The sequence below is a fragment of the Equus caballus genome, chromosome 23 (genome assembly GCF_041296265.1).
Source record: "Equus caballus isolate H_3958 breed thoroughbred chromosome 23, TB-T2T, whole genome shotgun sequence".
In the NCBI taxonomy this organism is placed as follows: Eukaryota; Metazoa; Chordata; class Mammalia; order Perissodactyla; family Equidae; genus Equus; species Equus caballus.
Window position 1 is genome coordinate 63,990,645 of NC_091706.1, and position 68,281 is coordinate 64,058,925.

A 68,281-nucleotide genomic window follows, 5' to 3' on the forward strand; every position below is an offset into this window, starting at 1 on the left:
TTAAAAGCAACTGAACTAGTTATTATGTTCATAGAAATACCTCAACGTAAAATACATGCCTGCAAACACGGGCGGTTTTCAGTCCTGGGGCATGAGAACAGGTGAGTCTCAGGCAGGGCTGCCGTCTCTGGCTGTTTCTTTTTTGAAGATGGGAAAGGCAAAGGACAGAAGACCATCAACTTGGATAAATACTTCATGAATCCTCATGCTTGAAATTAGAAAACCTTCAGCTTCACTCTGGAAATTATTACTTCATTGCAAGTTATTACTTTAGATATTAATCAGCAAATACACTATTGCAACCAACTGTAAAAGATAAAGACAAAATTGTATTCGTGACTTTTTTAAGGGCAGCTGATAGAATACGTCCAATTACAAGCTTGGTGAGTGGAGAGAATATTCAGTTATTCGGTTCCTTACAGATTTTTAAAAAATTAAGTATCTTAAAGCTTTTGATAGAAATCATATTGCCTTTAACAGCCACAGACATCAAAGCATCTCTGCCCTATTATATATTTTTTATACAATTATGGCTCTCCTAAACTAATTTGCACTGTTTTAGAAATGTTTTTATGTGTAATCCAAAGATGATCGGCCTATTTTTCTGCCTATTCAGTTATAGAAATTGTCACCAAGTAATGGTTTGTTAATGAAAATTATCTTAAAGTCAAAGGAAGGTGCGCGCAGAGTCACAGAGTAATCAATCCACACACATGCGCAGTACTATTTATTTGTTCACAAAATGATTAGGGGACAGACATTATGGTGTGTTTGTTCTATATTCGTGTTATGTGGAGGTTTATATACTGAAGTTCAGTTATGCCACATTCACAGGGAAACGGATCGACACTCCATTCATACTCACTACATAAAAGTCTCTTTAAAGTTTCACAGGGAAATGACCATAACACCACTGTGACCAGATGTCTCTGGCTGAGTTTCAGAGATTTATTTCTTTTTCTTCCATATTACATCAAATATCACGTGGTCCTCGAGTGGTCCTCCCGGTCCCCTGTGACCGGTTGGGGGTCACAGCGCCTTCGGCGGCAGCCCTTTCCCCTTGGAACGCGGAAGGAATAACGCCGCTTGCTGTCGAGGCATGGGAACACTTGCTTGCTTCTGATGATCATCTGATTCGGGAAATACAAGTTCATCTCCATCTATATGTATTTTAAAACAAACAAAAAGATGGTGTTCTTTAAACTGTCAAAATGCCTCCCATCCGTTAATCTCACATTTTCTCACATTAATCTCACAACCGTTAATGAACTGCACAAATACCATACTGCTCCGACTTTGAAAAGTTAAAAGTGGATGAATACGGCAAATTTATCAAGAATCTAAACAGAGCACTGATGAACAGAATGTAATGTTCAATTTAAGCAATAGTTAAAAATAAATCTATCGTGATGTGTATCTATAAAACAACATCATTGCACCGGAGGGAGAGACCAATTGCCTTGGTGTCTGTCCTCTTTGAGTTGCCCTCTCGTTCCTATGCTACCGGTTTTCTCCTACCAGATTTTTGTGGCTTAAGGGCATTAGAGTCTTCTGTTATGCTGCAGGGTGAAGCATGAAGGGTGAGTCTATCTGTAAACGGTTAGGACTACTGTACGCAGGTGGAGGAGCGTAGGGGCGGGGTGAGGTGGGCCCAACTCCCCTCCACCGGGTAAGAGTCTCTCCTCACTGCCTCTTCTGATCTTGGGGGAGGAGGCAACTCTTCTTTGGACTCCTCAGAGCCCAGGGCCCGCTCTGTTTTAGTTCTTAATATCTAGAAGTAAGTAGAACTGTCATCCAGAGACCCTCAAAACTGTCTTAGACTTCAAAAAGAAAATGAGACAGCTTGTTATGGGTTAAATTGTGTCTCCCCCCCCCCCAAAAGGGTCTGAAGTCCTAACCCCCAGACCCTGTGAATGTGACCTTATTTGGAAATAGGATCTTTACAGGTGACTAAGTTGAGGTCATTGGAATGGGCTCTAATCCAATATGATTGTGTCCTTATAAAAAGGGGAAATTTGGACACACACACATACACAGGGAGAATGCCATGTGAAGATGAAGGTAGAGATCAGGGGTGATTTATCCACAAGCCAAAGAACTCGCAGATTGCTGGCAAATCACCTGAAGCTAGGAGCGAGGCCCGGGACAGGTTCTGGCTCACAGCGCTCCAAAGGAGCAAACCCTGCTGACACCTTGATCTCGGACACCTGGCCTCCAGGTGTGGTCCTGTGTTATGGCAGCCCTAGCAAACTAATACTGAGCTACACTAGGTATTCCATCCCGTAAACAAAATACGAAAAAAGAGGGAGATGAGTCCATGTGGCTTTTCTCACGCTGCCAATCTGCTAGAGTCTGAAAATGTAGGTGGGAGAAGTTGAAGTAAGGCTGCGAGGTGGGCTAACGTTCTGCTTTCAGCGGGCCCACTGCAGCCTGGTGCACTTCCAGGCCCAGAGCCTGCTGGGAAGGGAATGAGTTTTCACAGTGAGCATTAGAAATGGTGATCAGCGCTTCCAGCTGCTTGTGTCCGACCACGCCTAGATGAGTCCTGCTGAAAAATGACTGGAGTGTGCCAGAAGGACAGGTTGTTATCTGTGCAGCTACGCTAGGATGAGTGAGAACTACTTTTTGCCATGAGTGCATCGAGCCACTGTGAGTGGAGAACGCAGACATCAAGGGCCGCTCCTCTCTACTGGCTAGCTCTGTGACCTTGGGCAGTCAGCTAGAGACATGGTTTCATAGAAACAGTTCTACTAAGAAGAAGAAGTCTTTTCTTACTTGTCATCTTATTTTTGAAATATATTAATCTAATTGTCTCCAAATGTAAAATATTTAGGGATCCTTCACTATTCAAGGGTCGAACCTAAAATAATAAAAAAGAAGATTACCATTTCAACAAATACTTAAAAAAATTGTTATAAGGCTACTTGCTTATATATAAAGCATTAATTATTCAGATATTCTATTTAAACTCACCCTTCAAGATAAAATAGTCTCAAAAAAAAAAAAAAAAACAGCTAGAAAAACATCAATCAAAGGGAATGGATGGTGTTACAAACTCATATTGATAAAATTTCATAAACATGAACATCATAGGTTAATAAAATCGGAAATTACTAACAAGTAGAAATATATTTAATTTTTAAATTAACTTTAAAAAAACCATTAGTAACTAAAAGGTTATCCTGAGAAGACTCTTCTGTTTGTGAATTCATTTTATCTGACAGTAAATGTGACTGGTTCGCATTTTGAAAGCTGGGAAAGTGTATCTTATTGTTTTCTGTAGTGGAGTTGTCTTCACAAAAGCTTTTCCCACTCTGATATTGTTTAAAGTAGGGCAAGATCTCGCAGACAATTGTAACTACTTCCTTCATCCTTTTCCTACATAAACTCCTTTTCGATGGTTCATGCTATTCCCCAAATTTAATTATTCTTAAATCTTCAGTGGTCTTCTCTCAACAAAATGGCAGTTTTTTACTTTTCGATTTTTACCTATGTTTTAAATTATTTGTAGCAGAGATACAAAATTTTTATTTTACTGTGAATCTGTGAAATCCTCGTTGAGAATCTTAAAGACAACTTTGGTCATACACTTTTTCATCTTTTTTTGCCTGTAAAATTTTCCTTCACTGGATGCAAAATTATACTGTTAAGTGAAAATTAGTAATAAATAAAAGTAACTAAACTGAATGTGGGAAGTAACATCTATATTGCATGATATAAGTAAATATATCATTTATATGAATAAATAGTACATTTATTTATATCATGACAATCCTACTTTATAGAATGCAACTAAATATCACAAAATAGCTCCTGTTGTAGTAACAAAATTAACCAGTTCAACTTTTGGTGGTTTTTTTTTTTTACTCTTAGTTAAGCCTCCAAATTAGCAGGTACAGTAAATGCACACTGAACCTTCCTGTTTCCATTTTCAGCCAGTAATTCATTAGTCACATGATCTCAATGTACAATCACCTTCTTGAGGGGGACGGTCTGGATCCATTCCGTGGAGTTCACGTCAAAGATGTCCACTGCATTTTCACTGTACACTGAGAGATATGGGGCATTGTAACCTGGAAGGAGGGCAGGAGGTGACAGCAAGCGTGGGCTTCATGATTCATTTTTTAATTGGAATTTTTGTTAAGATAATTATAGATTCACACGCAGTTGTAAGAAATAATACAGAAACATCTCTTGTACACTCTGTCCACTTTCCCCCAACATAACATTTTGCAAAACTAGGATACTGACATTGATAGAGTTGACCTACCCATCTTAGGCAGATTCTCCAGTTTTACTAGCCCTCGTGTGTGTGTGTGTAAAGTCTGTACAGTTTTATCAGCTGTGTGGGTTCATGTATCCACCACCACAGTCAAGATACAGAATAGTTCCAACACTACAGGATCCCCCAGGGTACCCTTTTAGAATCCCAACCCCTCCTTCCTGCCTCTCCCTCCTTCCCTAGCCTCTGTCCTCCATTTCTAAAATTGTCATTGCAAAAATGTTATATAAATGGAGTATTCATGGTTAATTATACGTGCTAGGCCCAAATGCATTTTGAAAAACACATCAGATTGGAAACCTAGAAGAATCCCATTGTAATATTCTTATTATCACATAGTAGCTGACTCAAAGTATTTTTTTAAATAGACAGGGTTTAAATAAACAAAAACAATCTAAGTAAATGATGCACATGGGTCAAATCATAGAGCGCAACACATGTAGTAAAATTCTGGCAAAAAGCTTTCTAACACTCTCATCTAACAGCAGCTTTATTAAGTAACGTCATAACATTTCAAAATCTGTGGCTCCTAAACTAGTTCAGCTCACGACAAGAGTATGGTATAAGGTTAGAAAAGTATATGTGGAGAGTGAAATTAATGAAGAAAGCATTGAAAACTTCCGGCTAGTAAGATTTTTGGAACTTTCTACTTTGTTAATAGTAAACTCTTATGGATCCTAAATAGTCAGCTCTCAACAGGAATGCGTCTCCCCAATTGAACAGCCTCAATATAAACAACAACTCTTCCCATGCTGCTGTTGTGCCATCTCTTTGCTTTTTCTTATAGCCAAACCCTTGCAAGTGTTATCTGCCGTCCGTGTCCTCCACTATCAGCCCTACTCACACCTCAGTCCATGCCAATCTCCCTTGTGCCGTAAACCCTCTACTAAAACTGCTCTCACTACAAGTCATCAACCATCAGTTGTTGCTAAAACCAACCAGCACGTTTCAATCTTTGTCTCATTTGACCATTCAGGGAACTTAACCTCCTGGAATTCTCCTTCTCAGTTTCCTCTGTGACCGTCCCTCTAATAATTGCGTTTCTTGGTTCTCTGATCTATGCCCGCTTCTCTTCTCATTCTCTTTACTCTCCCACTGGCAGTATAAACTCAGCATGTCCAAGAAATCAAGCTGACAACACCAGAAACTAGTCATCGATTTTAGCACAAGTGGGATGACCAGACGTCATGGGCCCTGATCTGCTTCAGTATGACATACAGAGCACTATTTATGAAGGATTCTTACTAAAAGCCTTTAGAGCGCCTTTTCAGCCATAGGAAATTCAGGGTGTAGAGGAAGAAGTTAGAAAGCATGAGGAAACAGATCCAGATTGTGGAACATCCTACAGGATAACAAATCAATGGCGTGGAAGACCACTCAAGATTAGAAGATATTTAAGAGAGAATAACAACATGCAATGTGTTATTTGCATGTTGTTCTTTGGACCTTCTTTGGATTCTGATCCCAAGAAATACTACTATGAAAAGAGACATCTTTGTGATAATCAGAGATATTTGAATATGGACTGTATGTTGGATGATAAGAATCATTGAGGGGGCCAGCCCTGGGGCCTAGTGGTTAAGTTCAGCATTCTCCCCTATGGCAGCCCGGGTTTGATTCCCAGGTGTGGACCTACACCACTTGTCAGCAGCTGGCCATGCTGTGGCAGCAACCCACATACAACATAGAGGAAAATTGGCACAGATGTTAGCTCAAGGTGAATCTTCCTCAGCAAAAAAAAAAAAAAAAAAAAAAAAAAAAAAATCATTGGTGATTTGATGATAATAGCATCATGGGTGGTGATAGCAATGTGGTTTTGTGAAAAAAATGTCCATATTTTTCAAGGTGCAAGCTAAATTGTGTACAGGTGGAATGACAATAATGTCTGGGATTTGATTTAAAATACTTCAATGATGCAACAAAAAAGAAAAAAGTTATGGGGCCAGCCCAGTGGCGCAGTGGTTAAATTCACACATTCCGCTTCTCAGCAGCCTGGGGTTTGCCAGTTTGGATCCCGGGCGCGGACATGGCACCCCTTGGCAAGCCATGCTGTGGTAGGTGTTCCACGAATAAAGTAGAGGAAGATGGGCATGGATGTTAGCTCAGGGCCAGTCTTCCTCAGAATAAAAGAGGAGGATTGGCAGTAGTTAGCTCAGGGCTAATCTTCCTCAAAAAACCAAAAAGAGAAGAAAAAAGTTAGATTATCATAACCCTTCCTCCCCTGCCCATCTGAGTCTGCCCCATCTCGTGTTTTATTATCTCGGTAAATATCAGTGGCATCCACTCATTTGCTCAAGTAGGAAATTTGAGAGTCATTTCTGATTCTCTTGCCTCTCAGTTTCCACTTTCAATCAAGTGTGAAGTTTTGTCAATTATATCACCTCAGTATCCCTCGGATCCTCTCCTCTCCATCCAAACTGCCTCTATCATCATAATTTTAATCCACAGTTTCTACAACAACCTCATAATTGGTTTCTTTTTTTTTTTTAAAGATTTTATTTTTTTTCCTTTTTCTCCCCAAAGCCCCCCAGTACATAGTTGTATATTCTTCGTTGTGGGTCCTTCTAGTTGTGGCATGTGGGACGCTGCCTCAGCGTGGTTTGATGAGCAGTGCCATGTCCGCGCCCAGGATCCGAACCAACGAAACACTGGGCCGCCTGCAGCAGAGCGCGTGAACTTAACCACTCGGCCACGGGGCCAGCCCCTCATAATTGGTTTCTTGACCTCCAGTCTCACCTCACACTATCTTTAATCTCACCATTGGAGCCTAGAGATTTCTCTGAAATGCAAATCAAACTATGTCAATCTTTGCATAAAATCTGTGATCCAGCTCATGAGAACCCCTCCAGCCCCATCTCTTGAACTCTCATCTTGAACTCTATGCCTGAAACAGTCTCAAATTATTATAGCTCCTCCTAAAATCTGGTGTGGATGGCCTGTTCCAGTTATGACAGAGTAGCTGGTATTTGACTTACCCTCCCACCGTTAATAACTATAAAACTGGACAAAATATATGAAGTAACTGTTTTCAGGTATTGGATACAAATAGCACAGGACTGCCATCCATAAAAGAAGGGAGAGACAGGAGATGGGTTCCACGTTCCCCTAGCTTTTTGCCTAAGGGCAATTTCCAAATTGCTGTGCAGGAAAATGGAGCCCAAGTGGACAGTAGAAGTTTTGCCAGGCAGAGGAAACAGATTCTAATGTATCCGGAATTTCAAAGGCAGAGTACCAAGAATAAAGGGCCATAAAAAGATGCCCCAGAAATCTGCATGGCAGTTCTTCCAAGGTCCCTGGCCAAGTCCAAAGGTGAACACGGACAGAGCAAGACTCCACGAGACCTGCTCAGGGCACTGAAAGATGGACAGAAATTTCATAGGCAGGATGGTGCTGGAAAGATGTTAGATGTCTGGCTCAGACAGAGCCTGTTGAGACTCCAGAAAGGCCATTCTTTAGGAATAAGTGCTAAAACAAAAGCAAAAATAGGCACACCCTAGCAAAATCTGAATCCAAGCCTCAGCAAAACTCTGATAATCCATCACTAGATTAATTACCTCCCAGAACAAAGCACACAACACTCTGTAGAGTAAGATATGATATAATCCAGCATCTCTGTCATAGCATTCATAATGTCGAGCAGAGGATAAAAAATAATAAGACATGAAAAAGCAGGAAAATAAGATCCTTATTCCAGAAAAAAAATAGTCAACAGAAGCAGACCCACAGATGAGCCCAATGTTAGAATAATTTTAAATAATTATGATAAATTGTGAAAAATATAAACAAATCAGCAGATAGGGGAATTTCAGTGAATAAGTGGAAATTTCAAAAAAATAATTGAAATTATAGAACAGAAAAATATAATACCTGAAATGCTTAACAATTTCTGGATAAAGTAGGGAAAAAAGATCAGTGAAAATGAAAATGGAGTCAAAAATTATCCAAACTGGAGCACAGAAAGAAAAAAAGATTAAAAAATCAAAACAAAACAGAGCCTCCATGACCTGTGGAACAATACCAAGGAGCCTAGTATACATGTAATTGGATCCTGAGAGGAAACAAAATAGGTTAGAAAAATTTTTGAAAAGATAATGCCTAAAAATTTTTCTAAAATTTATGAAAGATATAAATCTACAGATCCAAAAACCCCAAGCAAAATATATACAAAGAAAAGCACATCTAAGCACGTCATAGTCAAATTGCTGAAAACCAAAGACAGAAAATCTTAAAAGCAGCCAAAATGAAAAGACCAGAGAACGGCAATAAAAATGGTTGATTTCTCATCAGAAGAAATGAAGTCAGAAGACAACAGAATGACATTTTTAAAGTGCTGAAAGAAAAAAACACTTTCATATTTTTAGCCGGCCTTCCCCCTCCCCCCCCAGGTTAGATTAAGTATCCATCCTGGGTTCTCCCGTAGAATCCTGCACTTCCCCATCACAGCACTTGCTTAATTATCACTCTCGTCTCATGACTGTAATCTTCATGTCCATCTTATCATGTTTAATATTGTGCCCTTAACCCTTAGCCTAGTAAGTTGCTTGTATTAAGTACTCAATTACTATTCTCTAAGCGAATAAAAAGGGCTATATTTAATTTATAAAATGATGGCCTGCATCAATAAAATATGAACTAGGCTAAAATAATTTAGGGACATTATGTGTATACTTTACATAAGCTAAACCTTAAAAGCAAAAAATAATGTACTTAGTAACTATTTCTTATGGTCTGTTAATGCTTATGTGTAATGTATTTCCAGTGACCCTGAAGGTACATATTTAGGAGCTTATAAAAAGCAACAACTGGGATTAAGAATATATTCATGGTAAATTGTCCTATGAATATAGTAAAAATTACAGGCTAAATTATTTCAAATGTATTACTTAGATATAACTTCATTAGGGCTATTCTACTTAAAAAGACAGACAAGAAAAATCTTCAGTGATATTGTTTTAAAAAATAAAAGCTGTCATTAACAATATTTCGACCTAGGATGTAGAGTTGTAATAAAAAGGCAGGAAAGATGCGGAAAGACAAGGGAACAAATTGTAAGATAGCCTTACGGCAGTACGTTGGAGTTGCTGGCCACATCAGTTCAGCTGGCCTGGATCTGAGGCCCCTGCTGTCAGTGTAAATTCCAATGCTCTTAAAACATAACAGATATTCAATACTGGAGATCTCAATTGCACAGAGAGCATCCACTGGTTGACGTGCAATAAACGACAGTGTAGGGTCGTGTGAGTGGAGCATCCTGTATGGGATTCCTTCTCTCTTCAAAGGATATCTCAGGAATCCTGACTGGAATCCTATACAAAGCTGTTCACCGAAGATGGCCATCCACTGGACATTGGTTGGCGTTTGGAGCTCTTTAAATTTTCTGTGAGAAATTTTCTTGCTTTGAAACAGCTCATAACAGAAGACATGGCTTTTCCGAGCTACACAGAGGCATGTATGGGCCCCTTGGCACACTGTTCCAGAAGTCATGGTCTGGCACCCTTTGGTTTCTACCAGCTTGTGAACATCAGTCTTTCGTCCATCCAAAGCTGACATAGGAAACAGTTGCACATGGTGACGTCTCCCTGAGATCACTGCAACCATCTGGCCATGAGGGATGAGCTCAATCTGATGAATATGCTTCATGTCACCAACTCGGATAATTTCTATACAAATAAACATAATTGTAAGTCATTTTCAAATTCAAACTAATTTCTATTTATTTCAACCATTCTCCCAATTTTACCCTAAAGCAATTAAGAAAGGTTCCAATAAAAATGACCTGATAAATTTTAATGTCATCAATTTGAGTAATTTTTCTACAAATATAATGGCATTACCTTCAAACTAGCAATGTTTTCTAATTTACTTTTATTTTTTATTGAGGCATAAGTGACATATAACATTACATTAGTTTCAGGTGTACAACATAATGATTCTATATTTGTATAAGTGATCACCACAATAAGTCTAATTAACAATCATCACCATACATAGTTACAAAATTCTTTTTCTTGTGATGAGAACTTTTAAGATGTACTCTCTTAGCAACTTTTAAGTATGTGATACAGTATTACTAACTATAGTCTCCGTGCTATACATTACATCTCCATGACTTACTTATTTTATAACTGGAAGATTGTACCTTTTGACCCCCTTCACCCATTTCACCCAACCCTCAACCCCCTCTCTGGCAACCACCAATCTGTTCTCTGTATCTATGAGCTCTTTTTCTGTTTTTTAAGATTCCACATATAAGTGAGAGTATATGGTATTTGCCTCCCTCTGACTTATTTCATTTAGCATAATACCCTCAAGGACCATCCATATTGTTGCAAATGGCAAGATTTCCTTCTTTTATATGGCTGAATAATATTCCAGTGTGTGTATGTGTATAGACAGATAGATAGATAGATATATCTCATATCTTCTTTATCCATTCATCCATCAGTGGACACTTAGGTTGTTTCCATATCTTGGCTATATAAGTAATGCTGCAAGGAACATGGGGGTGCATATATCTTTTCGAGCTAGTGTCTTCATTTCCTTCCAATAAATACCATGAAGTGGAATTGCTGGAATTTCTTCTTTTAATTTTTTGAGGAACCTCCATATGGTTTTCCATAGTGGCTGCACCAATTTACATTCCTACCAACAGTGCACAAGTGTTCTCTTTTCTCCACCAACACTTGTCATTTCTTTTCTTTGATAATAGCCATTCTAAGAACCACAATATCTCATTGTGGTTTTGGTTTGCATTTCCCTGATGATTAGCGTTGTTGAGCAGCTTTTCATGTACCTGTTGGCCATCTGTATGTCTTCTTTATAAAAATGTTTATTCAGATCCTTCTCCCATTTTTTAATCAGATTGGAGTTTTTTTTGCTACTGAGTTGTATGAGTTGTTTATATATTTTGGATATTAACCCCTTATCAGATATATGATTCGCAAATATGTTCTCCTATTCAGTAAGTTGCCTTTTCATTTCTTGATGTTTTCCTTTGCTGTGCAAAAGAATGTTTTCTTATTTTTAAACTCTCTCCAAATTATTACACCAATGAATTTGTCAGCTTCTAATAAAATCACAGACATAAGCACACAGGATAGGTTTGAGAAGGATAAAAAAGGATAAAAAGAGAAGGATAAGATATCAAAAATCATACAGGTAAAAAACGGTAATTATTCGAGAGATGATTTAATTACCTTAATAACAAAATTAGCATAATAAAACACTAAACTTAGCCTTGAGATTCTAGGCAGTGAGGCAAACACCTCTCAGTGTCTGACAAATGCAAACATACTACTACTTTAAGGGAAAAAATGTCCTGTTTTTTTCTGGCACTAAATTGATTCCCTTATAACACAAACATTTGTTGAGTGACTATTACGTGCCAGGCACTGTTCTAAGTGTGTGAGATACTGCACCAAACAAAAAGAGACCAACCAAGTCCCTGCCCTTGTAGTGGACACTTGGTGGCTCCTTCATGGGCCTCCTCACCAGGACTGAGTCACACACATAGCAGGGGAGGCCTTCGATGGAGAGCGTGGCTACTGTCCTTCAGATGCACGGGTCTCCTTTGTCTCATCTATCATTAGGGTTCAAGAGGACAGCTGTATTAGAATGGCTCCTCTTCATTTCATCTAGTCCCCATTTCTCCCTCAAAAACCATGAAAGCAAAGACAAAGAACTCTGCAGTCTTATCTGGGAAATATCCAATTTTATGTTGGTACTCATGGTGGTGCCAGTGTAATAGTGGGGGAGAAGGGAACCAAGCAGAACTGTGTTTTCTTTCATGCCCCAACGTGAAGATGATAAACTGAGTCCTTACAGTGGACTTACTAGATAAAATCACCTGTGAAGAGACTTAGACTCCAGGGGATTATGGATCTCTGGAAATTAGAAAAGTCATCATTTGACTTGAAAACACATCAGATCAGATGTGCAAGATTTCTTTTGCAGGAAAAAAAGAGAACAAATCTGATATTACCATCATTAGAATTTAAAGCTATTCCAGAACAGAAAAGACTCTCCTTACCATCTATGGTAACGTGCACAACGAACAACCCTTCTTCATTTCCCAGAGCGATTCTTTTGTGATCTACATTTGATACATAAATAAAAATGTCAAGGATTGTTTTTGGCAAACATTAAGTAAAGCTAATAGTATTAACTGGAAAAATTTATCAATATTGAAAAAGTTTAAAAGTCAAATTAAATACATATTTAGCATATATAAAAATGAAAAGAAACATAATAAGAGTAATTAATTTGCATTATTATTCTTTCAGATTATAGAAGTAAGAAAACAAAATATGACTTTTCTCAATAGAAAGATCATTATAAAAGAATCGTTATAAATACTTGAAGAAAATATAATATTCAAGTAATGATATACCTTAAAATTTACTATCAATGGTTGTTTCATGAATGAAGAAATTTTATAACTTAATTTGTCAGGGATCTTGGCTTTGTGATGTATAGTTTTAGCAAGAACTAAGACTCAAAGTGCAAAGATAGCACGTATTGAGTGAAAGCCTTGAGTACAAAGCACAAAACTTTACATAAATTGGTTCACTTAATCCTCTCCATAACTAAAAACAGGAATTATCTGCATTTAACTCATGAGCACAGGTGTGCTCAAAGAAGTTTAGTAAATAGCTCCGTGTTACACAGCAGTAAATAGCTAAGTGGCTCTTATTGTCACCACCACCTAATACAGAAGAAATGAACTGTGGGAAACAAATATTCTTGTTTAGTGACAAAAGTTGGAATATTGATCCTAGCCATTCATTCATTGATTCACTTATTTTTATTTATTTATTAAGTATTAGGCATTGGGACTGCATATTTAAAGGACAGACTCTACCGTCAGGGAGGTAGTCTACGCTGACTACAAGGGCCACATCCCTATGTGACACCCTTGGGGCCGAATGTATTTGGGAACTCCGAATTTTTCGGTCTTGATAAAGGTATTACTGCGTATTAAAGAAACACCCTAATATGCGGGGCCTGGGGAACCATCACGTAATCAAATCTACTATTTTTGCAGAGAATCCTGCGAGTAGTCATACCGGGGGTGGCGGGCGGGAAGGATCCCCCAATAGTCTCATTCAGTCAGGTTTTGCTGACAAATGAGTTGTGAATAAAGCGAAGGTATCAGGTTCTGATTCCGGGGCTGTGGGGAGGGGTACGGACCTAGTGGGGTGAATGCTGTAAGTCCGTACCTATGATTGTCGCTGTCTGGGTGGTTTTGATCAGGGGTAGACTGCTATCACAAGCCTCTTTCAGAATGTAGACAGAGCGGTCCCCGGAATGACGTTTCCTCAGTATCTTGTGCAATTCGCTCAGCACTCGCACCCACTCACTCCTCTCATTCTCGCTATCCGCTAATATTGGAATTGAATATCTGTTACTAGGTGCTGAGAGCTGGGAAGCTGTGACCTAGAACAAGTTAAGGAATATCTAGGTTACAAGAAAGCGGACACTATATGCCAGCCTGTTTAGCATTTTCCATTAAACTCACCATTGGCAAATGACACTTGTAATATTATTACCCTCTTCTTGGTTAGTAGGGTAAATGACATGAGCCTTAGAACCCATGCCAAAAGCAACACACCCGAATCACTTCTGTATTGATCCACTTCTGTACTGATACTGGCTTGCTCTGACTAAACAATATATTGTACTTCGTCAAATGAAAATGGTTACCATTTATTGAGTGCTGACTCTGTATCGGGAACTTCTCTAAGAAATTTACATGTGTTAATTGATTTACTCCTCACAGAAACCTAAGAAGGTAGATACTACCATTCTCTCCATTTGACAGGTGAGGAGATGGGGGGTACAGCAGGGCAGGACGCAGGCAGTCTGGCGCCAGAACTCCCACTCTGAGCCTCTCAATTTCTTCTTCTCAATTGAAGAAAGTGATTTAAAAAAAAAGATTTGCACCTTTTGATGTCTCTGAAACGGCAATGTGTCTTGCAATTACAATCATCGTAGTCAGTTGTGACTGATGCAATGTCAGAGGGTTTTTGTTGTTGTTAGAATAGAAATATTCAGAAATACTTATGCTTTCCTGACTGCTGCCTGCCAAAACTTATATCATTACTAGTAAATGGCAAATCAAATTTAAATTTAAAAATATATAATTAGGCTGGCAGAAATCTAAGTTTATATATTATCAGTTAAGCAGCATGACATAATAAATTCCCACTCTGAAATTCAGTTCTAAATGGCTAGGTCCTTGTAGGTTTCTTGGTGGTTCGGTAGAGTGTAAACAGATTTATATCCTTGGGCTAAGGAACTAAGAATACTTCTGTCTGGCCTTTGTTAAATACAAGATTCATAGGTTGATTGTAACCATATGGGTCACAAAGGGACAGCAGTCCTTTGCTTTCTCTGTCACTTTATTTAACCCATTCCAGAATTGCTTTAATTTTTTACATGAATTTTAAAGAGCAGAGTGTCTATTTTTTAAGAGATTGCAAAACTACACACTTTTCCAATTTTTCCATGTGGTACTCTTGGTTTGAATTTGAATTATAACTTCAAAATCTTGCTAATTTTCCAAAGTGCCTCTAGTTTTAGAAGCTGCACATTCACCCTACTGCAGGTCCATGATGACTCGTCAGACGTGTAGGTCTCACCTTGAAGTACGTCATCCCTCTTTCTCTGTCACCGTTTGTTCTCTCTTCTTTCCTCCCCCCCAATACCATTCTGCTTTGTAAGCTTCTCCTGTGTTCAGCCATGAATCTGACATCTGTCCTGTTGCCTCAGTGTAGAATGAATGGACACCCTCAGGAATAATTGCATTTTAAGTCTTAGATTTAACTGTAGGATGCAAAAAGCTATTTATAATATTTTTGAATAAGAATAGGGGGATAGCTGTATTGTGGCAAGTGGGAGGGAGGGGAAATGATCCTGATCGCTTCTGAAATCCCAACCTTCTGTGACCTTCAGCAGCCCAAGGAGCCTTGACCCATGAGGACACGCAAGACAGGGATGAAACACAACACAACCAAAGGATCCAAGGGCAGCATGCACACTCACTTTAAACATACGGAGCATTTCCTTTTTCTTTCCCGGAATAAAATCAGAGGACCAGACGGGACTGACAGAAAATGCTCTGTCCCTGTAGGAAAAGCAAGATACTGAATGTGAGTAGAATCGCCTAAAACTGAGTAAAACAACACAGAAACATAAGTCTCCATGTTAATTTCATTGATTTGTAACACTATTTTCTGTAATAACCGATAGTGAGCACAGTAATGCACCAGCAGAAACTGGCCAGCAGCATATTATCAGAAAACCCCAGTTAGCTCCGGGCTGTCCCTGCCTCAGAGAGTCCACATGGATCTGGAATCGGAACACCTGTCTGACTCCACAGCCTCGGCCCCTAGAATAAGGCCCAGGTGCCCTCAAATTGGCCTATCTGATATATTTTTTAAACGTCACTCAGGTATACTTGCCATGTAATAAATTGCACATATTTAATGCAGGCAGTCTGCTAAGTTTTGATTTATGTATACACTTGTGAAACCATAACCACAGTAGAGATAATGAGTGTGGCAGTCATCCCCCCAAATTCCCTGGGCCTGCTTTGTCACCCCTCCCTCCCCAACCTTCTCCTCCCCGCTCCCCAAGAGCAACCAATGATCTGCGTCCTGTCACTCTAGATTAGTTTTCATTTTCTAGCATTTATATAAATGGAAACATACAATATGTATTCTTTTCGTCTGGCTTCTTTTTCTCGGCATAATTATTTTGAGATTCACTCGTGTTGTCACATGGATGAATACTTCACTTCTTTTTATTGATGAGTAATATTCCATTGTATGGGTATGCCACAGTGTATCCATTCACCCATTAATGGATATTTGGGTTGTTTCAAGTTTGGGGCTATTTTAAATAAGGCTGCTATGAATATTCATGTATGTCTTTTATGGACATATGATTTCTCTTGGGGGAGTACCTAGGAGTAGAATGACTTAGATCATATAGTAGGTGTGTGTTTAAATTTTTAAGAAACTGCAAAATTTACAAACTCTTTTCCGAAGTGGATATGATTTACAAAGCAGTGTATGAGAGCTCTCCACATCCTCCCAACTCTTGAAGTGGTCAGTCTTTTTAGTTTTAGCCTTTCTTACAGATGTGTGGTGGTATCTCAGGGTGGTTTTATTTGAATTTCCCTAATAATTAATAATGTTGAGCATCTGTTCATGTGCTTATTTGTCATATGTGTATTTTCGTTGTTGAAGTATCTTTTCAAAACCTTTACCCTTTATTAAAAAATTGAGCTGTTCCTTTTCCTTTTTAAAGAGTTTACTTGTTTTCCTTTTCCTCTCCAAAACTCCCCCGTACATAGTTGTATGTTCTTAGTCGTGGTTCCTTCCAGTTGTGGCATGTGGGACGCTGCCTCAGTGTAGCTTGATGAGCAGTGCCATGTCCACGCCCAGGATTAGAATGGCGAAGCCCATGGCTGCGGCAGCAGCATGCAACAACTTAATCACTTGGCCATGGGGCCAGCCCCTGTTTATTATCTTATTATTGAGTTTTAAGAATTCTTTATACATTCTGGATATAAATCCTTTGTCAGATATTTTATTTGCCCTCACTCTGCAGCTTCAGTTATTTCTTTTTTTTTGAGAAAGATTGGCCCTGAGCTAATATCCGTGCCCATCTTCCTCTACTTTATATGTGAGAAGCCTGCCACAGCATGGCCCGCTGAGGGGTGTGTTGGTTCACACCCAGGATCTGAACTGGTGAACCCAGGGTGGAGCACGTGAGCTTAATGACTACACCATCAGACTGGCCTCTAATGACTTCTTTTAACAGTGTATTTCAAGGAGGAGAAGATTTAAATTTTTATAAAGTCCAATTTATCAAGTTTTTTCTTCTATGTGCTGTGCTTTGGTGTTGTATCTAAGAAATCTTTGCCTTATCCAAGAACAGAAAGGTTTTCTCTTCTGCTTACTTCTAGGTGCTTTATAGTTTTAGACTTTACCTTTAGTTCTATGATCGATTTTGAGTTAATTTTTGTATGTGGTAAAAAGCATAGACGGAAGTTGAGTTTCTGGCGTATGGATAGCTCCCTTTCAAAGCTTACCTCATGTCGATCGACTGACTCACTACAACGTTGGGTTTTGAGTCTTTTTCTTCATCCATGTCATACAGGAAGAGTTTGAAGTCACAAGCTATAGCCAGTGCTCTCTGCCATCCTTTTTCCACTCCTGTTTTTTTTGGGATCTTTAGTTTTGATTTTTTTTTTTAAAAGCAAATAAAAACAATCCAAGCTGAGATATCAAATACTACCCAATTATTACATATAAAGTTAAAATTGTTATAAATCTGTCATTTTTCTTGGTAAAGATATGAAATTGAACTATATAACATAATTGAAATTTTAAAAACAAGGCAATTCCTTTGAGGATGGAATGATTTTTGTGTTGTGAAAATAAGGTTGATATCATTTCAATGACCACTAGCAATTTATTTAAATAACAGTCACAACTTTGTCTCTAGGTAACATTAAATTCAAATTTGTAACACCATGCCTCAAATTCAACTCAGATTTTAAATATTTCTCGAGAAGATTATTTCACTTTTAGTCTCATAATTTATTATTGCTGCCTGGAAGTCAAAGTTACATCATTAGTAGGGATTTCAGTATTTGTTCATCACAAGATAAGGTTTAAGTAGAAAACTTTGGGGCCTTTAAAAATATCCTATTGGGGACAGCTAAATTTTGTTCCGAAACCATCTTCTTAGGATGGAACAAAAATTTTCAATTGCATCTAATTTATATTGTATAATATACTAAAATATTATATACATTTTTGACAAACATTGTGCTCACAGAATGAGAGGTGATGAATAAACTTCTTACAAGTTTATCTAAATCCAAAATATTGACACTTACCCAGACGTGGCCTTCATAGGCTGTTCCCATGCCTTTCTGTAAGTCTAGACAGAGGGCGCCTTTCTTCTGCTGAAAAGGCACTGGACAAGCTCTTGGAGCTTTTTCTACACAGGTTGTGTGACATGAGAACCCACAGGCTTTTTGAAGGAAATAAAGAGATGATGATTGTGGTGAACACAACGGTTTTACTTCCTTTCCCTCCATTACAATTCTGTCTACTGCCGTAGAGGTTGAAATGCTAAAAACTACATTTCTCAGACTCCCTTGCAACTAAGTTTTAGACCTGATTTAAGTTCCACAAATAAGATGACTTTCTGTGAGACTGAGCTGAGCCAACGTGAGAGAGATGCAGGATACAGAGCATCTGTTTTACTGGCGTGAATCCTGAGAGAAGGCGTGTGAGCTCGCAGCTGCAGTGGTGGCTTCTGAATTTTGTAGGAGCTTTCCTAATTCTGCACATGATGTCCTGGTTCTGCAGACTCTGCAGCAGGGTCTTTCCTGATCCCAGCAGAAGTAGCAGGTTCTGGGGGCTGCAGCAATGGTGGCAGCTTCTTGATTTGTCATCTTCTTATGACACTGATGACAGCTGTCCCAGACTCAGCAGTGGCCAAGTGATGCTGGGGGCAGGAGATGTTCCTGGGACCTCAGCCTCAGAGCCTGCCTCTGCAACCCTAGAAGGATTTTATAAGCACCTAATTCCCCATTTTAAATCTCATTTTGTTTAATGCACCAGGACGTATTTATGGGTAAGGTGGCTCTTCCTGTCACAGTGCTGAGGGCAGGAAAGTTGTCCTGCTCAGTAGTGTGTCCCCAAGTGAGCACTCGACAGGACTTGCTAAGGAAACCAAGTACAGAGTCTGTTCCCTAGGATGAGGAAGGAGATGTCTGTGTAGCACAGTGATCCTCGGTTTGATATTTCCAAAAATATATTGCTATCTTTACACAATATTTATCATAAATTAAGTGAGTAAAATAAAATGATTATAATTCAAGGATAGCATTCCATTTTCCTGTCATATAGCTAGAGAATTTGGTCTTCGTGCTACTAAGAACAAAATATATTTAAATACATTTTCTTAATAAATGTGGCCCTGCCTGCAGGCTGCAGAGCATGGCTCCTGGGGTTCAATGTTCACATGGGCAACGAGCACACAAGGTTGTTTGCAGTTGCACAGCACCAAGTGCCCCCCAAATTGTCCCCATGATCATTGGGTCCAACCTCTGATATAAAACAGATTCAGAGAGATTTTTAGTAAAGTGAATAGTTTACTGGCGTGCTTCTACAATTCAAAGAGAACAAAATTTCTGCTTAATAACTTAGTGCAATGGACTGAACGTGTGTCCTGCCCAGATTCATATGTTGGAACTCTAACCCCCTGTGTGATGGTGTCAGGAGGTGGGGCCTTTGGGAGGTGATTAGGTTGTAGTGGTGGAGCCCTCATGAATGGGATTAGTGCTTCAAGTATAAAGGCTACGGCTCTGTCTCCTCTTAACCCTTCTTTGGGGCTTACCGTCGCAGACGCAGCCTTGTCTTATCAAACCCACCATCAGAGATGTGCACTGGTGACACTTTGTGGGGGCAGTAAAGGACATGAGGAAAAACTGGTGAGTCTTATTCTACAAAACAAAGTGACCAAATCCGCATCAAAGATTAAATAACTTTGAAAAGGTAATTCCTTCCACCCACCCTGCCCAAAATATCGTTTTACATTCAAAGAAAAGTAGCTCCCTTCTTGATCACCAACATTTAACATTCTTGCACCTTAATTACTGCATAATTGGAAAATATTGAGAAAAAAATCCCTAAAATTACCAAGAAGAGGAAGAAGAGGAGGAGGAGGAGAAAGAAAGAATTATTTAAGTGGTAATCTAATGTTCATTAATACTATTTGGAACAAAATAAATAAAGCCTGGCTTTTCTTTATGCATGTATATCCTGAACCTTTGAAAAAATGCGTTCTAGACTGACATATTCTTCAAGTGATTTCTCAACAATGGATGGAGTAAGAATTGCCTATGTATACATATTTTTATTGGAGAGAGATAACAAAAAATAATATGGTTTTTATACCTTCTCTGAAAGAAAGAATAACAATTCAATTTCAAAATTTTATTTCTATAGCAAATTATGTGTTTTCTACTATCAATAAAAAGAATCTACTTCAGGAATTGATAAACTCCTACAAAGCAGGTCGTATTACACCTCCGAGGCAGATGGCTTCCTGAAATTTCTAACTGAAACTACGATAGCTATAATTGTAGATGTCTTCGCAGAATTATCAACAAGTTAGCAATCTACTATGGATTTTCTGTTTCTGGATCATGCCTCTCTGCCCAGAAGTGATTGTTGTCACAAATTGGCAACATTTAAATTATAACAAAATCTGGTTTCTGCAAACACTAGCTGGCAAATTTTGTCACCTTCTTTGTGTTTCTGTTCCCTCATCTGTAAAGTGGACAGACTTGCAATCCCTGCCAGGGCACTGTGTGTGTACAGGAGCTACCCACCCCTGTTTAGATTTTCAATTTGCTCCCCTGATTTCAGCACTGCGCATCACCCCTGCCTCCTAAGGGACCTGGCGTCTCTAATGACTGAGTCCTTCTAGGCTTCTGAGATATTGATTGTCTCATGGCTTTTTGGCATGCCCCTCCCTAAGCAGATTTCTCAGCTCGCTAAGCCCTCGCTCAGGCTTTCATCTTCCAGAATTATGTTGGCTTATTTGCTTATTCTTTCTTCTCTCTTTAGTGGGCTTAGTGGGTTTCAGTAGAAAGCAGAAATGTATGCGTTTTTGAATCTACTATGCTTCAGCAGAAGTCCCCAGGACAAAAGGAAGGAAGGAAGGAAGGAAGCAAAAAGGAAGGAAAGGGAAAATAAAGAAAGAAAGAAAGGAAGGCAGGCAAGAAGGAAGGAGGGAGGTAGGGCAGGGTTAGAGAGAAACCAATTTATTCTCACTTTTTTAGGAACCTGCCAAGTCTATAACTAAGTCAAGTACCTTAGTTGGAAATGGGATTCTACTATGATATTCCTTTCTCTTTATTGTTGGTGTGTGAACTGGGAGATGAGCAGAATCTATAACCTGAATCAAGGAGAAAGAAATAAATCAAGGTAAGTTACACATATCCCCCAAATTACAAGAATTTAAAAATTCCTCAAGCAAGGCAAAAGAAGTATACTTGTTAATAGACAAAAACACAGTAAAACGAAAATTCTCATGGAGTTGAAAATATCTTTCAAATTATTTGAATATATGCTTGCAGTTTCTACAAACAAAATTTAGGTATGTTTCATACAATTGATATCAATTTGGCTATTTTAAAATGTGTGTCATAGAACGTAGACTACATTAAAAGGAGAATATTAATCATAAATATATTTGAAAGAGACTTAATAAGTAGATATATGATCAGAATCTTCAAACGATTCTTTGAGCTACTGGTTTTATAAGTGTAGAAGAGATTTTATGATGGTAAATATGTAGAAATACATTAAAATCAATTACAGAGGGTTCAGCAAGATTTTGTGAAATTATTAGTAATAATCTAAAAATATACTTAGGCGAGGCTGGCCCCAGAGCCGAGTCCTTAAATTTGCGTAGTCTGCTTCAGCGGCCCAGGGTTTCACCAGTTTGGATCCTGGGCACAGACCTAGCATTGCTCATCAAGCCATGCTGAGGTGGCAGCCCACATAGCAGAACTATAAGGACCTACAGCTGGAATATACAACTATGTACTGGGGGGCTTTGGGGAGAAGAAGAAAAAAAAAAGATTGCCAACAGATGTAAGCTCAGGGCCAATCTTAAAAAAATGCTCAGGTAACTTAGATTACCTTTATGAAATTAGACTTCAACAATCATATAAAATTTAGCTGTCTATATCATATAAAACTTTTCTTTCCTGGGAACTAGCAGAAAATACTTTTTGAAATGGAAAGAAGTGAATGCTAATGGATGTTACTGGGGAATAAAGTTCGTAAGCGAAGATGCTACACAGTTGAGCAGAGCATCTACGTATACAGACTTGAAGAATATCTCTCCTTTCAGGATGGTACCACAGAGAAACATACCATAAGAAATCGGTAGTAAATGCAGGAGATTCAGGACATTTGCCAAATTTACAAAGACATTAAGCAAAAGTTGACGGCATTTCACTGCACTATTTACTATGCATTCCAATAAATAAACTTTTTTATATGACTTTATATATAAAGATTCCCTCTTAGGAAGCTTAGATTACATTTATTGACGACTTAGCCCCAATTTTAGTTTTGTTTTGTTTAAAAAGAGACTATCTTTAATCTAAAGAATAAAAACCAGGGAGATCTTGTCAAGATGGTGGTGTAGGCAGACTCCTAACTCACTTTCTCCCACGAAAACAATCAGGTGACAACTACTCTTAGAAAAATAACCCTGGGGGCTGGCCTGGTGCCTCAGTGGTTAAGTATGCACATTCCACTTTGGTGGCCCAGGGTTCACTGGTTCAGATCCCGGGTGGGGACATGGCACTGCTTGGCATGCCATGCTGTGGTAGGCATCCCACACAAAAAAGAGAGGAAGATGGGCACGGATGTTAGCTCAGGGCCAGTCTTCCTCAGCAAAAAGAGGAGGATTGGCAGCAGATGTTAGAACAGGGCTGATCTTCCTCAAAAAAAAAAAAATTACCCTGGAGAGAAAAATGAAAACTGGATAAAAAGAACCCCCACAACAAAGGACAGTACTGACTGAAGCAGAAATTTCTTCTGAAGAGAAAGAAAGCCACCTTTGTGAGTGGCAGAGCTTCACAGCCAACTGTGCAGGAGCCACCCTAAGGTACGCAGCCCTCCCTGGAGAAGTGGGGACTTTAGCCGGTACACATTAGCTCTATAAGCATCCTTCAGGCTCAGCGCAACAGAGATAAGTGTCCTACTTTCTGCCTTGCTGGCTACTAACCGCAATGGGGGAATACCCCCATAAAAGCTATGAGAGGAAAGCTGAAAAAGCCCAGCTCTTAAAGGGCCAATGTACAAATTCATCCATCTCACAAAGCAACATAAAATCACCAAAAAGAAAGCTGCACAGTCCTTTGGTGAAAAGAGACTCACCTGATAGGCTTTGGGTGCATCTCAGTGAGAGGTGAGACCTCTCCAGAGACTGTGACCTCGTATAGACATGCTGACACAGATCCCGGGAGATGCCATTGAAGTTCTTCCCCTGTCCTGTTAGCTCAGGGGTCTGCCACACCCACTAGAGCACAGATTTAATCCAGTTCAGCCAGGGCAGGAAGCCTACCCTAGGGACCAGCCCCACCCAAAAGCAAGCCCTCAGGCTACTTGTCAGCCTGCATAGACTGGGTGCCTTGATCCTCTACAGGCAGGGAAATGTGTCCGCCTCTGTGGGGGAGGGCCTGTGTGAAGACCAGGTGAACTGTGGGGGACATTGGTGGAGAGATGGGGACCTCTGCAGTAGGGCAAGTGAGTACACTCCAGGGGGTCAGGAAGTGTGCAGGGACCAGGCTTGTGTTGATGGTGTGTGTGGACCTGGGGGGGGTGGGGCTTATCAGTGGCAAAAGACCTGTGCTTCACAAACAGCCACAAAGGGGATTAGCTCTGCCTTCCAGAGCCTGAAACAATTGGGTACTCCTGTGCCTGGGGCCAGCCCCACTCAGCTGCAATCCTAAAAGAGCTGACAATAGCCTTGCAGGCCTGAGGCCTACAGCAATTGTAAGCCCCTGAGCCTAGCAACCAGCTACACTGGGTACCTATTCAATTAATAGAAAAACTGCAACATGAGTGTGATATTAGACCTTGTAGCCAACAGTGCTGAGGCTCCCCAAACTCGATTTACAAAGAGCTGGCCAGGAGGGAAAGAATAGACTCCCTGGGTACCTGCAGTAAGAGAAACCCTGCCACAGCAGAAGGACACAAGTAGCCCATACAGGGGTCACTCCTGGATTATTTGGACTGGTGACAAGAGGGAAGCACACTGCTGGGCCTCAAAAGGCATCTCTTACATAAGGCCATTTCTCCAAATCAGAAGACATAGCTGACTCACCTAATAGATAGATATAAGCACAGAGAAAGAGGCATAATGAGGAGGGAAAGGAATACATTCCAAGCAAGGGAACAGGACAAAACCCCAGAAAACAACTAAATGAAACAGAAATAAGGAATCTACCTGACAAGGAGTTCAAACAAAAACTCATAAGGATACTCACTGATCTTGGGAGAAGGCTGAATGAACACAGTAAGAACATCAACAGAGAATTGGAAAATATAAAAAAGGACCAATCAGAAATGAAGAATACAATACTAGAAATGAAAAATTCACTAAAGGGACTCAATAACAGAGTAGATGATACAGAAGAACGGATCAGCGAGCTGGAAGAAAGACTAGAGGAAATCACCCAAGTTGAACAGAGAAAGGAAAAAAGAATTAGAAAGAATGAGAACATTCTAAGGGAACTCTGGGACAATATCAAGTACACTAACATTCATATTATATGTGTCCCAGAAGGAGAAGACAGAGACAAAGGGGCAGAGAATCTATTTGAAGAAATAATAGCTGAAAACTTTCATAACCTAAGGAAGGAAACAGACATCCAAGTACAGGAAGTACAGAGAACACTAAACAAGATAAACCCAAAGAGTCCCACACCAAGACACATTATAATTAAAATGTCCCAAATTAAAGATAAACAGAAAATCCTAAAAGCAGCAAGAGAAAGGCAACAAGTGACATATAAAGGAAAGCCCATAACGCTATCAGCGGACTTCTCAGCTGAAACCCTACAGGCTAGAAGAGAGTGGCATGGCATATTTAAAGGGCTGAAAAGAAAAAACCTACAGCCAAGAATACTCTATCCAGCAAGGTTATCATTCAGAATGGAAGGAGAGAGCAACAGCTTCCCAGACAAGCAAAAATTAATAGGAATTTATCACCAAGAAACCAGTTCTACAAGAAATGCTGAAGGGACTTATTTAAGTGGGAAAGAGAAGACCACAAATACGGATAAGAAAATTATCAAAAAACACCCCAGGCAATGAAATCACTGGTGAAGGCAAAAATATAGTAAAGGTAGCAGATCAACCACCTATGAAGATAATGTGAAGGTTAAAAGACAAAAGTACTGGGGCTGGCCCCGTGGCCGAGTGGTTAAGTTCGCGCGCTCCGCTGCAGGCGGCCCAGTGTTTCGTTGGTTCGGATCCTGGGCGCGGACATGGCATTTCTCGTCAAACCACGCTGAGGCGGCGTCCCACATGCCACAACTAGAAGGACCGACAATGAAGAATATACAACTATGTACCGGGGGGCTTTGGGGAGAAAAAGGAAAAAAACAAAATCTTTAAAAAAAAAAAAGACAAAAGTACTAAAATTACCTATTTCAATGATAAGAGGGTAATGGATAGACACACACAAAACAAGAGATTAGATGTGATTTCAAAAACATAAAATGTGGGAGGAGGGGAGTAAAAGAGTAGAGCTTTTAGAAAGAGGTCAAGATAAAGAGAATATAGATTGTTATATATATAGAATATTATATAGGCACTGCATGGTAATCACAAACCAGAAACCTATAATAAATAAACAAATAAGTAAAAGGAAAGAAATCAAACATATTACTAAAGAAAGCCATCAAACTGTAATGGAAGAGAGCAAGAGAAGAAGAAAGGAATAGATAAGAACTCCTAAAACACCCAGGAAAAAAAGTAACAAAATGGCAATAAGTACATATTTATCAATAGCTACTTTAAATGTCAATGGACTAAGTGCTCCAATGAAAAGGCATAGGGTGGCCAATTGGATTAAAAAAACCAAGACCCATGCATATGCTGCATACAAAAGACACACTTCAGACCTAAAGACACTCACAAACTGAAAGTGAAAGAATGGAAAAAAGATACTCCATGCAAATTGCAAAGAAAAGAAAGTGGGGGTAGCAATACTTATATCAGACTCTAAAACAAAAACTGTAACAAGAGACAAAGAAGGGCACTACATGATGATTAAGGGAACAATCCAACAAGAGGATATAACACTAACAAATATCTATGCACACAACGTAGGAGCACCTAAATATATAAAACAATTATTAACAGACATAAAAAGAGAAATAGACAGTAACACAATAATAGTAGGGGAATTTAACACTCCACTTATATCAATGGATAGATCATCCAAACAGAAGATCAATAAGGAAAAATTGGCCTTAAATGACACATTAGACCAGATGGACTTAGTAGAAATATATAGAACATTCCTTCCCCAAAACCGCAGAATACACATTCTTTTAAAATGCTCATGGAACATTCTCCAGGATAGAGTACATATTAGGCCACAGAAACAAGTCTCAATAAATTTAAGAAGATCGAAATAATACCAAGCATCTTTTCTGATCACAAAGGTATGAAACTAGAAATCAACTACAGGAAGAAAATTTAAAAACCCACAAAAATGTGGAGATTAAAAAAAATGCTGCTGAACAACGATTGGGTCAATGAAGAAATCAAAGGAGAAAAATTAAACTATTGGTGGTGAGCATGATCCAGTATATACAGAAACTGATAAATAATAATGTGCACCTGAAATTACACAATGTTATAAACATTATGACCTCAATGAAATAATTGAAAAAAAAGTGAAAGAACATGAAGGGCCAATAAAGTGTTGTTCTATCTACCATTATGTAGAAGGTAGGAAATTGTATTCAATTTTAATAAGTGCACTTACAAACGTATTTTTATACCTTATTACTTATACATAATATCAGACTTGATGTTATGGTATGATTATATAAAATGTCCTGTTATATCATGACTCCATAATGTTAATTAAAACAATGTAAATAATGAGGGAACTGTCCCTGCCAGACCACACCCCCTCACAGTTTGCATCGCGGTTACCGACCATTTCATAATTCACAGAATTGTGCTTTCTACTCTTTTAAATCCTCGCTTCATAGTAGACACCATCATTAAGCCTGTTGTTCAAGTGCAGGTGGAAGTTTTGCCTTTTTAAAGTTGATTTTCATGAATAGTTTTTTCATTTGAGTTTCAAATCTTCCTGTGTTATCAGTTAAGCTTAATATTCTCTAATAGACTGTGTCTAACTAAGCAATGTGCTTGATCAGGAGAGAAATGTCCCTCTGTTTCTGAATGGGATTCATTCTCCCTTTGCCTTGTTATGAGTGGACACTTGGGGAGCAAAGCTACCCCAGGGAGGCACCTTAACTAGGTCAGCTTCGTCTCCACTGGGTGAGGACGGAGATGTGGACCTGGAACTGATGTAAAACTTGATCTTTAAATTCTGTTCAAACATGTTCTCAATCGCATCAGTCTAGAAAAACAAGATAGGGAAAAAAAATTCAAGAGATCACTGTATAGAATTCATGGCTCTTAATCTAAGTCATGAACATTACCATATTTCTCAATAACAAGACTATAATCTTAGTATTTTTGTTAGAAGTATTCCGATATACAAGGCTGTAGCCATATGCTACAATAGTGAGCCAAGCTACTCCGGCTTGCCCCACTGAGCTCTTCAGTATGTGCTCTGCTCATGGCCATCCTTTGATTCCACGTGAAAGAAATTGAGCAGGTGGATTCCATCCAGAGCAGCTAATAGAGAAATGAACTAGAAACTAGAGATAAGAATTCTGTCCCCAAGGGTACCTGATGAAGGGAGTCAGAATATGCCACCCCAAAATATGCCACTTTGACATATTGATTATTTTAGATTAAAGTTACTTAAGGAACAGCCAGTGCAAGAGGGACACTCTGACCCTCCTTTGTCTTCCTGAAAGCAGGAGATAAATCTCCCCTCTGCGGAATGTACCCTCCCTCTGCCAGGAGGAGGGAAGACATTCTTATCACCAGAGACAAGGAAGTTGGGGCCAAGAAGGCTGTATACACAAATCTTGTTAAACTAACCCATATCTTCCTAGTTACTCCTTTACCATTTATTACCCATAGCCCAAGCCTCTGTGTCTGTCAGCTCTTCACAAATGTATTGTTTCTTCTCTAAATGGTGTAAAATCTTTCTGCTCTTGTTGCTTCTTTGGGTCTTCATTCTCCCGTAAAGGCTCCCATGTATAGGTCAAAATTCAATTAAAATTTCTATGTTTTTCTCCTGTTAATATGTTTCAAGTCAGTCTAATTCTTAGGCCCAGCCAGAGACCCAAAGAGAGTAGGGGAGAATTTTTCCTCCTCTACCTTGGATTTGGCATTAAATGAAAGTGGCAGACACTAATCCACATTGCAACTTATGGAAACGCAAATGCCAACCCCTGCTTGTTTCACAGCACAGAAATACTGACACTTGGGGTCGCCAGCTTTTACGTTAAGAAATTTTTAAACTTAAGTTTAGAAGATCATATAGTGCAGAATTTCGTGATTTCCAAAGTTGTAGAGCTTCTTAAACGGACTGCAGAGGCAGCTCCAGGATTTCTATATGGGTGAGGACGGATTAGAGGCTGAGGGGGGGCTCTATGGCAGCCCTCTTGTGGTCGTGTGTGCACAGTGTTTTGTATGGTACCGGAGAATAAGAGAGTGTGTTTGGCTATTTTCTTTACACCTAATATTTAATACACATAAGATGATGGTGACGGTGGTTGTGGTAGTGGCAGCATTGTAACTGGGAAATTTAGGGATTTAGAGGGGAGCTTGTAGAGACTGTAGAAAGTCTAACGCGGCCCCGGGACCCCTTAGTTTGGAGCCACCATTGATAAAGAGTCCTGTGGGTTTGTATGAGCACGTTCTTGGGCTAACAGAACAAACTCTCTTTAAAGAGTTAGGCCACATAATAAGGAGCTGAAATAATTGATGACATGTAAAGCAAAGAGCTCTGCTTAGTAAGTTGTTGTTTTCAGTTCCAGGCAGCATCAAACGGGTGCTTTAAATCCCCAAAACCCCTGTTGTGTTTTCCGTCGAGTTGGAGGCAGCATCTTCCATTGCTAATTCAGGTGACCACAGTGGTGAAATAGGATACACTATTCATATAATGTTGGACTGATGCTTTCTTGGTGCGGAGAATTTAAAAGTTTGCTTTGGGATTAACTTCTGGTACTATTTTCTATGCGGTTAATATTTTAGAAATCAACAAGGCTCCCAACAAAATAATTAAGCCTAACACTGAAGGCTGGAACTTAAAACTCAGCAGTATCTACCTGTCACTTATTGCTAATAGGTGTCTTCCCTGGTAGGCCTGGGCACAGCCACACCGGCTCACACTCCCCTCCATTTCACCAGCCAATCTGTTTATACCATTTCTCTTTCTCTCTCTTTTTTTTCAGTAAACTTGTTTTTCAGTGTGAGATGTAGCAAATATAGGGGAAAGGGCATAAATCACATATATAATATTAATTAATTATTATAATTCAAACAACTAGAAAAGTACCTCCTACGTCAAAAAAATAGAATGCTGCCAGCCCCTAGAAGCTCCTCAGGCGTTCGGGTCACAACCTCCTTCCTCCCCAAAGGAAACTGCCTTTGGTACAGTGATCACCTCTTTGCATTTGCTTAGAATTTTGTCACATTAATTTTGTGTCCCTCAACACTATTGAAGTGTAAGTGACTCCGTTAAGCTTTTGATTATAATGTAAGTGCCTGACATTAGCTTTTGATTGCTGAGGCATCCATTTCAAAAGCCATCTATCCTGAATAAACATATTGCCTGTGTTCCTTCTCTCTCTCTTACCTGTGTCCTGCTGGGTGACCCTGGGGTGTGCCCTGTATCCTCCTGGAACTGTCAGTGATAAATCTTGTCCCTAAATGTTTGCTGACAGTTTTTGCTGAAGTGCATCCTGTGATCATAATAAGAACCACAAAGGCCAGTCCAGTCACAAAATTGGCTCCTGTAGGGGAAATCTCCATGGGGCTCCCTACCAGTAATAAGGCCCTGGCAAGAGCCTCAGACATTCTTAGCATCACTATTCACAGGCTAAGACTGACACAACTATTGCTTAATCTTGCTAATAGTATGTTCTCTGGCTTTTTTTCACTCAACATTATGTTACTGGGATTCATCCATGGAATTATGTGAAGCTGTAATTTATTCATTTTTATTGCTATATAGTATTTCATTATATGAATTTCTTTATTCATTCACAGTTTGATGAACATTTGTGTTCATTCCTATTTCATGAACATGCTTGTACATATTTCCTGGCATATAACGTGCAAGTATTCCTCTAGGATGTGTTTCTAGGGATGGAATGATAGCGTTGACGGGTTCCCATTGCTCCGCATGCTCACTATCGCTTGCCTCTGCAGTCTTTTTATTCTAACCATGTAGTAGCATCTCATGAGGTTTGGAACTATTACTACGTCTATTGTCTATTTAGATTTCCTCTTTCATGAATTGCCTGTTAAGTTTCTTGCCACTTTCCCACTGGGTTGTCTCTCTCTCTCTTATTGGTTTATAGGGTTCATTGTATGTAGGCACACCTCATTTTACTACACCTCACTTAATTGCGCCCCACAGAAACTGTGTTTTTCACAAGACTTTCCACCGGCAAAAAGATTAAAGACTCGCTGAAAGCTCAGATGATGGTTAGCATTTTTTAGCAATAAAGTATTTTTTAATTAAAGGATGTAGAATTTTATCAGATGTTTTTATTGAAATTGTATGACTTTTATTTTTAATCTGTTATTATGTTATGCTTATTCATTTTCTAGTGTCAAACTTTGCGTTACTGGGATGATACCAAATTGGTCATGCTGTATGATTCTTTTCATATAATTGGATTGAATTTAGCAACGTTTTTTTTTAAAGAATTCTTTATGTTCAGCCTTTTATTGGAATTCCCATTGTATAGCTAAGAGTGTTCAAAAGGTCAGATTTGGTATGTGTTTCATGAAGATGTTCCACATTGGGGCAATAACAATGAAATGTGGGGCTGGCCCCGAGGCTGAGTGGTTAAGTTCCCGAGCTCTGCTGCGGTGGTCCAGGGTTTCGCTGGTTTGAGTCCTGGGCGCAGACATGGCACCACTCATCAGGCCACGTTGAGGCCGCGCCCCACATGCCACAACTAGAAGGACCCACAACTGAAAATACACAACTATGTACCAGGGGGGTTTTGGGGGAGATAAAGCACAAAAAAGAAAAAGAGGAAAAAAAATGAAATATATTGAAAACAATGCATGTAATCTTTGAATTGTTCCAAGGAATGCCATTGCTATCAGCACAGCTAAAGCCATGCATGTTCTTATTAAAATTCAAACTGCATTTCAAAGAATGTTTTTGTATGTTCAGCCAAAATTCTGGATTGTATACCAGACAAACAACCATGTGAGCATCATTATCATACCTTACCCTCAACAATATTTTAAATCAGTGGCTAAAATTTAAAGCTGTATTTTCAGACAAGACAAAACCTGTATTTTTTGCAACAGGTGTAAAACCAATAAAATACTAATTAATTTCAAAAAGAAGAATTATTTACGTTCAGAAGTAAGATTAGACTGTCATCTTCCCTTCTGATATTGTCCTTATCAGGTTTTGGTGTCAAGTTACACGGCCCACATATAATGACTTGGGGAGTTCTTAGTCATGCAGGGCCGCCAAAACAAGATGTCGCCCGCTGGGTGGCTTAAACAGCAGGAATGTATCTCTCACAATTCTGGAGGCTGGACGTTTGAGGTCAGGGTGCCAGCATGGTTGGGTTCTGGCGAGAGCTCTCTTTCTGGTTCACAGAGGGCCACCTCCTCATTGCGTCCTCATGGGGTAGAGAGAGCTCTCTCTCCTACTCTTCTTATCAGGCCACCAATCCTATCAGATTAGGGTCCTGCCCTTATGATCTCATCAACCTTAATTATCTCCTAAAAACCCTATCTCCAAATACAGTCACATCGGGGATCAGAACTTCAACATAAGAATTTGAGGGGGACACAATTCATTTCAGTTTTCTGCCCCTGGCCCCACAAAATTTACGTCTTTCTCACATACAAAATACATTGCATTCCACCACAACAGTCTCAAAGTCTTAACCCATTCCAGTGTCATCTCTAAAGCCTGATGTCCAAAATCTCATCTCAGTATCACCTAAATCAGGCACGTGTGAGGCTCGAAGTATGATTCACCCTGAGACAAAACTCCTCTCCAGCTGTGAACCTGTGAATCCAGACATGTTGTGTGCTTCCAAAATACAGTGGTAGACAGCCATATTCCAACAGGGAGGAAGAGGAGAGAAGGAAGCGGGGATGGGTCTCAAGCAGGTCCAAACCCTAGCAAAGCAGATTCCATCAGATCTTAAAGGCTTGAGAATAATTCTCTTTGGCTTGATGTCCCACCTTCTAGGCCCAGTAAGGTGGCAGCATCACCTCCACGATCTGTGGGGTGACCCTCCCCCTGCAGCTGCTCTGCCCTCTGAAACCAACGAGGAAATAGTTTTGGCCCTGGGCCTGGGGTGGGAGTGGCAGCCCTTATGATCTCTGCAGGGCCTTGAGGGTCATTCTTCCCATCCTTTAAGAACAGTGTGGGGGCCTTGTGAGTCATTCTTCCTGTCCTTTAAGAACAGCGTGTGTTCACAGCTACAGAGCTCTATGGTCCAGTCCTGTGGAATCCAAGAAGTCTGACAGTATTCTCCATTCTCTCCTGATTTCCCTGTCCCCTTTACTTCAAACTGGCAGTATCTTTGCTGGTTTAATCCCATCTCTACTCCTGGCCTCTGCTGAGATGACTGATTAAGTCCATGAGTCACACCCATGATCTCTTTATCAAACGATTGTTCAGCCACACCCTTACTGTTTCCTTCAGAACAAGCTCTCTCATTTTTGCAACATGGATGGGCTGAGAATTTTCTAAATTTCTAATTTCTGGTTCCTTTTTGCTTAAAAATTCCTTAATCAATTCCTATCTCTGCTCTTCCGTTTTACTATGAGCAGTAAGGAGGACCCAAGGCATACCTTCAATACTTTGCTTTGAAATCTCCTCTGCTAAATATCCAATGTCACCACTCGCAAGTTCTACCTTCCACAAAACACTAAAACACAATTCAGCCAAGTTCTTTGCCGCTTTATAACGAGGACTTCCTTTCCTCCACTTCGCAACAGCCTCTTCCTCATTGCCATCTGAGATCTCACCAGAATGGCCCTTAACATCTATATTCCATCAACATTCTGCTTCTGAGTATTGATGTACTTTCTGAGAAGATGGAGGCTTTGTCTCCAGCTCTCATCTTTTCTTTCTGAGCGCTCCCCAGAATCACCTTTAACGTCCGTATTTCTACCAGCGGTCCCTTCACGACAATCTGGTCTTTTTCTAGCATGCATCTCAAAACTCTCCAAGCTTCTACCCATTGCCCAGGTCCAAAGTCACTTCCACGTTTTTAGATATTTGTCACAGCAGCACTCCTCTTCTCAGCACCAGAATCTGGCTCAGTCAGGGTTCTCCAGAGGAACAGAACCAAGAGGATGCTATACCTACACCTACACCTACATGTATGTCTATATCTGTATCTATCTACATCATCTCCTCTTGGTTCTGTTCCAGGATCATGTGAGCCAATTCCTTGTGATAAATAAATATATATATTTTATATATTTTTATCTTTTTATATGTCTTTATGTATTTTTTGACTTTTTTATTTTTTCAAGACTTTTTCTCCAAGTAATTTTATTGAGATCATAATGGTTTATAACATTGTGTAATTTTGGGTGTACATTATTATTTATCAGTTTCCGAATACACTTCATTGTGCTCACCTCCAGTACTCTAATTTTTATCCATCACCATACATATGTGCCCCTTTATCCCTTATGCCCATCCCACCACCCCCTTCCCCTCTGGTAACTGCTAATCTTTTCTCTTTATCCATGTATTTGTTATTGTCTACATATGAGTGAAATCAAGCAGTATTTGTCTTTCTCTGTCTGGCTTATTTCACTTAACATCATACTCTCAAGGTCCACGCATGTTGTTGCAAATGGGATGATTTTGTCTTTTTTTATGGCTATTATTCCAATGAATATATATACACACACACACACACACACACCCCACCTCTCCTTTATCCATTCTTCTGTAGAAGGGCTCTTGGGTTGCTTCCACATGTTGGCTATCATGAATAATGCTGCAATGAACATAGGGGTGCATAAATTTCTTTGGATCGTTGGTTTCGAGTTCTTTGGATAAATATCCAGTAGTGGGATGGCTGGATCATATGGTATTTCTATTTTTAATTTTTTGAGAAATCTCCATACTGTTTTCCGTAGTGGCTGCACCATTGTGCATTCCCACCAGCAGTGTATGAGGGTTCCTTTTTCTCCACATCCTCTCCAACATTTGTTTTTTGTCTTGATAATTACAGCCATTCTGACAGGTGTAAGGTGATAGCTCATTGTAGTTTTGATTTGCATTTCCCTAATAATTAGTGATGCTGAACATCATTTCATGTGCCTGTTGGCCATCTGTATATCTGCTTGGAAAAATGTCTGTTCATATCCTCTGCCCATTTTTTGATCGGGTTTTTTTGTTGTTGTTCTTGAGTTGTGTGAGTTCTTTATATATTTTGGAGATTAACCCCTTGTCAGATATATGATTTGCAAATATTTTCTCCCAGTTGGTGGGTTGTTTTTTTGTTTTGTTCATGGTTTCCTTTGCCTTGCAGAAGCTTTTTAGTCTGATGTAATCCTACTTGTTACCTTTTTCCTTTGTTTCCTTTGCCCAGGCAGACATGGTATTCGAAAAAATGTTGCTAAGTCCAGTATCAAAGAGTGTACTGCCTATATTTTCTTCTAGGAGTGTTATGATTTCAGGTCTTACATCAAATCTTTAATCTATTTTGAGTTAATTTTTGTGTATGGTGTAAGATAATGGTCTACTTTCATTCTTTTGCATGTGGCTTGTCCAGTTTTCCATTCATTGAAGAGACTTTCCTTTCTCCATTGTATGTTCTTGGCTCCTTTGTCAAAAATTAACTGTCCATAAATGCGTGGTTTTATTTCTGGGCTTTCAATTCTGTTCCATTGATCTGTGTGTCTGGTTTTGTACCAGTACCACGCTGTTTTGAGTACTATAGCTTTGTAGTATATTTTGAAATCAGGGATTGTGATGCCTCCAGCTTTGTTCTTTTTTCTCAAGATTGCTTTGGCTGTTCGAGGTCTTTTTTTGTTTCATATAAATTTTTGGATCCTTTGTTCTATTTTTGTGAAGAATGTCGTTGGGATTCTGACTGGGATTGCATTGAATCTGTAGATTGCTTTAGGTAATAAGGACATTTTAACTATATTTATTCTTCTGACCCATGAACATGGAATATCTTTCCATTTCTTTATGTCTTCTTCAATTTCTTTCAATGTCTTATAGTTTTCAGTGTACAGGTCTTTCACCTCTTTGGTTCAGTTCATTCCTAGATATTTTATTCTTTTTGTTGCAATTGTAAATGGGACTGTATTTTTGATTTCTCTTTCTGCTAGTTCATTGTTATTGTATAGAAATGCAACTGATTTTTTAAAATTGATTTTGTGCCCAGCAGCTTTGCTGTAGTTTTTGATTATTTCTAATAGTTTTCTGGTGGATTCTTTAGGGTTTTCTATATATAGAATCATGTCATCTGCAAATAGCAAACCATAATATGTAATATATAGAGACTTTTTCATCTATCTATATAAAGATTTATTATAGGGAATTGGCTCACAGGATTATGGAGGTTTATAAATCCTAAGATCTGCAGTCGACAAACTGGAAATGCAAGAGAACCAGTGTTGTAGTTCCAGTCAAATCTGAAGGCCTGAGAACCAGGAGGGCTGATGATATAAGTTCCAGTCCAAAAGCTGGCGGGCTTGTAACCCAAGAAGAGTCCGGTGTTTCAGTTTGAGTCCAGAGGCAGGAAAAGACTAATGTCCAGCTCAAACAGTCAATCAGGCAGAGTTCCCTCTTATTTATGAGAGGATCAGCCTTTGCATCCATTCAGGACTTCAACTGATTGGATAAGGCCCACCCACATTGGGGAGAGCAATCTACTTTACTCAGTCTATTGATTCAAATGCTAATCTTGTCCAAAAACAGCCTCACAGACACACTCAGAATGATGTTTGACTAAATATCTGGGCACTTTGTGGGCTAGTCAAGTTGACACATAAAATTAACCAATACAGGGAGTATTCCTTCTTTCCCCAATTTCTGGAAGTTTTTGTGTAAGATTGCAATTATTTCTTCTTGAACGTTTGATAAAGCTATCTGAGCCTGGGAGTTTATTGGTGGGAAAACATTTAACAACAGACTGAATTTATTTAGTGATTATAGGAAGATTCAGGTTTTCTACATTTTTTTCTTAGTTAATTTTGATAAGTGATATTTTCTAATAGTTTGTCTAAATTTTTTTCATATATTGATATGAATTTTTTTCATATTTTGAAATGGCCTAAAGTCACTATGTCCTTTATTATCTTTAATTATCTACCCCAGAAATAATGTTGGCTTTTATCATTTTTGATATTGGTTTTATGCGCTTTTTTCTTTTTTTTTCTTTTTTCCTTTTTTCTTTCTTAATGAGCCATGCCATACTTTCATCATTTTTATTAACTTTATCAAAGTGGAAACTATGGGCTTTACTGTTCCATTCTATTTTGTTACTTTCTTTATATCGTTAATCTTTGCTTTAAGTTTATTATTTTTTGCCTTCCGCCTTCTTTGGGTTTAAATTGCTTTTCTTCCTGTAACTTCTTTCAACGGATGCTTAGATCACCAGCTTTTCAGTCTTTCTTCTTTTCTATTTTATGTACATAAGGCTATAAATTTTTTCTAAATATTGCTTTAGCTGCATTCCACAAGTTTTGACGTATAGTATTTTTGTTATTATTCTATCCAAACCATTTTCCAATTTCCACTAGAATTTTTCCTTTAACTCATGGTTTACTTAAAAATGTATTTCTTAATTTACATATAAGAACTTAACATATATTTTAAAATATTTATGTCTAACTTAGCTTTCTCATGGTCAAAGAACGTGGTCTCCGCGAGTCCAGCCCACGGAGATTTGTTGAGATGTGGTTTGTGGTCCATCTCCTCTTTGTTGAAAAATGTTTTTTGTGATTTTAAGAAGAAAATGCTTTCAGCATTTATGTATACTGTTCTATATTTGTTCATTGGGTCAATTTTGTTAACCATTTTATTCAGATATTCTCTATCAATTACTGAGAATTGTGTGTTCAGATCTTCCTCCATCCTTACCGATTTGTCTGTTTCTTCTTGTAGTTCTGTCACTTTCCATATTACATATATTTAGGCCACATTATTTGGCCCATATATATTTAAAACTAGCATGATTTCCAGGTAAAATTAACCTTTTCTTACATAGTTAAGTGATTTTCTTTACCTCCAATAGTAATTTCTTTGCTTTAGATTTTATCTGATTTTTATATAGTGATCTCTGCTTTCTATATGCTTATGTTTTAGAGCTCCCCATATGAATAGTAAATGTTAGATTTTATTTTTATCTACTCTGACAATCTTTATTTTTTCACTGGAGTATTTTCTTCACTTGCAATCTATTTAGTGACCGATTTATTGGCATTTATTTCTACCATGTTAGTTTGTGTTTATGCCATCTATTCATTGTTTCTTTTCCTCTCCCTTCTTGTCTTGTTAGATCAGCTGCATATGTTTATCCTTACTTTTTTTCCCTTTGAACTTATTCATACTGTATCTATTCTATTTGTAGTTTCCCTAGAAATTAAAACATGCACAATTAATTCCACAAATCAGAATTTGATTAAATCTTTACTCTCTTCCTGGGCAACACATGAATCCTAGAATATTTTAAATTCTTATACTCCTCTTCTGAATTAAATGTTATTGCTTCCAATTTTTAATCCATGTTCTTTTGTTTTTCAATCCTCTAGATGTTATTATCACTGTTTTATTCAGTCAATATTAATTTGCATTTGCATACATATTTACCACTTTCTTTCTTTTTTTTTTTCCCCCCCTTTTCTTATCTCAGACCTATCATTTGGGATCAATTTCTTTCTGCCTAAAACACATTCTTTAGAATTTCAACTATTTTCAACTATTGCTCTGTTCTGTCTACTCACCTTTCAGGACATGAACCAATTGCTGGTTAGACCTTCTCATCTTACCTTCTACTATTTTTATTCTCTCTACTGTATTTTCCACTAATTCCTCTTTTCATCCTGTTCTGATTTGTCTTTCAATTCACTAATTTTCCCTTCTGCTATATTCATTTTGCTGTCAATCACGTTCATCGATTAATTAATTTAATTACATTTTTAATTTCTAGAAGTTGTTTGATTATTTTTTGAATATGCCATGCCACATTTTATTACTTCTTCTGTAGTTATTTTCAAGTTTCTTGTCGACCATATTTTATAAACTTTAAGACGCGTTTTTTTTACATTTTAACATCTCTGAAATAGAGATATGTCTGATAATCAATGTTGTTTTATAATTACTGTCAGCCAAAAAGCAGCCATAAAGAGGTCATTATTTTGTGCCCAAAACAGAACTTACAAATTGGTACAAAAGGAAGAAAAGCATTTGTCAGATAGATAACGAAGAACTGCGTGTGCGGGCTTTTTAAATTTTTTCTCCAGTAAAGATACCAGATATGGAATAGGAGTTGCAATTGGGCTCACCATCTGATGAAGCTTCGGTCAGCCACTGCATTCTCCAAGATCTATGTGCTTCTGCACAAAAGAAGTAGGTGATTAAGGGAGGACTGATAAAGACAGCTAGCCCTGCATTTTTCAAATCCTTGCACTACCCTCTGCAACTGCCCCCAGGACATAGTATTGCTTTTGCTTTTCTATTTGTATTGGTTTTCTATTGATGAATAACGAATCCTCACAGACTTGGCACCCTGCAACAGTACCCATTCATTATCTCGCAGTCCTGCATGTCAGAGTTCTCAGCATGGCCCAGCTGGGTGCTCTGCTCAGGATCTCACCAGGCTGAAACCAAGATGTGAAAGGGCTGGCGTCTCATCTGAGGCTGCATCTGGGTCCTCTTTCCAGCTCACAAGGTTGTTAACAGAGTCATTTCCTTGCAGATGTAGAACTCATGGGGGCTGCATCTTCCAGGTCCACAGGAGAGAGTTTCTGACACTCAATCTTCTTGTAAAGACTTCACCTGATTAGGCCAGGTCCACCTAGGATAACCTCTATTTTTATCAACTCAGGTTCAACTCATTAGTAACCTAATCATGGGAGTGACATTCTGTCTTATTTTCACTTGTCCTGCCCACATTCAAAGGAAGAGGGTTTTATAGGGTGTGTACACCAGGTGGCAGGAATCTTAAGGGTCAATTAGAATTCTGCCTACCAGACTATCCTAGAGGGGTCTCAGGACTTATATTTGGCTCTTCCTATCGTAACAGGCCTCCCTCTTTCTCTAGGCTGTGGAGATGATACATAGGTCACACCATGTTTTGGGTATGTTTATTCCTATTGTTTATTCAGTGACCATGGCTCTAACCCGTGGTTAGTTAGATCCCACGCTGGGTCCACTGAAAGACAGTCCCAGGCCAAAATGTCATTTACCTCCCAGTGTGGCAGGGCCCCCGTGCTGACTGGTGGACAACAGTGGTGCTTTGGGTCCCAGGAATTAGCATCTATGTAGGGCCAGTGTTTATAATCTCTGAGAAGTCTGGGTGTTTCTTCTTGCCTCGTGCACATCGACTCTGTAATCGCCTGCAGAGCCCTCCCCGCCTGCAGCAGTTGGTCCCCGACTCCAGTTTCCTTCTTCATGCTGTGAACCAGCCCATCACGCCCCCTCAGAGGTCTGGACTGCCCCTCCTCCAAGCTTCTAGGCTCTGAAACCTCAATCCCTTCATTTTGTTTCTCAAGCCCCAGCAGGGGCAGCTCCTCCTTCAATTGCTCCCTCTCTGTTACCTCACTGTTTTCTTTCTGTCTTTTTAGTCCTCACTGTCTGTTCCACCAATTCTCTGTTTGAAAATGTCTCCACTACATGGATGAACCCAGAGGACATTACCCTAAGCGAAACAAGCCTGTCACAGAAGGACAAATACTGCATGATTCCACTTACATGAGGAATCTAAAGTAGTCAATCTTTAGAAGCTGAGAGTAGAATTGTGGTTGCCAGGGGTTGGGAGGAGGGGGAAAAAGGGAGATGTCAGTCCATGGGTATAAGATTTCAGTTATGCAAGACGAGTAAGTTCTAGCGGTCTGCTGTACGACATTGTGCCTATAGTTAACGATATTGTAGTGAACACTCAAAAATTGTTAAGAGGGTTATCTCATGTTAAGTGTTCTAACAATGACGACAACAACACCACCAACAAAGAAGCACAAAGAAACCTTGGAGATAGAGATACATCTATTAGCTTGATGGCACATTTGTCCAAGCTCATCAAATTGAATACATTAACTATGCACATCAATTGCACCTAAATGAACCTATTTCAAATAAGTAAATAAAATAAAATGTCTATTAAAATAACTGATAGATTTCCTGTTTTCCTGAGTGGAGCCAGACCTATATCCAAAGGTTCCTCAACAATAGAAAGGAACATTATACAGAAGTACAGTTGGACATATTATGACTGCACGTGGATGAAACTCACAAACTCAATGCTGTGACATGAAAGAACTTATACAGGGGACGGCCTGGTGGCGCAGCGGTTAAGTTCGCATGTTCCACTTCTCGGAGTCCCGGGGTTCACTGGTTCCGATCCCGGGTGCGGAGATGGCACCGCCTGGCAAAAGCCATGCTGTGGTAGGCGTCCCACGTATAAAGTAGAGGAAGATGGGCACGGATGTTAGCTCAGGGCCAGTCTTCCTCAGCAAAAACAGGACGATTGGCAGTAGTTAGCTCAGGGCTAATCTTCCTCAAAAAAAAAAAAAAAGAACTTCTTACAGCGTGATTCCACTCACATGCATTCTAAAATTAAGTCCTATTGTTTAGGGATGCATATACCGAGTGTGAAAACACGAGAGAAAGAGGAAGTCAGTGCCGTGAGCAGCAGGGTGGTCCCCAGCAGAGAGAGAGCCCTTGCGACCCAGAAGGGCGCAGCTCCGGGGCGTCAGCCGTTTCGCAACCCCCAGCTGAGTGGGGGTCACACTGTATTTGATGCACTTTTATGTATATGTGTCATAGCTCCCAATGTAAAATATTTTGCTAGTTATTTTAGTTGTAATAGAGATGGCTTTACAGCTTACAAAAACTTGCAGCCTTACTTTCCACTAACACCTGTCTTTTTCCTTGTGCTTGTGTCAAGCCCTCAGTCCTCTCATGTGGAATGATACGAAAACAGGTTTAGCACAAGACGGAAGCGCTATTTTGAGAACATCAGTGACTTCTGAAGCGCCTGTAGAACATACTCATGAAGCTTAGGACTTACCTCACATGGAACCACAGCATTGCTGGTTGTACTAAAGCCTGCCGAGGAAGATGAGCTTGAGTCTTGTTGCACTATACCTGGAAAACAATAGCAAACATTTTTTAAGCTAGAAAATTGAAACTAATAATCATGCCTTTTTCAGTCTTAATCTGTTTAAAATTGTTCTCAGATCGTATTTTTCAGAGATAATCTGATTTTTCATGTATACATATTTAAATCAAAATATGTTCTTATATTTTATATATTACATATTAAACGTATTTAGTGTATCTTAGCATTCTGCATCTTAAATGAAACAATTTTTGGCAAATTCTTGGTAAACTTATAATGAAAGTACATAAGTAAATTATATACATTTGCACAAATTATTTAACTCCTGTGTATCGAATCATTGCTTTCTTTTCCCCAACAGCATTACATTGAAATAAAACTTGAACCATTTTTGGAAGACCGAAGGGGAGTTCAGGAATGCAGTCATACCAATGATGGCTGCTCTTTCTATGCTAGTTTCTCCCCACTCCAGGAGTCAATTTCAAATTACTCCCCCCGGGTACCCAGTATGCACTTTTTAACCTAAGTTATCTGTAATAAGAACATAGGCAGGTATAAAACAAATATTAATTACACTTAAAACTTTTATCATAGTATCAAGGTGTTATTTATTTAGACAGAATAAATTATCCAACTACAGGTTTTTTCTTCAAGGGAATTTTAAAGAAATTCCAAACTTTGTCATCTAGCAATTGTATGAACTTTAAATATATGGTATTCAAAATGAAGTCTTAAAGTATAATTATGATTCCTTTCAAATATCAGAGAAGAAAAAGTACAAAGTTAGACTTTCTCTAACAAGCATACCTTTAGCAACTGACATGGCCAGGAGTGTCAGCTTTTCAGCTATAAATCACTAATAAGATTGCTTAGAGGTTGAATAAGGAAATGTGTTCAGAAATGTCACCTAACACTGCACAAGGATTTTATTGCTCTGCACCATTCAGAGAGAAAATAATGAGAAAAATAAAACTCTAGGCTGAAATGTTAACTTCATAAAGCATGATGATAATATATGGTCTTTTCTTTTAGATTCCTTCTAAAAACCGTCAAGCCTATTAGTACTCCCACCAATCAACATTTTTGGACCCTAAGTACCCCGTCCACAGAACCCCGCGTTCTGTAGTGAGCAACGCTCCGGCCTTGACTTCTCTGTAGGAGCATCTGCCCTGGGGCCACCACCATCTGATGGCTCTACACCAGCCATCCCACGTTCTGTGCCTCCTTACACCTCTCTTTAATTAGAACCTATCTCGATTCTCATCTTTGCAAAGGTACCCAAGTTCCCTTTAACTGCTTCTTCTATAGTCCATGAAAAAGTCAACCCACAAGTATTTACTGGTCAGCCACTGCTTTCCGGAGTTTGCCTATCCTCAGTTCCTTATTAGTCTACCCTCTGCCCTCCAGAATATTCATCAGCTGGTGCAGGCCCACGCTGCTCTGATGCAGTCAAATGTGAGCCACAGAGCTGAGGCGGTTGAAAGAAGAGGAGCTCAAACATACAAAAGAAGTTCCAGTGACTACTTTGTATAAGAAATGGCCTCTGTTAAGAGACTAGAACATCCCTTCGCTTAAAGGGAACAGCCACAGTTTATTTTTACTAAGTTCTCTTGTCATTAATACCTTCATAATGAAAGGAAATTTAAGAAATTCTTGTGTTAAGTGTGACATATTCTTAGCTTCCAGATTCACGGGAAAATGTCTAGGAGATCTTAATGGAGGAAAAAAAAAGTCGTTTCAACTAATAAATAGTTGAAAATGGCTTAAAGCAGGCACTCACGGAGGATGGTCATGAGCACCCCGATGCAAGTCTGAGCGAGTCTTCCGTGCTGTCTCCTCAGCTGCACGTTTCAGTCTCCCCACAGGGTCTGGGACAGCCCTGAACACACAGACACGTGTCCCCTCCGCCCTCGCCAGTATAAGTGTTAGCTGACTTCCACATCACCCGAGTGGCTTTGCCTCACGCTGCGGCTCATGGGAACATTCCCAAACTGGGAAGTGAATGGTATGAAATAAAAAATGTTTATCTATTACAAGAACATTTTCATGATACTGAAAAAAGGTAGTTCCACTTAAAGCAAAATTTGTTGCTTTTACTATGATAGAAAAATCTCTAAATTGTGTAAAATAAAACCAAACAAAATGGTTCTTTAAAAGGTGTGGTATATATGTACAATGGAATGCTACTCAGCCATAAAAAAAGACAAAATCATCCCATTTGCAATCACATGAATGGATCTTGAGGGCATCGTGTTAAGCGAAATAAGCCAGACAAACACCATATGATTTCACTCACATGTGGAAGATAAACAAACTTACAGACGAGAACAAATCAGTGGTTACCAGGGGAAGGAGGTGGAGGGTGGGCACAAGGGATGAAGGGGCACAATTATATGGTGTATGACAAACAATAATGTACAGCTGAAATCCCACTATGTGATAAGCTATTATGACCACATAAAAAAAAATAGACGGCCTATCCTAAATGCCAAAAAAATGGCTCTTTGAACATTTTATTGAATACGAGTGGATACACACACACATACACACACTAGCCTCGGGCTCCAGGCTCGCTTATGAGAGCTATTTTCCCATCTGTGTAGTAAGCTGGCTCTTGTGTGGGCAAGTGGACCCAGCGGAGGGGAGTGCAATAGGTCCTGTTTTAGGTAACAATTAGCCCCGTACCCTTTTAGATCCAAGCTCCTCACCCTTAGTCAGGTGTTCGATTTCTAACCACAGGTCGGATTGGTACTTCTCTTTGGCTTTCATTTTACTAAAAGAAGCAGAAAGAAGGGAAGACGTCATTAAGTGCTAAGTGTGGAGACTGACCTATGTTTGGAGCCCCCATAATTGCGACGTGGGGCTACTGCAGGTAGAACCCTCAGTCAAGGAGAATTTCGTATTTGAAACACTCCAAATAAGAGAGATTTGGTAATTGCATCAGGATTTGTTTCACAGGGAACCAAAATAATGGAGCAAATAAATGAATATATATGCTATTTTCCATTTGATTCACATGCCTGCTTTTGAGCAAATGTGTGGATTGAGATGCCCTGAGCATAAGACGAAATAACATGTTTATTCTGCAAGACTACTCAGACGTCATTCGACAGCTCTTTACAGTGTATCAGTCACATACCAAGAAATGTCTTTTCCTTTTCATATTTAAATAAAATGCACTGATCTTAGAACTGGATCATTTGTAACATATAAAGTTTTTGGCTTTACAGTAGTTAAATTTCTTGCATTGAAATTGATCCAAATGTTAATGACTACAGTTACGTGAATAAGGTTTTAGGCGTGAAAGTTGGCCCTCAGAGGCTTACTTTTCTTCTCCTGTTGCTAAATGACTCTTGTGGAGCACATTTATGTTGAAACAGATGTCACATTTATATTTTCACACTGGCTTGAATTTTTTTTTCTCTTTACTCTCCAATATTACACCATCTCACCTACATTGCTGTATGCATTAGCTACGTTTATTGTCTCTTTGTATGTTTATCATATCGTCATTCACATGGTTGGAGTTTAATTTGCTCTATTTTTGTGGTAAGAACAGGATAAAATGCTCCACTAACCAGTAAACAAAATAGGGAGAGGCAGCAGTTAAAAAATACACATATTGAAACATACAGTTAGTTAGAAGTTATAATTAAAAATATGTAAAACTAAGATCAGCAGATGCTTCAGAAGTAAAAGGTCTGTGGGAAATAGGCCACAATTTTTAGTTTGCCTCAACCTATTTTCATTAAAAAATGTTTTTTTCTACGTGTGCAAGACATTCCTTATGAGGGAATTTTGAATGTTTGTGAACCAAAGAAATTTTGCAAACAAGGAGGAGAAAACAAGAGAAACTTCATTCACAGGCGTATCAGTTTTCAGTATTATTGACACCATTTTGTGGAGATGCCAGAATCAATTAAAGCCTGTTGAAAGGACATGTGTTAAAAGCAACTAATTGCTTTCAAATTTTCATCAGTTTTCATTTCGTCGAAGAAATCTATTCTCTTTGGGGGAAAACTAAACTTTATGTCACAGGAAGAGACTGAATCTGCAACTTCACTGTAAATGCTTTGCACCCAGCCTGGAAGTCGTCCTGAGAATGGCGTCGTCAGGCTTACCAGTCCAGAGCGACCGCAGCGGCCTCCGGGAGGGCCTGCCTGGAAGTCTGCTCTCTGTCCAGGGCCGACTCCCACGTGAGCATCGCTGACGCGTCCCGTTTATCAAACCGCTCCATCGCCCCCAGCGCGTTCTACAAAATCAGGTGAGTAGGTTTTCATTTCCATCTCATATTTACATTTTAAATCACATCCAGAAAAACTTAAGAGGTGCTCGGGACTCTTATTTTTCTTGAATAGTAAATAGAAAATTTCCTTATTAAAATATATTACTTTTCGTTATAATTGAGGGCGGTAATTAAAGATTCTCATGAACAGTCTCGTTTTTACACTTATCACCATGACACCTTCCCCTCCCCCCAAGCAGGGCCGCTTTCTTATGAAAAGGCTTTTTGTAGGTTGAGACCTACAGAAACTGACATAATTCAGCAACTTCATCATCATGATTTTCACCTGTTCTTTTTTCCATTCTGTGAGCCTTCCTGGGCTGTGACTGATGCTCACTCTTGCTCCTGTGACCAAGCTGGAATTTCTAAAAGACTCCACGTCTTTGGTTATTTCTAAGGTCAAGCCCTGGACATCCTTTTCATCCCCGATGCTAACATATAGAAAGTAAAAGACACATATGAATGCAAAAGTGGAAAACATGTCAGCCTAAATAAAGATATAAGATACATACTTGACAGTAAATCTTACCATAAGACTTTTAAGGATTTATTAAAAAAATTTGCTACCAACAGAAAAGAGTAAAAATCTAGAGATGCTACCAAAATGTATAGACTTGGATTTTCACAAAGCTCTTAGAAAATGTGAAGTGGCTGGCTAAACGTAAGACACATTGGGCAGGAGTAGACTGCTTCTTAGGTTCAACTCATATAGTTGGAGAAATCATTAGTTCTTTCAAGGCAAAGACAGTTTTATTGACTTAATTAAGAAAGGTCACTATTCCAAACTTTATATTCTTAATCAGAGATTAATTTAAAAATTGATGTAGGCATTGAAATTCCACACTCTGTCCATCTGTGAATAACTTATCGATAAGCATATGTGCAATGCACATCACTTATTAATGTAACAGCATTAACCTCCATTCCCAGAAGGATCGCCCAGTCCCTGGGTGGTTAGTCCCATCGCTCCCCAGCAAGTTCTGTGGCCGGCAAATGAGAATTCCCGAGTACAAGCAAACCAAAGACACTTTTGGACATGCAAAGAGATAGAAAGGTTACTACACACAGACTTTTCTGAAAGAATTCCTCCAGAAGGCTCTCTAGTGCAAAACAAAAACTGAATTCAAGAAAAGGAAAAATAGGACACAAAAATAGTGACAACATAACTAGGTAACATGATTAAGTCTAAAGTAGTATCAATAAATAGTAGTAATCTGGGTCTAAAATCCCATGTGATGCTGGCGTTAGGACTGGAGTGGAGCTATCACAGTTCTTGACCAAACGCAGAGGGAATATAACAAGAACCCCACTCTCAGCGTCTCCACTGGCCACGTGTGCGACCTTTGTGAGGGCAGCAGTCCTCGAAGAATAGTGACTCTTCTGAATCAGAGTCAATGCCTACCGGGAAATAAGCAAATTTCTTGAGCACCTGAGAAAAGATATGCCCTAAAGAAACCAATTACACAATTTTGAATATTTTTATTCCTAGTGAAAACTTAGAGCATCTTGTATCTTTAACCATAAGAGGAAATATCATAGATTCTTATATAACTGAACTCGATGTACTTGGAAAATATATTTCTTTGAATCTGATCGACAGAGACTTTGTTGGGCTCAATTATGATGCTTTTATACTACATGTCATTATAATAGAACTTGAAATCAGGCCGCATCTCAAATATATTTGTATGTGTTACATGATATGAAGGGATTTTAGGAGAAAAAATATTTTCTGCTGTGGGCTTTCCTCTATGTTAATAATCAAAGAAGCAAACTGGGCGCAATGCTTGAACAAATTCTTATGGGAATTAAAAGGAAATAACTGCCAATGAACAAATCACAATGAAAAGAGCTTAGACAAGACAGACTCAAACCAACACATGTGCCGGGAAGAAACTTAGTGAGAATAGCGCAGGCTCTGGGTCACACGGTCCTGGGAACCAACTTGGTTCTAGCTTCTAGGAGTTATGTAGCTTAGACAAGTTACAAAACATCTCTGAACTGAAGGCGTGAAATGGGGTATTAATACATATTTAACTGGCAGAGTAGTTAGAAGCATTCAAAATATATACATACATATATTATGTATGTGTGTGTACACATATTAGCAGATATACATGTACATATATCTCTTTTGATGCCTAAATATAGTGGGCACACAACTTTTTGCTGTATATTATTAATGCACACAGAAAAGGAATTAGCTTACAGAAATTGTCATAATTTTAAGCCTCAGTCCAAACCTTAGACTTGATAAATCAGGAAAGTGAACTGAAGAATGTTTAGGAATTATAAACCCAGTTAGTTTCCTAATTTATCAATTTCGTGATGTGTTTTAAACATAGTGCTACTTGTATTTTAAAGCACCATTTCCTGTTACAATTTTTAAGAGAAGAAAATAGAAATTTATCTTAAAAAAAGAAATATTCATTTGAAAGCAGAAGCCCTGAAACTCAAAGCGCAGAGAGTATTATAGATGTAAAAAGCATACTCGGTTTATTACTGGTATTAACAGGGAAAGAACTGTGGACAGGGGCCTTCCTTACCTTCCTGAGGCATTCTGCAGGAGCCTGTAATCCTTCATCCTACAGAATAAGGGGGTTCTCTCTTTGCTCATAGTGACACGAACACTCCCAGCCTTTCCCCTCCCGGAGATCTTGGTGGAGCAGGGAGACCTGAAAATCTAATTCCTCATCCTCCAACAGTCCAAAGGAGCTGCTGGTTTAGGGCAACTGCTGCTGCCTGGAGCTGGAAGGGTCCTGCCCCAGGATTCCAAGGATGGCTCCCGAGTGGCAGTTAACTCACATGTTGACTCAACTGTGCAGGCTTGATGGGCACCCATGTGTAAAGACCCGATGTGGGGGAAAGGAGGAACCCCTTCCCTGGACAGTAGTGAGGGAGAAAAATCCAGGAGGGTATTCTAGTGATGACATTGTGATCCTGGATCATTAGACACAGCCTTTGAATTACGAACTTTCATATATATATATATATATGGTCCGATATATCAGATCACCACTGGGGCCCAGGTTTGTTCCCCGGTGAGAGAACCACACCACCCGTCTATCAGTTGTCATACTGTGGTGGCTGCGTGTTGCTGTGATGCTGAAAGCTATGCCACTGGTAATTCAAATACCAGCAGGGTCACTGACGGTGGACAGTTTTCAGTGGAGCTTCCAGATTAAGACAGACCGTGAAGGAGGACCTGGCCACCCACTTCTGAAAAAATTGGCCATGAAACTCTATGAATAGCAGCAGAGTATCGTCTGATACGGGGTGGAAGGTGAGAGGATGGCACAAAAAGACCAGGCAGGGTTCTGCTCTGCTGTGCACAGGGGTGCTAGGAGTCACAATCGACTCAATGGCACTGACAACAACATGTATATTTTTTGAGCATTTAGCCCCATTTACTTTCTTTCTCTCTCACTCTCTCTCTCCCCATATTTGTAATATGTCTGTCTTTTTTTTTCTGAGCCATTTGAAAATAAGTTGCAGACACTGGGCCTTGTTACCTCTTAAATATTAAAAATAAGAGCACCTCTTACATGACCACAGTACAGGGATAAAAACCTGGAAATTCAACATTGACACAACACTATTAACTAAAACGCAGCCCGTATTCAAATTTTGTCAATTGTCCCGGTAATGTCCTTCATAACGACTTTTTTTCTGGGTTCCGGATCGCATCCAGGCTCGCTCGTTGCATTTAGTTGACACGTCCTTTAATCTGGAGGTGCTCCTCGGTCTGTCTTTGTCCTATATGACCTTGAGACCTTGAGGAATATAGCCCAACTACTTTCAGTCTGGGTTAATCTGACATTTCCACATGACTAGATCCATGTTAGCAGTTTGGGGAGGAATTCCATAAAACTGAAGTTCTGTCCTTATTGCACCCTGTGGAATGGCACGCACCCCAACACCATGCACCCCCGGGACATGTGATGTCCGTTTGTCCCGTTACTGCTGATATAAACTTTGATTGCTTGGGTAACCAGGTTTCTCCACTGTAAATTTCCTTTTTTCTATTTGTAACCAGTAAGTTATTTTGCGGGAATATATTTCAAGACTAAGTAGGCATCCTGTCCCTCATCAAACTTTCATCCACTAATCATCCTTACTATTATGCTTGCGAGACAGGGCTCCATTCCTTCTACGTTTATTAATTGGCACTCATTATAAGGAACAGCTTTTCCTTTTCTCTCACTTATTATTTATTCATGACTTTATTTACATCAGTATGCACTCATGGGCTCCTATTTCATCTTATTCCTTGTTCCTTAATTACTTTGATGCTCAGTGGTTTCTTGTGTTAGGCAGCTCAGGCTCCTCTAACAGAATACCATAGACTGGGGGGCTTACAAAACAGAAATTTATTTCTCACAGCTCTGGAGGCTACAAGTCCAAGATCGAGCTGCTCTCGAGGCAGGTTGCATCCTGAGGCCTCTTCTCTTGGCTTACAGGTGGCCCCCATTTTGCTGTGTGCTCACACGGCCTCTACTTTATGCTCACTTGGGGCGGGGAGAGAGAGAGAGCTGGGGGGAGAGAGCTCTCTCACGTCTCTTCTTATAAGAGCCCCACCCTCATGACCTTGTCTAAACCTAATCACCTCCCAAAGGCCCCACCTTCAAATCCATCACATTGAGGGTTAGGATTTCAAACATACGAATTGAGGGGAGGACACAAACATTCTGCGCATAACATAACATCTGGTCAGTTACCTATTGGCCAGAGGGAGACACTTCAATCGGACTCCTGTGTCCTTTCACAAGCTCCAATATTATTTGAGGACTTGATTGTTTTCTGGCATAAGATGTACCAAGTCATCTTGTACATTCTCTGTCCTGGATATGGAGTCAAGGCATTTTCCAAGGATCCTTGTTTCTTCTTATGGGGAGTGGTGTTTAGAAAATAATATATGCATGCTATGTGATCTCATTGCTACTGGCTTATTATTGCTTCCAGGCCCTCTCAGCAGAAAGAACTAGGTGCACATACACATGCACACACACACGTATACACATACGCATGCCACACACACATACAGGCATCCCTCACACACACTCAGCGGCACAGACCTATACACATGCATGTAAGCTTTAAAAATAATAAAATGAAACATGAAACAGCCATTTAAAATCTCATTTCTGAGCCTGACACTGTCATAGAAACCCATCTCTTAAGAAACAGAATAGGGGCCTGGTGATACAGTGGACACACCTCATAGAATCAGGAGTCATGGTCTTTCACCACACTTGTTCACCTCAGAAACGGCATGATCCGTGCCAAGCAAAGTGGCTGCTCTATCTCTGAGCAATACCTTGAATCTAAATGTTCTGTGTTTCAAAATCTCTAAGTTCTCCTCCTTAAGTCACAAAGGTCATTCACACTTACTTTAATGTTGGAATGAATACGGCTATATAATAATAACTCCTAGTCTGTAAAATCTAGAGACTGATGCTCATGTTCTCTGGGGGCTCTGCAAGTGTGAGGCTTTCATTTGGTAGGGCTGGTACTGAACAACGCGGAAAGAGGCAGGCAATGGACAAAGGGGAGGCAAGGCTTCATGGGCCAAATGTAGTCCCTTATTCTCAGCTCTAGACAACATGGAAATCCTCATTTCAATTTCTATTTGTTCATTCAATTCTCTTAGCAATATTAAATTCATACAAAGAAGGCAAGAAACACAATAGAATCATCAGCTTTATACTCATCAGGGAAATACAAATTAAAACTGTAATATGATACTGCTACAAACCACCAAGGCTAAAATTAAAAAGACAGAAAACACCAAGAGTCAGTGAGGACATGGAACAACTAGAACTTATGTACATTGCTCGCATAGGGAGAGTGTAAATCAATGAAACTACCTTGGAAAATTCTGTAGCAGAATCTTCTGAAGCTGAACATATGCATAACTTATGACCCAGCAATTCCACCCCTTCAAACATGATCAAAATGTCTAAATATGTACACCAAAAGACAGGCACAAATTCTTTCATAAGAGCCCAAAATTAGAAATAATGTAGGCATCAATCAAAAATAGAATACATTTTTACAAATGTGAAATATTTATACGATTGAATACAACAGCAGTAAGAAAGAGAAAATATTACTACATACTACTTCATGGGTAAATCTCTGAGACATCATATTGGGGAGAAAAAGTCAGATGTACAATGATACGTAGTGTATAATTCTATTTATAGCACTCAAAAACAGTCAGAAGAGTGACTACCCTGGGGTGGATGGGGACCACTGTCACTTGATTTGTAACAATTACAAACTCACATACTCTTTTACTCAGTCATTCCACTTCTAGGAATTTATGCTACAAGTAAGCTCTCAGAGGTTTGAAAGAATGTATGGGTAACATTATTTACTGTAGCTTTGTTTTTAAGGCTGGTAAATGGTTACATAAATTTTGGTACTTTGACCCAATGCAACACTAAGCAGCCACACCAAAGAAATGCACATGTATTGATAGATTGATCTCCACTATATTCTTTAAGCGAAAAAAGCAGAATGTATAACAGAGTATATAGTGTGCTATCTTTTGTGAAAAGGAGAGTATAAAAGTACATATTAGTATTTGTTTGTATATGCATAAATTTTCTTTGAACAAGTATATTAGAAATTAATAATAGTGTTTGCCAGCAGGGAAGGGAAATAAAAAAGTGGTGAACAGTGGAATAAGGGAGATCATTTTTTATTCTATACTCTCTTGTACTGTGTAAATGTATTATTTCTTCTGTCTACTTTAAAATTTTTTAAATAAACAATGGAAGTTTCTAGTTCTGGTGAAGATGGAATAAACACACTCCACCTTGTTTCTCCTCTTGGATGCAACTAAAATCCTTGGACAGAATACATAGAACAGGTATGTGAGGACTCTGAAATGTAAATGGTAGCAGGTGTATTGAAGAAAGAAACCAGATTCCAAGTAAGAACAATCCAGCAGTGAGGTCCTTAGATTTTTTTTCCTTTGGTATCCTCTAGCCTGGATTCAAAGGCAGCTTGAAACCTGAAATCGTGTAGCAGGTGTGAGTGAAATGAATCCCAAAAGAAGTCTTCTCTTTCTAATCTACCTTTCACAATAAAGAAAGGATGACTCAGTGGAGAGAATCAAGAGCCAAGAGGTGGGACAAAGGGCCAAGGAGAGTTATTCCCAGGCTTTGAAAACTAATTGAGCAACTCCTGACACTTGCCAGGCTGGGTTTCAGAACCTCTGCGAATCAATGACTCCTTTTTTATTTTCCTTTTTTCCCTTTTTTGATTCAGAATGTCTATAGCTGTTATCCTGTGCCTGATTCACTATTGTATTTTGGGTGTGTTGGGGGCAGATAACTTGTCTCTAGTTTCACAGGTCTGCAGATGGAGAGGAGGAATTGTACCCTAGGAACTGTACTTAATGTATTAAACCCAAGATCTTATATACATATACCGCCTGGACTTGACTGAGATGATGAGATTTTGGGATGAGATGATGTTATAATGAGATGAGACTCTTGGGAACTTTGGGAGATGACTGATGTATTTTTCATTTAAGAGAGACGCGAATAATTGGAGGCCAGAGGAATGGACTGTGACAGACAGACCCTAAAGTGACCTTCTCAATGATTCCTATCTTCTGGTTTTGGTATTCATGCCTTTGTGTAATCCCATCCTCTTGAGGGTGGGTGGGACTTGTGACTTCCTTTTAGCCTATAGAATATGCCAAAAGTGATGGGATGTCACACTTGTGATGATATTACATTATATAAGACTCCATCTTCTTGGAGACTAGAGCTATGGATTCTCCTTCAGGACCTGACGAAGTAAGTATCCACGCTGGAGATGCTCACATGACAAAACCAGATGGCCTCTAGATGTGAGGGCAGCCTCCAGCTCACAGCCACCAGAAAGTCATACAGCTGCAAGGAAATGAATTCTGCCAACAACACGAATGAAGTTGGAAATAGATGCCTTCCTAGTCGAGCCTCCAGATAAGAATGCAGCCTGACCAACACTTTGATTGAAGCCATATGAGACCCCGAGCAGACGGCCCAGCTAAATTGTGTCTGGACTCCTGACCTACATAAAGTGTGAGATAGTAAACGTATGTGCTGTTTTAGGCCACTAAGTTTATGGTAATTTGTTACGCAGTAGTAGAAAACTGAATACAGTGGACAGAAACACACAGAACAACAGAGAGAAAAATTTGGAAAACAAAAAGGGAACAGAGCTTCAGACCTATTGGACAATACCAAAAGTTTTAATATTCACTTCACTGGAGTCCCAGGTGAGAGGAGAGTGTGCTGCAGAAAAAATATTTTAAGAAATAATGACGGAAAACTTCCTAACACTGGCAAAAGATATAAACTTCCAGATGCAAAAAACTCAGTGAATCCAAATAAATCTGTGCTCAGATGCATCACAATCAAATTGCTGAAAACTAAAGAAAAAAAGAGGGAAAAATAATGCACAGTGGTTTGAATGATGATGTTTCACATAAAAAACCATAGATGTCAGAAGACAATGGAACATATTTTATGCTGGAAGAAAAGAACTGTCAACCTGGAAATCCATACCCAGTTAAAATATCCCTCAGGAATTGAGGGAATATAGACATTTTCTCAGATGAAGGAAAACTAAGAGAATTCGTCACCAGCAAACCTGCTCTAAAAGAAATGCTAATAGAAGTTCATGTGAAATGATGCCCAAAGAAAATATATAATTTCAGGAACAAAAGGAGAGGAAAAGAAATCTAAATATCTATGTAAATATAATAGATTATTTTTCTCTTCTTAAGTTCTTTTAAATATGTGTGACAAATTAAAATCAGAAGTTATTACATTGTCTTATAGGGTTTTGAATGTATGTAGAGTTCGGATCCTTGGCATGAACCTACACACCACTTGTCAAGCCATGCTGTGGCAGGCGTTGCACATATGAAGTAGAGAAAGGTGGGCAAGGGTGCTAGCTCAGGGTCAATCTTCCTCAAAAAAAAAAAGGACTTTTGTATATTTTCTGTGTATCCTCAAATATTCCTTGAATCTTTACAAGGACGCATTCAGGTATTACTTACACAATAAAGACAACCAGACTTCTGGTTTCTGGTCCAGCATGTGAGGAGCTTAGAAACTGACACTCCATCCTAACAATAGAAAGCTGAACAAACTGAATAATCCACAATTCTTCTTAGGTCCGCCACTGAAGTGAGGTCACAGGGCAACTTCCCCCCAGATTGGAGAGACAGACAGGCAGATACAAAGAATCAGAACTTACTGGAGCAGAAACTCACAAGCAGAAACCTCTGTGGGAACAGTGCCAAGTTGGAAAAACTGAACTGTAATTGGGGGGTTGCTAGCCGCTCAGTGTGGACAAGTCTAAGAAGTAAAAACTCCTCGGGAACCCAGTCATTAGGGGGCCTTCATGCTTTTGTGAGTTTTTTCTCCAGGAACTATCAGGTTCTCACAGTAAGACTGGAGAAAGTTTCCCTCATGCTTCCGACGGGAGGAAGAGAAAAGAACTAACTTTGAAATAAGCCAGAGCACCCTGTTCTTCACAAGGGCTGCCCTCAGGAGAAACGATCTAATCAGAGCCAGACCTGCTGGGCTTTTATCAGAGTCTAAGTGACCTGAGGGAAGGGAAATACTCAACTCCAGCCCACTCTGGTGTTTCTGTCCCACCTAAGAGGTGGGGGGACTGAAAAGCATGTGTGAAGTTCACGGTCCAGGTGCACAGGCCCACCAAAAGCCTGAAACCTAATCCTAGAGATATAGAAGGCTTTCCCTCTCCCCACACCTCACCAAGACATTACTACAGGTCTGTTTACTCAGTACATCATGTCCAGCCATCAGGAAAAAATTTCAAGCCATACTAAAAGGCAAGAAACACAGTTTGAAGAGACACAGCCAGCATCAAGCACCAGATTCAGATATGGCAGGAATGTTGGGATGATCACACCGGGAACTTGAAAACAACCGTGAATAACATGCTAAGGGCCTTAATGGAGAAAGTAGACAGCATGCATTGTAATGCATGTAATGATGGGCATTGTAAGCAGAGAGATGGAAATTCTAAGAATCAAAAGAAATGCCAGAGATCAAAAACTTTCTAACAGGATTGAAGAATGCCTTTGATGGACCCTTTAGCAGACTGGACATGGCTGAGGAAAGAATCTCTGAGCTTGAGGATGTGACAATAGAAACTTCCAAAACTGAAAAGCAAAGAGAAAAAAGACTGAAAAAAAAATAGAAAAGAATATCGAAGGACTGTGGGACAACTACAAAAGGGTGTAAAATACGTGTAATGGGGATGCCAGAAGGAGAAGAAAGAGAGAAAGGAATAGAAGCAATATTTGAAGCAGTGATGACTGAGAATTTCCCCAAATTAATGTCAGACACCCAACCACAGATCCAAGAAGCTCAGAGAACACCAAATGTCCAAAATAAAAACTACGCTTAGGAGCCAGCTCTGATGGCCTAGCAGTTAAAGTTCAACGCACTCTGCTTTGGTGGCCTGGGTTCAGTTCCCAGGCGCAGAACCAACCACTCGTCTGTCAGCAGCCATGCTGAGGTGGCGGCTCACGCAGAAGAACTAGAAGGGCTTACAACTAGAATACACAACCATGCACTGGGGCTGTGGGGAGGGAAAAAAAAAAGAGAGAGAGGAAGATTGGCAACAAATGTTAGCTCAGGGCGAATCTTTCCCAGCAAAATAAATAAATAAGTAAATAAAACCTACACTTAGGCATAACATATTCAAACTTCAAAAAATCAAAGATAAACAAAAAATCCTGAAAGAAGCCAGAGGAAAAAATACCTGACCCACAGAGGAGCAAAGATAACAATCACATCCGACTTCTCCTCGGAAGCCCTGCAAGCAGGAAGAGAGTGGAGTGAAGTGTCTGAAGTGTTGAAAGAAAAAATCCACCAGCCTGGCATTCTGTACCCTGTGAAGTCATCCTTCAAAAGTGAAGGAGATATAAAGACTTTCTCAAACAAACAAAAATTGAGGGAATTTGTTGCAAGTAGACCTGCCTTGTAAGAAATGTTAGATAAGTCCAGGGAAAAGGAAAATGATATAGATCAGAAACTCAGATCTATGTAAAGAGCACCAGAGAATGAATAAGTTGAAGGTAAAATAAAAACTTTTGTTTTCCTTAATTGATCTAACAGGTAATAGTTTGTTCAAAATACTAATGGCAATAATGTATGCTCATATAGGTATGTATATATACTAAACATACTCTTCCCACACAATCCAACAACTGTGCTTGTTAATATTTACCCAAACAAATTGAAAGTTTATGACCACACAAAAACCTGCACACAGATATTTATAGCGGCTTTATTCATAATTGCCAAAACTTAAACGCAACCAAGTAGGTGAATGGATAAGTAAACCGTGGTACATCCAGACAATGGAATATCATTCAGGGCTAAAAGAAATGAGCTAGCAAGCCACAGAAAGACATGGAGGAAACTTAAATACACATCAGTAAGTGAAACAAATTAATCTGTAAAGGCTACATACTGTATGATTCCAACTCTATGTCATTCTGGAAAAGGCAAAACTGTGGAGAGAGTGAAAGATCAGCGGTTGTCAGGGGAGGTGAGGACGATGCACAGGTGGAGCACAGAGGATTTTTCGGGCGGTGAAACTGGTCTACACAGTGCTACCGTGGTGGAAACATGTCATCACACATTCGTCCAAACCCGTGGGATGCACAGTATTTCAGGTAAACTATGGTCTTCGGGTGATTATGACGAGTCAGTGTATGTTCCTCAGTTGTGGTAAATATACCGCTCTGGTGGGGGACGTTGATAATGGATTTTGATAGTGGGGGAGGCTGTGCCTGTGTGGGGACGGGGGTATAAGGGAAATTTCTGTGCTTTCTGCTCAGTTTTGCTATGAACATAACACCGCTTTAAAAAATAGTTTATTAGTTTAAAAAGAAAACATAACCACGAGTAACAAAGACACGAATAACATTGCTCTGCAGTTATTTCTGTGGTGATTATGCTGCTGATTTTCCTCAAAGGGAGTGAGGAAGTGTTTCAGATACGTTATTCAGTAAATTTCTAACCACCTGCTCAGGATTCTGAAAGTTTTAGAACTCGTGTGTCAACAACAATGGCTTGAATTGGAAAACTACTTACTCTCCTTAGAAATTCAGTTCCAGGATTTAAATCCACATTGAATCCCAGGAATAAAAAGGGAACACAGTGTTAAAATGGGTAGACTTGTAAGCCTCTTGAATGCTATTGTGCAAACCTGCTGTTGAGAAATCCAACTCGAAAGAACGCAGCAAAGGAGCTCATGATGTTATGTTGTCAAACTCGTCCTGCTCCTCGTGGATCCTGAACATTGGACTCCAGAAACCCAGCACTTAATTCCAATCAAGATATTCAAGAAGACACAGGACACTCCTACTTTCCCGGGCTCCTCCACCAATTCCTACCTTAACCAGATGCACTCTGGGTCCAGGCCCAACATTGCCACACACCTGAACACCCTCATGTTTGGAATGAAGAAAGAGTGGTTGTTGTTTTCCTCCAGTCTGTGACATAAAAACCACTCATTCTGCTTGAGAGCTTGAGGTTGCAGATAAAAAGCACAATAGAGTTTCACATTAAAAATCAAATTGGGGGCTGGCCCCATGGCCGAGTGGTTGAGCTCGCACCCTCTGCTGCAGGCGGCCCAGTGTTTCGTTGGTTCGAATCCTGGGCGCGGACATGGCACTGCTCATCAAGCCATGCTGAGGTGGCGTCCCACGTGCCACAGCTAGAAGGACCCACAGCAAAGAATGTACAACTATGTACTGGGGGGCTTTGGGGAGAAAAAGGAAAAAAAAAATCGAATTGACTCCAGCTCAGTCCAGACTTTGGGTGAAAGAGAGACTTTGGCGACCCTCTTGGGATGGGGCTGGACCTTGTATTTGGAGGGTACATTGTACAAGATGGAGAACAAGCCAACTTTCCAAATCAAGGAATGCTGAGGAGTAGGGAAAAATTATAGGAATTATGAGGGGTTTAGAGCCCCCCGGGGCTCCCCTTGGCATTGCCCTGTTCCACGAGCTCTTCTTTGAGCTCCTCTCTGAGTCCCTACTGATTGGACCAACGTGGCAGCTCATGATGGGCTCTTATGTTGCCCTCCACTCATTTCACACTTGGCTGACTCCACCTTGTCTCCCAGGTAGATTCAATTCATGTCAGCCAATCCCGAGGCTCATCTGGGGAGTCAAAGGCCGCAAAGGTGAGTCAATGGTAGGGAATCTGAGCAAACCCCCTCGGTGTACAGGTTAGGAAAGGAACCAAGGTCAAGAAAGGTGGAATGACTCACCTGAGGGCACCAAGCACCTGAGCTCCAAGCACCGAAGGGTGGTCAGTCAGCAAAGGGTTACACTTGTTCACTGTGCCGAAAAGTGAACTACGGCAAGTGTCTGGCTGCTTCCTTTGAACCCTGCTCCCGATGTGGGAGGAAGAAAGGAGATGAAATCAGAAGCTTGTCCTGGAGGCCTTTCGCCTTATCCCCCATCATGTTTGTGAATGCTTTCTTCATCCTAGATGACCCAGATGAAGTCACCAGTACAAATGTCTAGTCTCTTCTCAGCTAGGGATGCTGTTAGGTCACCTGGTCACTCCCTGAACTGGCTCTGGACGCATCCTCCAACATCCTGGTAAAGGGTCCCTGCCCTTCTGTCCCCAGTGAAACTGGAATTTTCCAGTGATAACAACGCCAGTTCTTACTGTTACTGCATTAGGTGCTTCACGTTTACTAAGCCATTTGATCTTCGTGATAACCCAAGAGGGCATTCCCATTCCCATGGTACAGATGAGAAAAGTGAAAAAGCAGAGGGATTTTTAAAAATGTGCTGAGAGCCTAAAAGCTAGGACTGAAGGCCAGACCCATCCAGCCGGGCTTCTCCTGCTCTGGGGACTGTGGCCTCCGGTTCCAGCTCCAGCTCCCAGATGGGGGCCTGCCACCCTCCTAAAAGAATCCAACTTAAATTCTTTTTTCTAATTCCATGCTCACATCACACCTGGAATCCAAGCAAGATCCCCAGCCCCGGGCTCCTTGACTGTCTAACAGGGAGAACTGACGCCATTACTTTGTTTCAGGGTCTTAGTCTAACAAAGAAATGTAATAGATGGAAAAGGACAGAGAAGAAAGGAGGAGGGGAGGCAGGGCGAGAGAAAGATACTAAAGCAAAACCTCCTTATGTCAGGATATCTCCTTGCTCTGAGGTATTCGTAGTGGTGCCTAGTAGCACATCAATTCAAACACACACAAATGTGTGTATATATGTATATATGCAGGGGTGTGTAGATACATGAATATACAGATATCGTGTGTATTTCACTCCAATGGATAAAACCAGTAAGCATTCTGCGGTAGGTGATTGAGTCATTTTGAAATGGAAATGCTGAAAGCATCTGAAAGCTGCTTCCTGAATGACAGATGCAAGTCACCGGTCTCCACCAGTGGAGCAGGAAGAGGGGACTCTTGGGCAACCCGTGACCACCTGGTGGGATCTGAGTAGCCCTGACTTCTCTTCCTCCTTGTCCTCGGGGAAAGTCATGACTGCTGGTGGAAGGTGCCCCATCCCTGCCCTGTGTCTCTGCCCATGCTTTCCCCATCCTCTGAAAACCTCATCCCCAAACCCCTACTCACCCCCTCTCAGTTCACGCTCTGCCTCCTTACAGGGCCCAGCTTCAGTCTTGTCTACTCCAGCAGGTTTTCCCTGACCACACAAGCTCTCAATTCGACTTTTTTTGGCTGAAACCCTATGTGACCTGTAAAGGTCTCTGCCGTTACTGTTGAGGTTGTTATGAGGGGTCACGAAGATAAGCTATGTAAGAACTCCCAGCATCGATGCCTAAAACATGACAGGGACTCAGAAATGAAGACTGCTGTGACTGTTGAAAAGAATATAGAACAGGAAACAAAATAAAAGTAAAAATGTCAGTTTTTTTGTAGACATTTCTCATTTTAAAACATCAGGGTTTCTTTTGGACATCATCCGAGGAAAAGGCCAGTGGGTGCTGGCTGCATGTCTGGCGTGGTTCTGAGCGGTGAGTGGGTGCCCGTCTGGTTTACCCCCAGTCAACCCAGGAGGCGACTTCTACCCGCACCCCTGACAGGTGAGGAAGCAAGGCCCACAGGCTTTAAAAACTCACCCAGTTCACACAGCTGGGAAGGGGGGATGTGGGGCGCCCCCTCCTGCTCTCCCTGACACTGAGCACAGAACTCGTGGGGTCTCAGGGCTCACCTGTGAAATAGCACGAACTTCTGTGCAGGCCCCAGGCCCCTGGCGCTTTGAAGTTCACTGACCTGTCCATGTGACCAGCAGAGTTGAAACCCGAAGTTTGCCTGGGGCTCTGCGTGAAAACAGCCCACCTCCCACGCCCAGAAGAAGGACGCCATGCCCAAGGACAACGGGCACAATCCACAGGGCTTTTTCTCTTACATGCCTTCATTCTAGCAGTTCAAATTTTTAAAGTTTCCTGCAGGCACTTTCTTTGTTAAATTGGACGCATCAGACCTCAAGTGAACTCTGCAGTCTTTTCTCCTTCCCTAGGAAATTAGATTTCTTAATTTTGTTTTGTAGATTAGATTTTCATTAAACTTTGTTTCCATTGAAAGAATAAAGAGGTGTTCACGCTGGAGAAGCAGGTAAAATTCTGTTCTTTGCAGCCGGCGGAGGGAGGTTCAGCACCAGAACCCAGGGCGGATCTGGGCCAATTCCAGGCCAGCGCTGGGCCCTCTGCCCGGCCTGACTCAGGAGCAAGCGCCCTGCGCAGCGCTTCGTCTGGGAGACAAAATCCCATGAGTGCTCCTGGGGTGAGTCCCGCAGCAGCCCCGTGTCCAGGTCAGACACGGCTGGCTCGCTCTGGGGTCGCACTGGTCACAATATCCCAAATGTTTGTCTGATACAGTAGAACTTGAGCTTTTCATAGATATTCTCTTTAATAGTAGTATTAAGATCACTGACTAAAAGAAAACTGATTCTGGGGGCCGGCCCGGTGGCACAGCAGTTAAGTTCGCACTTTCTGCTTCGGCCAGGTTTGCCTGTTAGGATCCCGGGTGCAGAAATGGCACCACTTGGCAAGCCATGCTGTGGTAGGTGTCCCACATATAAAGTAGAGGAAGATGGGCATGGATGTTAGCTCAGGGCCAGTCTTCCTCAGCAAAAACAGGATGATTGGCAGATGTTAGCTCAGGGCTAATCTTCCTCAAAAAAAAAATGAAGGCTGATTCTCCTTAAAAACCAATATAGTCATTTGAAAGAATGTTTGTATTCTGCCCATCACAGGGAACAGAGATAGAGATTTGCTAAGGACCCAGGACTTCTGGCCCTGGGAGCCTTGAGGTGGCCTCAGGACCAGAGTCTCCAGAGCTGCCCCAGTCCATTGGCTCCTCCTCTTTAGAGGACCAGAGAAAACTCACCGTGGGTGACAGGGCTTCCGAAAGTCCGTGAAGGGTTGGAGGTACTGGCTCACGCAGCTGACTCACCTCTGCTTCTCTGGCCCTCGCTGGGTAGCAGAGGACCACAGAAGTGTTCGCAACTCCTGGAATAAAAGGCTGTTGCATTATAACACAATGTAAATATGCTAAAACAAAATATATCATCATAAAACTCAGAGACGCACAGTGGTGTCTCTGTCTCTAACTAGCTGGGTGACTGTGAACAAGTCACTGTGTCCCCTCTCCTTCCGGCCCTGAACTGTTTCCTTTGAAAAATGACTGAACTTGAACTCAATGGCTTCTGAGTGCCCTGCAGGCCCAGGTGCTCTGTCCTGCCATGTGGGAGTGATGGCTTCTTGGCGGCTGAGGTGTCAGGTGAGAGCAGTCACAGCTTGCGTTAATTTAGCCCTCGTTTCATGAGGTGGGTGTTAATGACCCCATTACACAGATGAGAATACAGAGGTTCAGAGCGGTTACTATTTCACCAAGGATCCTGAGCTGGTCGAGTGGTGGAGCAGGGGTTCAAACCTTCAAAACTCATGCTTTGGGTGATGCCGCGTTGAGATCCTGACTCTGCGCTGCACACTGGCGCTTACCAGGGCCAGCCCCTGTTCTAGGCACTGGGCGTGGACTGACTTGCCTAATTCTCATAGCAGTCTCATCGCCATTTCACAACTGAGGAAACTGGGGCACAGAGAGTTTAAGCAACATGCTTAAGGTCACAGAGCTGGTATGTGCAGGAGGGATGTTTGTAAGCACAAACCATAACTTAGGACGGCACTTCCCCTTCATTATAACAAAGTGTGGAAATAGTATTCTTAACATCTATCTGTAGAATATTGGCATGGAAGTTTGCCCGGTTTCGAGACTTCCTCCAATACAAAGAGTTAGCTCCCCCAGAAATCCGGTCACAGGGTCACCCCTGAGCACTGCAGCGTGGGTTTATTAAGAAAATACATTAGTTTCCAGAACAATCAGCTTAGTCCTTCTTAAACGGGACTCTTCTAATCATGTTAATCTGCACTTTTTAAAAAATGTATAACATGGTTATCCAAGACTTGAAAGATGAATAAGATTTCGTATCATTATAAGTTGCTTATTTCTGGTATCCTGAACTGAAACCTAAAAATTTCATAAAGCATAAAATAAGGTCCTGTTTAAGCAAAATGGAGCTTATTGTATGGACAATCTAAGACCACCCTCTTGAAGCTTTTCAGCATTTAGGATGCAGAATAGGTTTTAAAATGACTCCAGTGCTGAGCCAGCCCCAGCGGCCTAGTGGTTAAAGCTCAGTGCACTCTGCTTCAGCGGACGGGGCCCGGTTCCTGGGGGCAGAACCATACCACTCGTCTGTCAGTTGCCACGCTGGGGTGGTGGCTCCCATAGAAGAACTAGATGGATTACAACTAGAATATGCAACTATGTACTAGGACGTTGGGGAGGGAGAAAAAAAAGAGAGAGAGGAACATTGGCAACAGATGTTAGCTCAGGGCGAATCTTTCCCAGCAAAGGAAGAAAAAGTTGAGAGCACTTTAAAATGACTCTGGCATTTATACAACACCAGCATAGTGAGGTGTGGGTGAAGTGGAGGGAGCAAAATGTGGTTTTTCATACATTTGGTAATTACTTATTGAATATCTACTAGATACTTGCGAACATAGCAACAGAAGTATTGTCCCAGCTTCTCTCTTTGGTCTGTGGGGAAGGCAGGTGGTAATACATACATCACAATTGTGCGTTCAGGTTTATTACATGAAGCCAAGAATTGCAGGGTCCAAGAGAGCTGAGAACTTGAGACGGGGGCTTCCTGAGAAAGTGGTGTTTGTGCTGAGATCTAAGGACACGTGTCTCTCGGCTGGGAGAAGAAAGCATTCTAGGAACAGAGTGTGTGTTCCCGGTACAGGTGCCAAGGTGTGCAGACAGGAAGAAGGGAAACGCTAAGTGGGGATGGGGCCAGAACAAGGGATGGTTAAGGACTGGACTTTCTCTAATGGTGTGGCAGGCACTGTGACCTATCCAATGCCACTCCTCTTTCCTGAAAACAGAACCCCATTTTATTCAGGCAGAGACCCCTTGATCTCAGGGAGGGTAGGTCGAGCCCTCAGCCCCAGAAGATGAGTCAAAATTGGTTGCTAATTCTATCCTCTCTTTCCCAGTGACTGGTCAGGGGTGGGCATGCCGGCAGTTCCCCCTACTCAAGTGTAAATGGAAGAATGCTGGAGGGCTCTTGGGAAAAATCAGGTTTCCAGACAAAGCCTCAGAGCTCAAGAGGAGAGGTCCTTTCTGCCCTGCTCCTCTAGTCCTAACTGCATGTGATTGTGTGGCACTGTGGCCATCTGGAGTTGGTGGCAATGCCAATGACACAAAGTCACCGTGCTGAGGATGGCAGGAGGAAACAGAGAAAGAGTTTGGGTCCTTGACATTGCTGAGCCCCTGAACGAATCCTGGAACTGCCTCCCCAGGCTTCTTGGTACGTGGGGTCCTCAAAGGCCTTTGTCCAAGTCATCGCTGGCCAGGGACCCTGTCACTCACAGCCAAAGGCAACCTAAACTGATATTCTATGGGAAGGCATTGGTTTCAGTTATGTATTGCTAAACCACAAACCATTCTAGAATTTAACGGCTAAAACACCTATTTATTATTCTTCTCTCTCACAGCTCTGCAGGTTGACTGTGCCCAGCTGGGCAGTTCTCACTCGAGGTCTCAGGGGCGGTTGTGGTCATAGGGAAGCTGGAGCTGCAGTCATCTGAAGGCCCGACTGGGCTGGATGCCCAAGGTGACCCACTCACATGGCTGTTGTCTAGGAGCTCAGCTGTGGCTGTCAGCCGTTGTGCCTACACATGGCCACTTCATGTGGCTTTGGTGTCTCACAGTATGGTGGATGGTTTCCTAGAGAGAGTATTCCCTAAAAGAGTATTCCTAGAGGCTCAAGCAGAAACAGCAAAGTTTTTGATGACCCAGCTTCAGAAGGCACAAGCCATCATTGGTCAAAAGCAAATCACGGAGCCAACCCAGATTCAAGGTGAGAATACCGGGAGGTGTAATTCAGTGGCAGGGCCATCTTTGAAGACCAGCTACCACACCACTGAGGGAGTTTAGGTGATGAGTGACATAGTCAGATGGTTGCGGTGTTGAATGGATTGGAGGAAAGCAAGATAAAATGAGGAGACCAGTGAGGTAGCTTTAGAAGGTTGTGACTGACTCCCAGTCGCCGTCCCCTCCCACTCATTGTGTAGCAATGAGTCACCCCTTCTCTCCTTTATGCCAAATGATTCAGCAGTGGACAGATCCAAGCCAATTTGGGCCAAGGAGACTTGAGCAGAGCTCTGAGGGTTTCTGAGAAAGTTGGTTTCTTACTCTTAAGAAAAACACCTTGCGGCCAGCCCTGTAGCCTAGTGGTTAAGTTCAGCATGCTCCAATTCAGCGGCCTGGGTTCAGTTCTTGGATCTGGACCTACACCACTCATTGGTGGCCATGCTGTGGCAGCAACCCACACATGAGAGAGAGGAAGACTGGCGCAGATGTTAGCTCAGGGAAAAAAAAACCTTCAGGAAACCAGTCTCTCTCTTCACCTGGACATGAACATGGAGTCACGCAGAACTACTTACCATTGGCTGCTGTCTTACAGCCAGTGAGGGGAACTGGTCTTAAAATGATCTTGATATTGATCTTAAAAAGAATTAATACTCTGGGTAGCGAAGCAAAGATCTCAGAAGAACTAGAGTCTTTGGTGGCTTTGCTGAGCCATAGGACCACAGCTATCCAGCGATGACCTGAACCTCACTTTTTCAATTTTTCATGAATGATTTGAACAATGATTGTCACTGCATATTTTGCAAGGCTGCAAGTGTACTTCAAGACATTAGAGTGGGTGTCCAGAAGGACATGGGCTGGGAGTGGGAGGGGGGACCTGGGACAAAAGGGGGAAGTGAACAGATGGATGAGTCAATAGACCGTAAGTATTATGCACTTAGCAGTCTGAGTAACTCAACTTTATTCCCCTACAATAAACAAAAATAATAATGAATTGAGAAGCCTTCAGAAACTTTATCTAAGGAAGAGTTGCAGGAATGGATTCAAGGGTGTGTATGCAAACCACGTTTGATATACTGTAGAGAAATGGAGATTTAAGGGATTTCCAGAGTTAATTTTATTATGTTAACGAATCTATTTGATTTTGGGTCCAAACAGAAATCATTCCACATCCACAGTAAGATATTAGTCCACTGTTTAATACACGTAAATCACTAACGACAGTGACTTACACGTAATGCTAAACATGTTAGGGAGAATACTGTAAAGGACAATTAAAGATACAATTTTGGTTTAATTTTAATTTTTCTCCTAGAATTACATATATTATAGCTTAAGAATTCAAATAAAAGCACAAGGTTTATAATAAAAAAACATTAGTCCTGGCTCACGCTTCTCCACCCCAGATTCCCATTTCCCCAAGGCAACCACTTCTTTTAGTCACTTCTTCTGAAAATGTCCTCACATTTTGAAACAGCATACTATTCTGTTTATGACGTTTTCATTTCCCATGTTTCATTAACAATTTACTACGGAGGATGAAGGTTCAGGTGTCTTACATTGCCCCTCACACTCACTTCACCAAGTCCTGTCTCCTCAGCACAGTTTTAGCCCATTTCTTGGTTGAGTTCTTTCAGAGTGTTTCATCATTAGATGGCGAGAGCCGTGGGCATTTCTTTGTCTCTCTTACTTGGCCTTTCAGCAGCAGTTGCACAGATGGCCACTCTCTCATCCCTGAACCACTTTCTGCTTTGGCTTCCAGGACACCACGTTCTGCTCTCTGCGTTTTCCTCTGAACTTCCTGATGCTCCATTCAGGCCCTTTGTCTGGCTCTGCCCTGCGGCTCCGCCCTGAGCCTCTTCCTTTTCCATTCCTCCCTTAGGCATCTCATCGAGTGTGTTTAAATACCGCACAGTCTGTCTGACGACAACTCCCAGATTTACATCTTCGGTCCGGATCCCTCCCCTCCTCTCCAAACCTGTTCATGCAAGTGGGTACTTGGCATCTCCCTGGCAGACTCCCAGATATCCCATACCCAGCACCTGATATTTCTCCCCAAACCTGCTCCTCCTGCCTCCTTCCTCGCCTCAGTCATTGGCAATGCCATTCTTCTCATTCCTCCGGACTTGACTCCTGTCTTTTCCTCACTCCCTTCGTCTGGTCCATCAGCGAATCTTGCTCTTAATTTCAAAGTAAGCCTTCAGCACGCCACCATTTCCCTACAGCCTCCCGTGCCTGCACCCCTACAAATCACCTGGGTTGATGTAAGGGGGGGGGGGGGGTCTTTTTTTTCTTTAAAGATGTGCACCTGAGCTAAAATCTGTTACCAGTCTTCTTTTTTTCTCTTTTCTTCTTCTCCCCAAAGCCCCCAGCTACATAGTTGTCTATTCTAGTTGTGAATGCCCCTGGTTGTGCTATGTTGGACGCCGCCTCAGCGTGGCCTGATGAGAGGTGCCATGTCCGCACCCAGGATCGAAACCAGTGAAACCCCGGGCCGCAGAAGCAGAGCACACGAACTTAACTGCTGGGCCTCGGGGCGGCCCCTGTAAGGGGATCTTAACCAGTCTCCCTGCTCACACTGGGCCTGGGCCCACTGTCCTCAGAGTCGCCCTCATCCTTTCCCCACCTCCACTCCGCTCTGCTCAGCATCCTGCCTGCCTCCCTCCCCTTTCTTGGCTTCCTGCTGTGAGGATCTCTGGGCTGCCCTCCCTTTTTTTTTTTTTTTTTTTTTACCTCTTTTTGGCTTCTTCCATTGCCTCTGTTAAAATCCCTCTGCTTTAAATACTGTTGAAAAGAAAACAAACAAAACCCTGCAATTGCTAGGGAGTCCGGCTCTCAAAAGAGCTGGCTCTTGGGTTAAAGTTGATAGTGTTATTGAAAAGAAGAGACAGAGGAGTTACTCAATTTGTTTCTCATTCTCTTCGGTGGAAAACAGCAGTTTCCTCACATGGTGATTATATCTGTGTTGGTCGTTAAG

General features: G+C 40.7%; 1 protein-coding gene across 7 annotated transcripts; it reads right to left on the bottom strand.

Moving 5' to 3' along the window:
• Positions 1 to 714: 714 nt before the first annotated feature.
• LOC100064928 (serine/threonine-protein kinase MRCK alpha) lies at positions 715 to 59,353 on the bottom strand. 7 transcript variants are annotated; one of them, XM_070248801.1, is made up of 17 exons: positions 59,146 to 59,353; positions 46,106 to 46,250; positions 45,656 to 45,786; positions 44,243 to 44,307; positions 41,484 to 41,560; positions 27,392 to 27,502; positions 21,188 to 21,271; positions 19,706 to 19,811; positions 18,195 to 18,331; positions 17,382 to 17,521; positions 15,326 to 15,407; positions 13,501 to 13,717; positions 12,312 to 12,374; positions 9,346 to 9,942; positions 3,976 to 4,073; positions 2,776 to 2,860; positions 715 to 1,160 (listed from the first exon to the last, which is right to left on the bottom strand). In XM_070248801.1, the coding sequence occupies exons 3-17, from the start codon at positions 45,769 to 45,771 to the stop codon at positions 1,030 to 1,032; spliced, it is 2,109 nt and encodes a 702-aa protein (XP_070104902.1). In that variant the 5' UTR covers positions 45,772 to 45,786; positions 46,106 to 46,250; positions 59,146 to 59,353; the 3' UTR covers positions 715 to 1,029. The 7 variants fall into 7 exon arrangements, with proteins under 7 accessions (XP_070104902.1, XP_070104903.1, XP_023483307.2 ...); XM_070248802.1 differs by having other exon boundaries at positions 43,315 to 44,307; positions 59,146 to 59,258; XM_023627539.2 differs by lacking the exon at positions 59,146 to 59,353 and adding an exon at positions 48,366 to 48,641.
• Between the last annotated feature and the right edge of the window lie 8,928 nt (positions 59,354 to 68,281).

Excerpts from the sequence above, each read along its gene's own strand:
- LOC100064928 (XM_023627539.2), bottom strand. The coding sequence starts at position 48,436 with ATGAGCAAAGAGAGAACCCCCTTATTCTGTAGGATGAAGGATTACAGG. Across the intron at positions 46,251-48,365 it reads CTGCAGAATGCCTCAGGAAG|CATCGGGGATGAAAAGGATG; the intron begins GTAAGGAAGGCC and ends TCTATATGTTAG. Across the intron at positions 12,375-13,500 it reads CCAGACAGCGACAATCATAG|ATCACAAAAGAATCGCTCTG; the intron begins GTACGGACTTAC and ends TATCAAATGTAG.